Source organism: Pezoporus occidentalis, unplaced genomic scaffold, assembly GCF_034315485.1.
Source record: "Pezoporus occidentalis ecotype Australia unplaced genomic scaffold, CSIRO_AGI_Poc_V1 ctg60, whole genome shotgun sequence".
NCBI lineage: Eukaryota > Metazoa > Chordata > Aves > Psittaciformes > Psittacidae > Pezoporus > Pezoporus occidentalis.
In genome coordinates, this window is record NW_026915944.1 from 386,704 (window position 1) to 458,792 (window position 72,089).

The 72,089-nt window shown below is 40.6% G+C and overlaps 1 long non-coding RNA gene across 2 annotated transcripts; it reads left to right on the top strand.

Annotated features, from left to right (window-relative positions):
- The first annotated feature begins 8,346 nt into the window (after positions 1-8,346).
- On the top strand, positions 8,347-38,504 carry LOC134174439 (uncharacterized). Of its 2 annotated transcripts, none has more exons than XR_009968647.1 (3): positions 8,347-8,694; positions 14,550-14,618; positions 37,862-38,504. It is a non-coding gene; the product is annotated as an uncharacterized LOC134174439 (long non-coding RNA). The 2 variants fall into 2 exon arrangements; XR_009968648.1 differs by lacking the exon at positions 8,347-8,694 and adding an exon at positions 12,072-12,886.
- The last annotated feature ends 33,585 nt before the right edge of the window (positions 38,505-72,089 follow it).

The window sequence follows — 72,089 nt, forward strand, 5'->3', positions numbered from 1 at the left end:
GCTGCTGCCGGCGGAGGGAGGACAGCATTCCACCTGTGTGAGGTGTGAGCAGGTAGAAGATCTGCTTAGCCTGGTGGCAAGACTTAAGGAGGAGGTTGAGACGCTGAGGACCATCAGGGAGTGTGAAAGGGAGATTGATTGGTGGAGTAACTCCCTGGCGTGCCAGTCGGAACGGTTCCGGGAGATACCCCCCAAAAGGGGAAGGACCCCCTGCCTTCTCACACAGAGGGGGATGGCCCAAGACAGCCCCTGCCCTGTAGCTGTTGCGCAGAGGTAGGGGACCAAAACGACAACGAGGGTTGGAAGCGAGTTCCAGTTCGACGTCGTGGGAAACCCTCCCCCCTTCCTGCCCTGCTTCCCCAGGTGTCCCTCCGTAATAGGTTCGAGGCCCTGGATCTTGAAGGAGAGGTAGGTGAGAATGTGGGGCAAGGCCAGCCCACAAGGCCACATAGGAAAAGGGGGTCGACTTTGCACCTCAAGACTGCCTCTGTTAAGAAAGAAAGAAGGGTCATTGTAGTAGGGGATTCCCTTCTGAGAGGAACAGAGGGCCCGATATGCAGAGTTGACCCTCATCATAGGGAAGTGTGTAGTCTGCCTGGAGCCCGGATCAGGGATATCACCAGGGCACTCCCCGGCCTGGTGCACCCGACAGACTACTACCCGCAGCTGGTCTTCCAGACAGGTGGGGAGGAAGCTGCTTCCCGCAGTCTGAGGGGGATGAAGAAAGACTACAGGGCCTTGGGGAGGATGGTGAAAGAGTCTGGGGCTCAAGTGATCTTCTTCTCACTCCTTCCATCTTCCACTGATGATGTGGGAAGGAATGGGAAGATTCAGTTCATAAAAAATTGGCTTTGAGACTGGTGCTACAGGCAGGGCTTTGGATTCTTTGATAACAGCTGGTTTTATAGGGCACCAGTCTGGACAATGACAAGTGAGAAAGGTTTGTCTCACAGAGGCAAAAGGATGCTGGGGCACAAATTAGCAGGGCTCATTTGGAGAGCTTTAAACTAGATTCGAAGGGGGATGGGGATGTAGCTGGGCTTGCCCCAGTGGGGCAGCACTCCAGAATTGATGAAGACTGGGAGGCCTCCTATAATCCTAGGGTGAAATTGGTGTGCTCAGCTCGCTCCCTGAAATGTCTGTACACCAATGCGTGCAGCATGGGAAATAAACAGGAGGAGTTGGAAACCTGTGTTAAGTCAGGAGACTATGATCTGGTGGCAATTACAGAGACGTGGTGGGACAGCTCACATGACTGGAATATAGTCATGGAGGGCTATGTCCTTTTCAGAAAAGACAGGTCAGCCAGGAGGGGTGGTGGGGTTGCTCTTTATGTGCGGGAGCAACTACAATGCACCGAGTTCTGTCCAGGGACAGATGACAAGCGAGTTGAGAGTCTGTGGGTGAGAATTAAGGGGCAGGCTGGCAGGGGGGATACTGTTGTAGGTGTCTGTTACAGGCCACCAGATCAGGGTGAGGAAGTTGACGAGGCCTTCTACAGGCAGCTGAGAGCGGCCTCACAGTCACAGGCCGTGGTCGTCGTGGGGGATTTTAACTTCCCTGATGTTTGCTGGAAGGACCACTTGGCAACCCAGCCGCAGTCCAGGAGGTTCCTCCAGTGTATGGATGATAACTTCCTCCTGCAAATGGTGGATGAGCCAACCAGGAGAGGAGTGCTGCTGGATCTCATCCTCACTAACAAGGAGGGTCTGGTCGAAGCAGTAAGGGTTGAGGGCTGCCTTGGTTGCAGCGACCACGAGATGGTGGAGTTCAGGATCTTGTGCGGTAGGACTAGTAGAATACCAAGTAGAATTGCAACCCTGGACTTTAGAAGGGCAAACTTTGGCCTTTTCAAGCAATTGCTAGGGGAAATCCCATGGGCAAGGCTGCTTGAAGGTAAAGGGGCCCAAGATAGTTGGTTGACATTCAAGGACTGCTTTTTCTGTGCTCAAGATCGGAGCATCCCGACACGTAGGAAGTCAAGGAAGAGGGCCAAGAGACCTGCGTGGCTAAATAGGGAATTGCTGGGTATGCTCAAGTGGAAGAGGAGAGTTTACAGGTCATGGAAGGAGGGGCTGGCCACTTGGGAGGAATATAAGGCTGCTGCTAGAGGATGTAGGAAGGCAGCTAGGAGGACTAAGGCATCCTTAGAATTAAACCTGGCGAGAAGGGTCAAGGACAGCAAAAAGAGCTTTTTCAAATACATGGCAGATAAAACTAACACCAGAGGCAATGTAGGCCCACTGATGAACGGGATGGGTGCCCTGGTGACAGAAGATACAGAGATGGCAGAGTTACTGAATGCCTTCTTTGTCTCTGTCTACTCTGCTGCAGGCAGTCCTGAAGAGCCCTGTACCCCGGAGACCTTAGATGAAGTCAGGTCGATGGAGCGGTTTGCCTTAGTCGATGAGGAATGGGTTAGAGACCGGTTGAGCAATCTGGACATCCATAAATCCATGGGTCCAGATGGGATGCACCTGCAGGTGCTGAGGGAACTGGCGGAAGTCATTGCTAGACCACTCTCCATCATCTTTACCAAGTCTTGGGAAACGGGAGAGGTGCCTGAGGACTGGAGGAAAGCAAATGTCACTCCAGTCTTCAAAAAGGGCAAGAAGGAGGACCCGGGTAACTATAGACCGGTCAGCCTCACCTCCATCCCTGGGAAAGTGATGGAACACCTTATCCTTGGTGCCATCTTAAGGCATATCAAGGATAAGAAGGTTATGAGGGGCAGTCAGCATGGCTTCACCAAGGGGAAATCATGCTTGACCAATCTCTTAGCCTTTTATGAGGAAATAACACGGTGGATGGATGATGGCAGAGCGGTGGATGTGGTCTACCTTGACTTCAGCAAAGCATTTGACACAGTCTCCCACAGCATCCTCACAGCTAAATTGAGGAAGTGTGGACTGGATGATCAGGTAGTGAGGTGGACTGTGAACTGGCTGAAGGAGAGAAGCCAGAGAGTTGTAGTCTATGAGGCTGAGTCTAGTTGGAGGCCTGTAACTAGTGGAGTGCCTCAAGGGTCAGTACTGGGACCGGTATTATTTAATATATTCATCAACAATTTAGATGAGGGAATTGAATGTACTATCAGCAAGTTTGCTGATGACACTAAGCTGGGAGTAGTGGCTGACACGCCAGAAGGCTGTGCTGCCATCCAGCGAGACCTGGACAGGCTGGAGAGTTGGGCAGGGAATAACGGGATGAAATATAACAAGGAAAAGTGTAGAGTCCTGCATCTGGGCAGGAACAACCCCAGGTTCCAGTATAGGTTGGGAAACGACCTGTTAGAGAGCAGTGTAGGGGAGAGGGACCTGGGGGTCCTAGTGGACGACAGGATGACCATGAGCCAACACTGTGCCCTTGTGGCTAAGAAGGCCAATGGCATCCTGGGGTGTATTAGAAGGGCGGTGGTTAGTAGGTCGAGAGAGGTCCTCCTTCCCCTCTACTCTGCCCTGGTGAGACCCCATCTGGAATATTGTGTCCAGTTCTGGGCCCCTCAGTTCAAGAAGGACAGGGAGCTGCTGGAGAGAGTCCAGCGCAGGGCAACAAAGATGATTAAGGGAGTGGAGCATCTCCCTTATGAGGAAAGACTGAGGGAGCTGGGTCTCTATAGTTTGGAGGAGACTGAGGGGTGACCTTATAAGTGTCTATAAATATATAAAGGGGGAGTGTCACGAGGATGGAGCCAGGCTCTACTCAGTGGCAAACAGTGATAGGACAAGGGGTAATGGGTCCAAACTGGAACACAAGAGGTTCCACTTAAACTTGAGAAGAAACTTCTCAGTGAGGGTGACGGAACACTGGAACAGGCTGCCCAGGGAGGTTGTGGAGTCTCCTTCCCTGGAGACATTCAAAACCCGCCTGGACACATTCCTGTGTAACATTATCTAGGTGTTCCTGCTCCGGCAGGGGGATTGGACTAGATGATCTTTCGAGGTCCCTTCCAATCTCTAGCATACTGTGATACTGTGATCTCTGGTGGTGAATGAGGGTTAGCCTCTGGACAGGCAATCTTTTACAAGCCTGGCTGGGGTCAGTGCTATCTGTAGCTAGTGCTGAGAGCTGGATCTGCAAAAGCGAGTGTCCAGAGCCTGAGCCTTCCAAGTCCATGAATCTCAGAGGTCTGCACACAAGAAAGTGAACACCCAGAAGCCAAAAGCTTCTCTTCATTTTCCCTGTGCTCCCAGAATATGAGAACATGGTTGTGCAGAGTAGGAAAATGGTACACTTACAAACTGAAAGAGCACCTTATTCTTGCTTAGATTTTCTGTGGAAACCCTGCAAGCACAGTTAGAGCATCCTGTGAACCAGACAGGAGAGGCTATTCCCAGTCTGCCTCCAGCCAGAAGGTCACACTTTGTCATGCTGTACCTTGACAGCATGCCATCCTGGCACTACAAAATTTGCCCACTGCTTATGCCACGTGTGTCCCACAGTGGTAATTTTTGAGCACTTCTCAGTCGATCTCAAAGTCGTTTATAACAGAGTCATTTATAACATCGCTGTCCCCATGTTGCAAGCTGATTGTAAAGACTTTTTTTGTAAGGTCACCTATCAAATACATCAAAAAGCAGAAATGAGATCATAATTTAAGTCCTAGTCCTATGCTGTGTTCATTATGCTGCAGTGCTTCACCTGAACACAAGACATACACCATCCTAAAGATATGGTGACTAATATCCTAAATATACGGTGAGGCTTTAGCTTGTAAGAACAGTGTTTTAGGAGGTTGTAGTGTCTGTAGACCGACCATTCACTGTAATCTAAGGTCTTGACAGATGCCAGGAGAAGCCCACAGCATTTTATCTCATTAGTGTCATCACTGGAATTACTTATGATTGTTCCTGATTTATCTTGGTCTATCTACTTTCAGTCCAACTCTATAGGAAGAGTGATTTTGGTTTTTAAATCAGATTTAAGCTATTTTTGCCAGTGCTATTTCCAGCTGATGTAATTTCTTCATGGCAATTAGGTGAGCAAACAATTCCACAGTAGTCTGTTAAGGATGTGAAAAATTTCATATATGCTATGTGTGAATTGCGTGTGAATTAATATTATCATACAGATGTCTTTAAGTGTTGATACTATTTGATGTGGCCAAGTAGAAAACCTTGGGATCAGTGAAGACTAGGAGAAAAGTGACTATTTCTGATAACAAACTCTACCCACACTTCAAAATACAGACAGATTTGGATGTTCTAAATCACTAACACAGGCTTTAAAAAAAATAAAATCAGTGTCTTCTTTTTTTTTTCCCAAACCTGATTTTTTATAGTGGTCTCTTAAGGAGGAAGGAGAAAGAGTGTTGTTGGACCAAGTTTTTCAAGTGGACCATACTTTCTGATTTTTCTCCCTGCAATTAATTCCAGTTTTCTCTTTGTTTCTAACTTCTAAAATCCTTCTGGCCAAAAAGAGACAACTGGCCATATCATACCTGTTAGTAAGGCTTGGCGCTAAGCCTCATGTAAATTGAATAATTTATGTTTGGTTATATGCCATGTTCATACACTTTAAAAGAAATTAGTTTGAACTGCTTCCATTCGGACACAAAATTCACAGTTTGTCACTGAAAAAATGAACTGATTTCAAGTTAAAAGTGAAACATATGATAATAAAATGCTGACCATTCTAAATTCTCAGCTTCATATCTGATTAATATGATAACCTGATTTTTATGGCACCCTGGCCAAATGTGAATGTAAAGGAATATGGTATGTGAAGACAGGCCTTTTTTGGATTCCACTGTTTGCCAAATGTAGCAGGACAAATCTAAAAAACTAGTGAAAAAGCAACCAACAGTTTGCTCTGTTGGATACATTTGCAAATGCTTTGAAAGGCATTTTAATGATATGTAAGAACATGCTCAAATACCCTCTATTGATTCAATGAGCTGTATCTATTAATTTGATTCCCTTAATAACCACACATGCAATGGTGTTCTGCACCCCAGGACACGCCTTTTTTTTTTTTAGCTGAAGCTTTTGCTTTTTATTCTACGGGAACCCTTTTGAACCAGCACACCTTTTTTAATGCAGCACTATCAACAACTCTGTGGCAGTCAGTCATTTGCTGATATTTCTCAATATGTGCATTCAAAATCAGTAGTACTAGTGTTTAAATAGGAGTACTACTTACATTACATTTTAACCAGCAAGCTGCAATCTCCATTACCAGTATCTGCCAGGAAAAATAATTTCCAACCATAAACTTAATTTGGAATTCACTATGTGCCAAGAATTACTTCTTTCTGTCAAGGCTCCCTAATGCAATAAAGCAGTATTGTTTAACGTTTAACCTTTCTCTGAGTAAGTTTCCAGACTGACATCTTGTTTGGTCACTGTCTGGCAAGAAGTGAAAGTTGTTATCAATTCATGTATAAAATCCTGCAACATGGAAATGGTACTGATTACTCCATGGTAGGTCGGGATAGCAAGGTCCTATGGGATTTGGCCTCCATTCCTATAATAAATTTCCTTTATTCTAGGAAGAGAGACTTCTCATAAATAGTACTTGTTTCTGGCAAATTAAATTAAATTGAGTGATTTTCCTTGGCACCAACCAGCACTTGTGACTGCTGAGGCCTACAGTAAGAGCAGAAGTGCCCTACACCACACCTGAGCTGTATGTAAGGTGTTTATGCTGGGACTCTTGTACACTCTCCAAGGCCTAAGAGAGATTGAATATGACTGAAGTTGATGGATGCCCTGCCAACTGCTGCACATTTGTGTTTATAAAGCATCCTCTGTATTGTGGTTAGGCCCAGAAAATAGACTGAATTCTTATAAACTGCTTAATATGTCATGGCTTTATTAAAATAAATATAAGGCACTGTGAATGAAACACTTAATGCTGCCAATCTATCAAGGTCAGTTTGTGACCACTTCTGAACACAGGACCCTGGATCTGAACAAGTGCAATCCTTATATGCCACTTAGTTTTCAACTGTGTAGCTTGCTTAAATGAGTTGGTGTTCATCGGTTAGTTGGCCTTCTCCATTTGCTAGATTTCATGTGTGGCATGTGCAGTGTGTTTGGTTACTGATGGTTCTGCCTAGAGGTGATATAATAATGATTATAGGAGAACAGAAAAAAAGTAGAAAGCTCATGGATTTTGATTATAGTCATTTTGTAAAAACATGGCAGTGGATCATTGTATGTGAGTAGACACAGCAGGAGAGGGAAAAAACTCCCGTGCTGTTTACGTTTCCAGTCATTCCTACAGTGCGTTTCTGTAAACCCACTTGTATGCTCATATATTGTGTGTGGGTACTGTGTGCAGTCTTAGCTCAGTCCTTTACTTGTAGCTAACGTTAAACCAGTATTTTACTAGGGGAAAAGAGGTTTTGCTTTCTCGTTTACTAATTATTTTTTTCAAAACAAAATGAAAAATAAACTATGTGTTATGCTCTCAGAGTAGGGAAAAGAAAAATAACATTAAAAAATAAGTGTGAATGTATATCTGTGGTCCTGTATTATCTGAGTAAGGGGTGTAGTTTAGCACCTCATTGTTTTGCAAATGTTGTACAGCTTAAGTAGTGCTCAGAAGCTAAAGCTTCTGAAAGGAGTCTGCTAGCCTAGGTGCAAGGGCACTGAGATGAGGCTACATTTGAAGCCACACAGCTAACAATACAAGGTTAACTTGTTAAAGAAGGTGTTAGAAAATGAGAAGGTGACATCCTGAGGCTGCTTATCCCAGCTTCAGGGCCTGATTCCCAGGACCGTCTTAAGTATTTTGTGTGAACACGTCACTGGATGATGTGCATAGTAAGTACTCCTTTCAGCTGTCAACATTTCTCTAGTCTCAAACACGAAGAAATTCCTTTTTCTTGTCTTCTAAGTTTCGTTCCTTCAGGGCATACTTCCATGGAGTTATTAAAGATTTTTATTATCCTTTCATTACTGTATTACATTTGAGCCTTAAAGTGTGGTCTGGAATTCAGTTCTGGACAGAATCGTTTTTTCTTTGTCCCTTAATTCTGTTGTTTTAGCAAGGCAGAAAATACTGCAGACACTGCCATAAAATTTAAACGGTTAATGTAAAAATCTTTTCCCAACTGTGACAGGGTAATATCAAAATGTTCTGTTTATCTATTTCTTAATGAGAAATAAGGAGTATAATAGATATTAAGAGATTGCCTGGGGCTAATGTGTTTGAGATCCATATATTGAAAGTTTCTAATGTTTAATAAATTATAAACTAGCAATGTAGGGTGATTTTAGAGAGCTTAAAAATATTTGTGGGTTTTGGTAGTGGTTTTCGGTTTGTTTGTTTATTTGGTTTTTTGTTTGTTTGTTTGTTTTTTCCCACTAGATTTTCGTTGGCTTATGAATACAAATACATTGCACTTTTGCAGTTCATGTCTGTTCCCGTATGAAATTCATGTACAGACAGAGAGGCCAGTGCACATTTGGGCAATGTACTTGCAGGCAGGCAGTGAGGTTCATTGTCCTCTTGTGTCTGTGGAAAGCAATCAGGAAAACATCTGTGCTTAGCTAAGAGCTGATTTTAATGGGTCGGGCTCAGATGTTGGCAGAAGGCACATGCTTCAAGAGCTGTGAAAGGATGGTTAATGGATTGTCAGCTTTGGAGCCTGACCATTAGCTGGGAGACACAATACTTATTTACAAGACAAGCAGGAAGCAGTGGGAGTCTATATGGCTGGGAGGAACAGGAATAAAAAGTGACAGGGTAAGTGGCACTGAAATGCTACTGTCTTCCTTGCCAAGGGGGGTGAAGAGAATAATGCCATCAGCTCAAGCGCTTAGTCCTACTCCCGTTAAAAGTAAACAAACCCCCAAACAAATTAAAACAAAAAAAAAAAAGAGGGAAAAAACCCCTCTAGCCATTTGGTGAGGGAGCTTCCTTCTGAAGTTTGTAGCTAGACATAACTCTTCAGGAGCAAGGATTGTGCAGGTTTACGGAAATTGTGCTACTAAGTGGCTAAATTTTCAGCTATTCTTATCACAGGTGTGTGGCTGCCTTAAAGCTGAATTTAAAATAGTAATCAGTAACGGTGGATATTGCTAGCAGCTGGGTTTGCTGCTCTTTAAGAGCCTGGGGGGAGGGTGTTTTGTTTTTTTTCTTCTCCTCCTTTTGGCAGGACTTGTTGAATGTAGGGCCAAATGCTTGATGGGGAGAACTACAATTGCAAGTTTGTTTTCTTGATATGCTAGGACTTGATTATTTGGCAGTTCCTTCTCTTTTTATGCAATATTCCTGGGTTTTTGTCAAATATCTCTAACAGAGGCTAGAAAAGTGAAGAATATTTTCCCTCCTATTTTTCAGGTGGGTAAGTGTGCTTAAACTCTTAGTAACTTTTGAAGTGCTTTATGAAAATGAGAGTGTTTTGCAGCTGAAGATGGGAGGTGGTTTCGACTTTCTGGAGAAGCAGGCTCCTCTGTTTTGTAAATAGCAGGCCTGGATGGCCAGGTCTGAAAACTGGTTATTGGAAAGCAGTCCTGTACCGTGCCTTCGAATGAAGGGAAGCTTCATAACAACCACTGCCAAGGCATCTTCTGGCTCCTGTTCCTCACACTTGTACAGTCATAGGGTTTTTGACCTCTTCCCCATTGTTACATTGTAGCTCGGTTCCTTAAAGGAAGGAAGATTATGGGCCTTTGTTCTGTCTGTTCAGTGGCGGCTTGTCTTGCTGCAAGTTCGAACTTCTGGCCAATTGAACCACAGTTAGCAAAGGGTGCTAAGTTTGGTTGAAATGTGTCTGGGTAGAGAAGGAAAAACCTATAGTTGTCTACAGAGTGCTTTTGACTCTTAATTCAGTGCCTATTAGACATCATAAGGTCCACTCCAGTGCTCACTTGTAAGAGCTAGTCTAACACTTAAGCTAAATCTTGTTTACCAGAATTGCTTAAAATAATAAAAAAACCCTGCATCATAACACACACAAAAGCTCACCTATTCAGATTTAAAGCATAACAGCCAATAACTTTAAAATATGTTGAGACAGATAGCTTATTTTTGACAGATGTGCAAGTGTTTTATTATGCCAGTTTTTGAGCAACATGTTTTTTAGTGTGTGGGGTCCCAGAAGGCTGCTTTTCTTAGGTTTTTGTTGCTGTACGGTTAGTGGCAACGGGAGTTGGAAATGCTCGAGTGAAGTATGCTTTTTTTTTCACAAGCAAGAAGCAATAAACCCCTGGGACCTGGAAAAAAATTGTTCTCACTTTAGTTTGAGAGAACAATATGTGCACTAAACTGACACATTAATTGAGTCTGGCAGCCTCCATTTAATTGTGACTCATTGCAAATGATAGAGTCAGCTCCTCAGTTACAGTTCTGGTTGTGTAGAGTGAATAAAAGAAAATGGGTAGTACGCATATTACTTTTCCCCTTCCCGCCCCCTCCCCCCAAGACAACAACAACAACAAAAAAAAAAACAACCAAAAAAACCCCAAACCCTGCAATTTTGGATATTTAAAGATTTGTGATGTTCTTGATGTTCTTTTTTTTTTTTGGGGGGGGGAGGGGGGGTCAGTCTATTTCACTGATTTTTAGACACAATAATTTTAGAATTTGTCTATGAAATTCAATCTCACAACTTATGAGATGTTACCACAACCGTTCTGGATTTAAATACATATGAGATACAATTAAGCAAAACTAAACTTATTTGACATAATTATGCTACAACAATAATGCCAATAAATCTTAGTTCTGGCTAGTAAAAAGAATAAGGCCTTTGACAATGAGTAGCCCCTGCATCTGGAACCACCTTCATCCCACTGTAACTCACAAGATGCTGTTGTTGAGTTGGAACAGAAAAGTGCGATGACTTCCTTCGACAAAGTTAAGAAAATACCACTGTGGATCAACCTCATAAGAAATAGCTATCCTCTAAATCTTTTAAGTCTAAATAATGGTGTAAAATAGGGAAATAATGCAGGAAAAAGCTGGCTTTACCTGCATGTACAAAGTGATCAGTCATTTTTATCTTCTGATTTGAATTACACTTACTACTAAGAAAACTTATGTTAGGCTGAAGTCTTATTTTGCTAGAAGTCAAGCACTTAGTTTAATTGTACCCATATCAAGAAGGTTTTTAGTCCAAGCTAAGCTGAGAAAAGAAATGGTGGAAGGTAACAAGAGGGACAAATGAATACTGATGTCTGCAAGGTCTTTGCAGAACTAAATAGACTACTGGGACCAGTGCTAAATCCATTTGGTTACTATCAATTACTTGCAGACATGAGGAAATGTTCTCCATCCAATTTGTCAATGTCGTCTGGTTTATAAATGCTAAGATATTCAATTGGATTGATTAAATCCTTCAAAAGTATTTAAGCTTTAGAAGTTTCTTCCTAACTTCTGTAAACTAGAATCCTAATTTACCTGTGAAATTGACCATTGTATAGCAACTCTTCTATAACTACATAATATCCTGTGCTTTTAAAATGCTTTTCAAGCAGATGATAACATCATTTTTTTAAGAACTAAAATTTGCAAAAGAGAAAAAAGCTTTAACTTAAGAAGGAACATGGGAGAAACTGGTGTCTCAGATATCAGTTCACAGAAATCTGCATTGATGCAATTCTAAACTCTTGAAAGAAGGACCTGCTAGGGTTTCTGTTGTAAATATTGATGTTTGTCTTTTCCTAGAGCTCTCTCCAGTGACCAGAATGTTTCGAATTGCTATTTTGTATGTGTTCATATATTATAGAAATATGGAAATAAAAAAATAAACCAGGATTCAGAGAAAAAGAATTCAATCTCGGAACAGCTTTAAAACATTACAATAATAATTGATATTGATGTGCAGTACTGGATAACTAAAGGCCTACTACTCCCACAGAAATAAGAGAAAAAAAGTATCTGAGTTATCTTCATCTATGTAATACCTCATCTTAGAAATACAGGTTAGTAGGACTGGTCCCTGATTCCTTACCTGAATAAATTTAATTCTTAAATTCTAACATCATATGGAGAGGCTGAAGCTTCCCTTCCCCCCCCTGCCCTGGGGTAAGGTGTCATTACCTTTATACAAAGGCTATGCCTTTGTATAAAAAGCAGCTGTGTATAACTTGCACACTTCCAATGATTAATGTTGCAGTTATTTCTGTTGTGCTAATGCATAATGCTTCTTGCATTTGCTTTTGTAGGACAAACCTACATCCATCATTAGGGTGTTATCTTGCCAGCTTCTCTGCTGTTTTTATTTAGCTAATTCAACCACTGCTTTACCTAAAAGGATCTAATTAATCGTTATGTTCCTAATCTTGCTTTTATTGAGACCACAGTTAATTAAGTTTAAAAATTGACATGGCAAAACTTGATCCAGACAAATTACCTCAGAGGAAGATTTGTATCAGTAAAAATCTCTGGACTAATACATTGCTGGCTTGTGCAGCTGGTGCTAAAGGACCTTGTGGGTAGCCCCAAGCTGAGGGTGTCTGTCGGGGAAGTGCAGCCATGCGATGCACACTGACTCGTTGAAACTACATCAGCAGGTTAGGAGCTGGAGGATGCCACCAGCCCCTCTAAATGGTTTTGAAGTGAAGGAGGCTGATCTTGAAGGTGATCAATACCCCAGCTCCTGCCCAAATCCATGGCTTTTCCAAGTCTAGTACAGCACTGCTGAAATTAATGGGAATGAGAGGGGGCTTTCCTCACCAGGAATTGTCTGGTGCTATCTGGGACAGCTGCCTTGGAGGCCTTGGCCCTGCAGCACCTTGGCCTGTGAGGGCCTGTGCTGTATGAGAAGCCTGGAGCTGAGCGAGCGGGTAGGCAGGCAGAGTGGGAAGGGGGTATAGAGACTGACAGGATCCTCAAGGAAGACCTGGGGAGACACTGCCTGAGCCCCCACCACTATGCAGCTGTGCTTGGTACAGACAGTCCTGAAATGGCAGAGGCTTGGCCCTTGTGGAAGGTAGCTCCTTCTCCTGCAGATGTACAGGTGTGATGGAGGCTTGGTGAACTGGCAGCTGCTGAGGGGTGGAACCTGTCTGTGGAGACCTTGGAGCTACCCTGCAGTGAGGGTGGTAGCAGTGAACCCCTGCTGCTCCCTTGGGTGCTTTTTGGGCGCCCAGGATGCTGTGGAGAGGCTGTGCAGCTTGACTAGCTCTGGGGCCATTAGCCTTGCTGTGTATCCCTGTGAATGTCAATGGCAGGGCTGCGAGGCCTAGGCAGGATCCTGATGGGATCCACCTGGAAAAAGGCTGCAAGAGCACCTTTGCTAGCTTGCTGCCAGCCGTCTGGGGAGAGCTGGAAACCAGGAGCAGTGGTTACAGGCCACAGTGAAGTGAGGCAGGAGTGGACAGGGTGGAAAATGAGTAATGCAGGGTGGTGGGAGCAGGGGAATCCTCAGGTATGGTAAAACAGGGTTCAGAGGGGCTTATTTTGAAGCAACTGAGACCTGGAAGTGCAGCTCGTGTGGCTGGAGTGGTGCTACAGAAAAACAGGCAGGGAAGGTGGGGAAGAGGAGGAGGATATGAAAAGGATCAGCTTGAGTATCCGCAGAGCTGAGAAGTGTGCCAGGCTGGTGGAGAACCCATGGGCAGCGCCATAGAGGTCTGGTCGGTGGGTTTGTTAGTCCAGTTCTTAAACAATTCAGTACTCATGTTGCTATAGCCGCAGGCAAAATGATTACTTCAGGGGGGTTTGCATGAAGTAATTGGTAATACACCTTTAGAAACAAATTAAGAACATTGGACATTTGTTCTGGAAAAACTAACCTGGATTTGAATGTTTTGTTTTATCGTGTCTCTTATTTTTTCCTAATATGATCAGTAGTGAATATATTTAGAAGTTTTTTCCTGCAGTATCTTGCAGGCTGCGCCAATTAGATACAATAATTCATTTAAAGAGTCTGTTGTTCTTTGCAGCTGCTAGATGAGCTGTCTGCTGCTGCAGTCTGAACTCAGCAAATTACTCTAACCTCTGTTTTAAGGGTACTAAGGATCCTGAGCTAACTTGACACCACACTGATGTTCCTGTGGCTGCAGGATAAATGGATGAGATAGAGGTTAGATAGGATTCTGTTCCTGTTCAGTGTGGTGCTAAATAGTCTTGCACACTATTAGATGAAGCTGTAAAGGGCAGAATGCTTGGTTCATTTTGGGCCAGAACTACACCTTTCCAGCATGTTGGAACATATTAGTACAAAGTGGCTGCAGTTATGCCCACGTAGTTTGCTAAATGAGAGGTTCAGAAGCAACTGATGAGATGGTTCCTTTGAAAGAGAGGCCAAGTGGATGAATGAGGAATAAATTCATGTGGTGGCTACTGAAATGTCTGTCTACTGAATACTGGTTTGATGATCTTTGGCAGTATTCCTGAAAGGGTTCAGGGAAGACTAAGCAAACTGAAGTGTTTTGTTCTTTAGAGAATCTTAAGAGAAATTTATCCCTTGCCATATTCCTTTTAATGATAAGTCTCCTAAGTATTTTGAGTCTTAGCTTGTATGTATTTTAGTCTCCTTCCTCAATTAAACGTTGAAGAAAATTGTTGGGAAGCAAATTCCTTTTTTATTCTGGGTAAGGTAAATCAGGTTGCTATGATACAAACTGGTTTTGTGTTTGATTGTTTTCTAGCTGTCCAGCAAATTAGAATATTGCTGATTTGCCCAGCTTTTTACCTCTGCACCAGAAATGTTTACACATGTGAATATTAAAAAAAAAGTAAATAAATCTTTGAAGCCTAGATATTGCTTTTACTATAAAAATATTTAAGAGAAAAAATATCTGAATATAGATATATTGTTGTCTTTTGCTAATTCTGGAAACCTTAAAGGTGAAAATAAGCTTCTTTTGTAACATTAGTTATTGTAATACTTAAGTAGAGAGAGACCTACATCTGTGCATTTATATTCTTCAGAGTAATGTGCTCTTACTGGAATTAGATTATTCATATAAAAAGGATGATTGCTCAAACAGAAGTGACCATAATGTGAGGGTTAGAATGAGGTCAAACTTATTTTGCAGGTCTATGGAAACTAATTTCTGACTTTCCCATAGACTGCAATGTGCATTTATTTACCTTGGCCTGTAAGTAATTTACAAAATATTAATGATAGTATTAAACCCAAGTCCTCAATTAGATATACACTCCTATATCACAGAAGAATTGGTATAAACTTCTTGCCATATTTTGACATGTTGTAATGGTTTAAAACCAGTCAGGCAGCTTGTTCACTCACTCCCCCCCTTCTTGCCCTCCCCCTACTCCAGGAGGGGTGGGAAGGAGAATCAAAAGAATGCAACTCCCACAGGCTGAGATAAGAACAGTCCAGTAACTAAGGTATAACACAAACCACTGCTGCTACCACCAATAATAATAATGATAAAGGAAATAACAAGGGAAGAGAATACAACACCTCACCACCAGCTGACTGATAACTCGCCCCCCGCAGCCCAACCAAGCACTGACCGATACCTCCAGTACCTAGTCCAACACCCGCAGTCCACTAGCCCTTCCGGGTAACCCCCAGTTACATCCTGGGCATGCCGTGCTGTGCTATGGAATACCTCTTTGGTTAGCTTGGGTCAGGTGTCCTGTCTCTGCTTCCTCCCGGCTTCCCCTCCTCCCTGGCAGAGCATGAGGCTCACAAAGTCCTTGGCCAGACTAAACATTTGAGAATTATCAGCTCTGTTCCCAGGCCGAAAGTCAAAAACACAGCGCTGCACCAGCTACTAAGAAGGGGAAAAAATGACTACTACTGCTGAACCCAGGACAGTATCCACCCCTTATTTCATACCATTCACGTCATGCTCGGATCCCACATTTTCAATATACCATCACTCTTATCTCAGTGCACTCTTATCTTAGTGCATGGACCAGTCCCTATAAGGCTGCTGAGTCCATCTGGTCCATGATGTCAGGCTCCATCTCTTGTAACAGTCTTTCAGAGCAGGAGAGCCTGTGTGCAGTGTTCACACTCGTGAATAATCTGGGCAATAGTGTCCATTGCTAAGTCCACCCCTCGATCATGAGTCCATCTCTATGTTGCAGCTCTGCTCTGTTAGCCTGAACTGCCATGGGCCCACCAGGCTCAAGATAGTTCACTGTCCCCTTCAGCAGTTTCTGCATCTTGTTGCTGGGGACTCCATACAGCTGCCTTTCATCTCTGATGCTTCCAAAGCACTGGAGGGGCCCAGTGGACTAGATACTTGCCCATACTGTCCCACACACCCTGCCACTCATGGCTGTCCAGCCTTGGGGAAAACCTCTTGGTCCTCCTATATCATCGTCTAACCAAAGACAAGACCCAAACCCGACTGCTGAACTTTTGAGATCAGACAAAATGGTGGTGGGTAAAACACAGTCTGTCTGTGTGCCAACATGCTGATCCCCATCACAATCAGCAGGCAGGTCCCAAGGGTACCCAAAGGCCATTCAAAACCTTCAGAACTCTCAGTTGATGCTGCTGTACTTGTCACTGGGGCTGGTGTAGCTGCTGTGCTTGCCGGCTCTCCCACCGCCAGCTTCTCTTTTCCTGAGTCCAGCTCTTCCTCCTCCGCCTTGCCGGGAAATGCTGCCTGGTCTCCTGCATCCTCCTGGGGCTCGGCGGGCGGCTGCCGGGGAATGCTCTCGGCCGTCGCAGGGCTGCTCTCGGCCGTCGCGGGGCTGGTCTCGGCCGCGGGGCAGGGCTCCTCCGCTGCCTTCTCCCTCTGCTCGGCGGCCGCCTCCTCCCGCTTCTCGACCGTCCCGACCTCCTCCACCGGCAGCCGTCCCACCGTGGCCTCCGGCCCCGCTCCCGCTTGGTCCCCGGGGCCGCTCTCCCGGGCCTCTTTGGCAGCCGCCGGCTCCCGGGGCCGCTCCCCCTCGGGTCCCCGCAGCCTCACAAAGATGGAGGCGAGGACGAGGTCCAGGCCGGTGAAGAGCAGCCGGACGGCCAGGTACAAGTCCAAGGCCACGTCCGTCCTGCCGTGCTGCTGGAGCCCCCCCGTATTACAAGTCATTGCCATAAAGCACAGTGAGACAAGAACCTTAGCCCAAGCCCCACACTTGATAGACCCTAACACAGCAAATACCAGCTCTAAGTAAGTTACAACATTCTGAAACTGTGAGATGAGAGAAACAACTTTGAGAGCCAATAAATCAGCATTGTGAGGAGTGACTATTAATCTGGTCAGATCTGTCAATATCACTTTTTGAGCTCCACGTTGGGCGCCAAAAAGAACTGTCGTGGTTTAAAACCAGTCAGGCAACTTGTTCACTCACTCCCCCTTTCTTGCCCTCCCCCTACTCCAGGAGGGACTGAGAGGAAAACTGAAAAGAATGCAACTCCCACGGGTTGAGATAAGAACAGTTTAGTAACTAAGGTATAACACAAATCACTACTGCTACCACCAATGATAATAATGATAATGATAAAGGAAATAACAAGGGAAAAGATTAAAACACCTCACCACCAGCTGACTGATAACTTGCCCCCCCCAGCCTGACCAAGCACCAACTAATACCTCCTCCAACCCCGCCATATACTAGCCCTTCCAGGTGACTCTCAGTTACATCCTGGGCATGACGTGCTGTGGTATGGAATACCTCTTTGGTCAGTTTGGGTCAGGTGTCCTGTCTCTGCTTCCTCCCGGCTTCCCCTCCTCCCTGGCAGAGCATGAGGCTCACAAAGTCCTTGGTCAGACTAAAACGTCATTGTTATCAGCTCCGTTCCCAGGCCGAAAGTCAAAACACAACACTGCACCATCTACTAAGAAGGAGAAAAAATGACTGCTCCTGCTGAACCCGGGACACATATCAAGTAAAGATTATACTGGTTCAGTGATCTCTCTCTCAAGTACCAGCAATTTATTCTCAGAGGTACATAATTCACACACAAAAAGAATAGTCAACATAATAATAATCATGAGTAGTTTATCTGGTGAATTTTCAATCAGTTGTGGTATCAATAATTTATGTATGAATTTCAACAATGCATACATTACCATTTCTAAAGAGTGATAACATCTTGTCGGAGAATGTGGGAGCTCCAACTGTGTAATGAAGCAAGTACGGTTTAGGACAGGTCAGACAGAAAGAAGCTTTATTAACTCCAATCATCGTGAGACAGCATTTGGAAGGCGCCTCCCCGCTGCTGCCAAGTGATTGCAAATCCAGCCTATATACTGTGTCAGAGAAAGAAGAAATAGGAGAAAAACCCCAGTAATATCAGTAACAAAGCCAGGTATCCATCCCTGTGGCGTGCAGACTCCTTAACTACCTTGTTAGCAGCCGCTATTCTAACCATGAAGCTATGGAGAGATGGCTCTTGTTGGAGCCTAGGGTAGCACATGCTAGGTTGGCTTTGTTTAGAAGTTGGGAGTTGAGAGCATTCTCTGGTCATTGATAGCTTTTAGGTGAAGGGGATTTTCTTTTAGTAACACCTTCATTTAGCCACACCTCTTAATAATATTAACATGCCTCTTAAAACATTAATAGTTTTGCCACCACAGTCTGAATCCCGATCACACTTGGGTTTTTCCCTGCTGCATGCAAGTGCTGCAATAAGTGGGTTGAAATAATACTGTGCAGCTTCCCTGGCCGATCGTGTGGACAGTGTTGCTTGAGGAATTGAGATGAAGAATTTAATTGTTTGCACTATAATCAACAGCAAAGAATGGCAAATATGAAAATGAGTGCCATGAGGTTTATATCGGGTTAGGTGGCAACGCAGGCTGCTTCCTGTCTAGTAGAGACACCGTGCTGGCTATGTTATGCTCTCGATCCTGCTTTACATGTGCTAGGAAAATACATTGGACTCGTGTATATACAGAATACATACACTTATACAGTCTATGTGCTAATGCATCAAAGAAGCTCGTGTTAGAGCAGGGATGTTATGAGTCCCAAAATTGGAGCAAAACCATTTTATGATGTTGAGTGGTGTGAGAGGGACTAACATCCTTGTCTTCTTACATTTGTCATTGTTGCAACCAGACTCAATTACCTGAATTCTCTTAATGCTATTTATCTGCTGGTATCTGACCCCTCCCATGAGAGGGGGGCAAGTACAACTCCTTATCTCAGTTTATTGATGTGGGCTTTGCAACACCTTGTTAATCAATTGCTTGCAATTGCAATTCGATAGCACTTTTCAGACATGTATAAGTTATACCCCCCCCCCCCCCCCCCCCCCCCCCGTCTGGGATTTCTTCTGTTGCCTAAACTCAACAGAAAAATAAGGAGAGAGTAACCTGAGATCAGGGCAGATCAGCTGTGGGCTGTATTCAGCAACCACTGAGGCTGTCTAGAAGCAACTGATGCAGAGGGCTGACCAATGTACAGGGGGGTTGTACAAGGGGGGATAAAGGAATTTTGCCTGTTTAACAGAAAGCATTGTTTGCAAATACCTGTCAAGCTTGCCATGCAGTACCAGGACAATAGGCTATTGATAAGGGGGAGAAACAGTCTGGTAAGGGGAAGAAACAGACTGATAAGGGGGAGGAACAGTTACTTAGTTCCAGTGAAGACCAGCTTCATGGTTTGGACTTTGACCAGACTCCTAAAGAGCATGTGTGACGGCTAGAGGTGAAAAGTTCACGCTCCAGGAAGACTCATTTACTTCATCTTGAAGACCCCTACTCACAAGAGGATGACCCATTTACTTCATCTTGAGACCCTCACCCATGACCCCGGGGGGGGGGGGGGGCACTGCGCAGGCTCATTATAATACGAAGTGGGGATAGGACATGAATATGTATAGGCGTATTGGGCAACCTCATGAATATATATAACTTTAGAGAATAAATGTAGAGGGAAACAACACTGAGGCACTCATGCCTTTGGAAGCGCTATCCCCCGTGCGTCTCAGCGCTGAATAAAAGCATACCTACTTTACAACTTTAACCAGTTGTGGAGTCTATCTGCGTATCACAACCAAGAAGTGATTTATTTAGTTTTGTTGCATTAATGTTCAATGATTTTCCCCCAATTATTTTGATGCCCATAATTCCTATCTGTTGTCTTTATACTGTTGACTCTTTAGGCAATCTTCTAGAGAGAGGAGGTGAATTACCTTAGTTGGCTTCAATTGGACACACAGATTGGTTTTGAATGTACATAGATTTGGTATCTAACAGCATGTATCTGGCAATTTGCATACAGGGAAGATGAAGGTGTGCTGAAGCTTGTTATTCAATATTGGTTTGAGAGGGTTGTGTTTCTGTTCCTCGTTTTTAGCCTGTTATCGTACTACCACGTCTACATTACAGGGCTTGAGTTTCCCCTGTTGATTACGTTTTCTTTTAATCCTCAGAAAGCTTAAGAAAATCTTTCTTGGCATTTTTCAACTGTTGCAAATGGGTCTCTAGTCAGCTGCTGCCACAGCTAAGTATTTACCTGGACTTTCTTTAACCTTTATTGCTGTAAAGACTCTGCTGACGGCTGCTTACTGTCTGTTATCTGAGACATGAATAAGAATCGGTTACTTGACTTAAGGTTGTTGTTTTGTTGCTTTTTTTTTTTGTTAATATTTATATCTGTCTTACATTGGTTTTGTCACATACGTCACCTGTGTTATTACAAATTTAAATTAATGTTTTAATTTTACATTTTAAGCTTTGTATTCCTTGATGTCCCCTTGGTTTCCTGTTTTTAGATCTTTTCATCGATGTACACAGGCCTGCTACAATTTTAAAGCATTTGGCAGTAAGCATACAATTAAGTAAATTTGTAAAACAAATTAATTCATAACATTGTTATTAAATTATGTGAAGGGTAGCAAATTATGAAAATCTACAATTTTGTAGATTTTGTGGATTATGTTCTCTATCATGCATTTCTGAGGGGAAAAAATAGGAATGCTTGAGAATTAAAATTTCAGTCTATTCAGTGTTTGATTATTTAAATGAAGCCTCATGGATCTGGTTGGCTTATGGCACTCTCCAGAATTGTCTGTTGGAGAACGAATTTACATCCAAAAAAAAAAAGGTACAGTAACCAGTCTTATGCTAATTGTGGATGTTATTTTGTGCAGCACATAATGAGATCTCAGCTGTAAGAAATGAATATAATTGTTTATATTGTCCCAGCTGTGTGTAAGTAACACCATCCTAAATTGGCTGTATTTCGGCGGCAGTGAGCTTCACACTATCAAGTTTAAACCACACTATTTCACCCCCTTTTACTTGAAATAGCAGTTAGATATTCTGAACACCTCTGCAAGAGAAGTAATGACAAAGAAATGATTTTGTTTGCAATGCAGGTACTTTTTCCAAGCAATCGACCTCACAACTTCAAAAAACAATTTTGTCTGGTTTGTCTCATTGGTGCTGTTATTGAATAAGGTTCTTGTAGCCGTGCTCAATATTTCAGGATTTGAGTCCCAGATAAAATATACTTCATCACATAGTTTCACTGCTCACATTTTTTATGTATTTAAATAGAACTGAACAGGATGTTTTAGAAGAACATGCTTCATCTAGAAATGCCAATTTGTCAAAACCGGAATTGTGTGGGAAAGGCTGATTTGATCCCCCCCCTTTTTTTTTCCTTCCCTACCCTGTGGAAGAAGCTTTAAGAAACAGATTTCAACTGCTGAAAGCTTCACATTTCAACATTTTCAACATGAAAATGGCAGTTTTCTTGGCTTGCAAAAACATTTAAGTAAATGCAGTAAGAATAAAAGAAATGCAGAGAATTTTAAGAGAATGAAATCATTCTGGTGAAGTAAATCAACCTTTAAGTACTTAAGACTTTAATTAGACTTTATGGTTCTGCATTCACATTGTTTTCAGCACTCTTGTGGTCAGATGCAGCTAGCTCATAATCTTTAATTTTGCCTGACATATCGTTGGCCTACTGCTACTCCCATTCAAACTGGTAATGAAATAATGCTACTTCCATTCATACTGATGGAAAATTGCTTTGGGATTAGGTCACTGCTGAACATGAAAAACCCGTCTTTCCTCTATGGCAGTATGTGTGATCAAGGAGAAGGCCACTGACTCAAGGGCCACACTGCAATGTGCTGTAAATACTATTTTGTAAGGAAAGAAAACCAAAAATAGAACTACTGCTTAAATGGCAATTTCACTGAGATTTGAATACATTACAGTATCATTTTCTGTTATCTCCTGGTGGTGGTTTTGTGGATTACTGTCCGATAAATGTAGTTGTTTGCAAACCATTTCTTAGGTGCAAAAAAAAAAACAAAAAACAAAAACATTTACCATTCCTTGTTGCAAAATCTCTTGGAATCACATTATGAGGGATAAACCTAACAGAATTCAGTAGAAATAGCCCTGAAATCAGTAAGTTACTAGGAATTACTTTGATTCTCTTCTGACAGAGAATATTCTTTCTGCACATGAAAAAAAAATAAAATCTAAACCCTTCAAAACTATCCTATGTAATCCTTCAATGGAATTACATTCCCTCTTTTTTTTTTTTATTATTATTAAAAATAATTAGATCAACCTATTGAAAAGTCACTGTTTTTTGTTAAATTATAGAGCACATAAAAGCCTGAGAATATTTTTGAAGTTTATCGGTATAATTTTATAATTTGGTTAGAAGAGAGCTCAGGGTATATAGAATTGCATTTTTACAAGCTGTGACTGACTGGAATGTTTTTGGTTTTGGTTACTTAAGTGTTGACAAAATTGATGTTGTCATGTAAAATGCTGCTTTGCCAGACATTAAAGGTTAATCTATGGACCTGTAGAAAAATTGGCTATGGAAGGTTTTTTGTTCTGTGTGACATGATCAACCCTTTTGTTATTCCAGAGTAACTGTAAGAAGGGAAGGGTTATTTAAGACAATCAATGGTACTTTGTCATTAATTGAATTACAAGTTTTTTAATTCTAACAAATCTTTCAATACTGAGTTACTGCATTATAAATCCTTGGGCTAAATGCAGATTTAATGCATGGTAGACAATGAACACCGCACCAATGCCCACATAATGCTGAGCTGTACACACAGGGAAAAGCATATTGAATTACTCATAATTCCCTGAAAACATCAGTCCTGAACTGCTTGGTAGTCAAACCCAAATACAGTATTTAGAAATTATGTAAAGTTGAACAACACAGCAGTTGCATTCTGTCTCTATGAATCATTCACATTCACACGTATGCACATTCACATGCATAATACAGCACATTATTCTGATTCTCATCACCTTACAAAACAGAAATAGAAAAGAGGGGAGGAATATCTGGGCTTCCCAGACAGCTGCAGGGAGCATGTTCTGCCCTTGCTGCAACCTGCACAGCACAGGTTTTTATTACCCTTTGTTAGGTATTATCTTCTCACCTGCATTTGCAGCATTCCAGCTAAATGAAGAGAAAACCCTGTATTGCCTGGGGCATATGATGGTGCAAGTTTGTATCTCCAGCTGAGAAACTGTACTGAACTTCTGGAGCCATTTGTAGGACATTGCTTTTCAGTGAGAAACTTTACAGAAAGAACCCATACCCAAGCCCTCAGCTGAAATCTCCCTTCTGTAGGAAGTGTTCTCACTAAGGGCTGAAACTGGACCTGAATTTTGTAGTTAGCCCCAAGGCTTACTGGACATAAATGGTGGAGTGTTCTGATACCAGATACCAAGTCTGCAATCTCCTTAGACTTATTGGTCTCAAGACTTATCTGAGCTAGGAGAGATGGAGTGGCTCCCATGTGTGAGCAAAATAAAGGTATTATGAAAAAGAAAAGAGTGTATGTATGTATGTGATATATATGTAAACAGCTGTGTCTAAAACCAAGAATGGTGACTGGAACTGGAAAACAAGATGGCACAAGGTTTAAAGCAAAGAAAGGATTTCTTCATGTAAGACAAAGCATTAATTATAGAACCACTTGCTGTAAAGGGCTGTGAAGGCAAATATAGAGAGATACACAATGGATGAGAGAAATTCAAGGGCTGTTAAGTGCATTGGGGTCTGTTGAATAAGGGGTTTAGAAGTAAGTTTCTGGTAGAAAGCCCTAAGGCAGTGAAAAATAAGCAAGTCCATCCTCTGGGCTTGTGGAAGGACAGAAATAGATGATTGGAATGATGGGGATACCCCCTAAGATTATGTTTGGTATAGCATTCACACATATGTGTATGTATACACAATGCTAGACTATGTGATAGGATTTTCTATTTTTGTGTGCATGTGTACTGAATGATAGCTCTGTCTTTAGATGGGTGTAGCTGGGGGCATACACACATATTTAGTGTCTTTGCTTTGCTAGTCACTTTGATACATGATATTTCTGTGTATTATTTTCCAAAGGCTACAGACTCTTTTATACCTGTCACTGTAAAACTATGAGGTTCCTTTCTGCTGTGTGTATTTAGTGGAGGATTTTCTTCTGTCTCATTTGGGCTGTCATCTATTAGAACTTGGTTTTGAAACCTACTTGCTTTGGAGGATAGGATCATGCTGTTTAACTACTTGCTCAGATGGGAAGTACAGTTTAGACATAACGTCTGTGCAGCTGTTGCAACATTCACAAGCACTTCCAGGCCTTCTCTGTGATTACAGGCATGTGAGGATTGCATTCCCTCTGCTGGGTTTCCTATACTCAAATAGGAGAATGGAGATCTTGTATCTTCCCTTTTATTAAATACCCTTTCTTATTTGATTTGAGCTTGACTTGAGCCTTTAAGGGATTAGGAGTGTTAAAAGGGCTGAGCATGCCTGTGGGAAAAAGATTGTCTTCAGCAGCTGTCTGTTGGTAATCCTTGTGTGTTGCAAAGCAAGGATGTGCAGGTTGCAGAGAGCTGTAGTTTCCTCTGATAAATAGAGGGGTCATAGTGGTGCCAGGCTTTTGATGTTAACATTTTATAATCAGACTCTGGCAACAGGGAGCAAGAGTGGTGCCACTGTCAAAAGCAAGCTGAGAAATGTCAATTTAGCTCCAAACACAGGCTGTGATATCAGAATTTGTGATTCATGGTGCTTTCTATCGTGTCTTGTGTTTGGTTTTATACAGTCTGCTGTAATCTATGTAATAAGAGTTGCAAGTTTAGAAAGGTTTCATATATGTGTAATGTAACAAAATGCAGGAAAATGAGCTTGGAACTTCATAGATTCACAGAATCAACTAAGTTTGAAAAGACCTTTAAGGTTATAAAGTCCAACCATTACCCCATCACTGCCCAGACCACCACTAAACCATGTCACTAAGGTCCTCATCTAGATATTTTTTGAATACTTCCAAGGTTGGTGACTCCACCGGTACCCTGGGGAGCTTGTTCCAATGCCTGACCACCCATTTGGTGAAAACATTTTTTTATCATCCAGTCTAAACCTCCCCTAGCACAGCTTGAGGCTGTTTCTTCTTGTCCTATCACTTGTTACCTGGGAGAAGAGACTAACCACCACCTGACTACAACCTCCTTTCAGGTAGTTGTAGAGAGCACTACAGTCCCCCTGAGTCTTCTCTTCATGGATTTCTCTCTTCATTTAACAAAAAAAAAAAAAAAAAAAGAAAAGCTGTTTCACACAAGGTGTGATTTTTAAGATGTTCAGGGTGTTCTCTTTGATCAGCTGAGGGGGAGGGAAAGTGCACTGGGACAGCTACCTAAATGAAGACAAAACAAACCTGAAGTTTTTGGTATTTCAACAAAAATTTACTTTGTAGCTTCTTTGAAATGGGAAGCCTTGCAATTAGGTAAATGAAAATCATGTTTCAACTTGAAGGGCTTTCAATCAAAATCATACTTTTATCTGGTATGGCCAGACCTGGAAAAGGCCTTAAGGCTTGCAAGCCTGTTGGCAGTGACTCTGTTTATGAAGCCATTTGCTGGAGGTCCACTGGCACCACACTGCTTCACCTGTGGCTTGGGGCTCTGCAGTCACACTTGCACTGCAGGCATACCCATGACTTGGAAAACTCATGCTTAGGTTTGGATGCAAAGAATCAGACTTAATCTGCAGTCTGATCACAAATAAGAAGAAAGTGCATGCTGGAAAAACAAACTCTTAATGTCATCTTGAATAGCAATTATGATGCATTTAGCACAAAATAGTAGTTATAGGAAAAATAGGTTGTTTTTTCCATTTGCAGCAATGTGGTTCCCTGTGAGATTTAATTAATGGCTCTCGTTTATTCTTATTTCTCACTACTCTGTGAGTGCCAAGTATAAAAGAACACATTTTGGCTTCTGGGCAGCAAATTCATTTAATGTTGATATAGAAGTGTCTCTCTGGATTTTTCAAGGGAAAAGAGAGGGAGGGACATGGAGGGGAAATATGATTAGTAGCATTGATATCATAGACAGTTTGAATGGCTTTAGCAGTCAGTGAATTCTTATGAAAACTGAATTTATATTCCTGCACAACAATCCAGAGAATGGGGAATTATCTCTAATTCACATCACATTAGATGAATGGAGCCTGGAAGCTATAACCTACTTAAGCTGAATGTAACATTTTGTCTTTTGGGGGATATAGGAGATGTTAGAAACCCACCTATGCTCTCTTATCTTTTTCAATTAAGATAGTAAGCTTTCCTTTGGATAATGTTGTCTTGAGGAATAAATTTCAGGTTAAGCAAAACTTCTTGATGGATAAGACAGGCTGTACCACGTATTTCACTCTGATGTTGGAAAGGACAGAGTAGCCTGTCTGCATATTTCCTCCTACAAGCATAGAAAGCAGGGAGTGAGGTGGATATTGATGGGGTGGATTAAACAAGTCAGCTAGGCTTTCATTTCTGCAAAGCTTGGTTGCATACCCACTGGCATCAAAAACTAAAATCCAGTGGTATAAATGTACATCTGTCCTTTTCATATGAAAAGGGCTACTCTTTGAAAGCAGATAAACTAATTTTGAGGAGTATGTTGTTTTTGGGAGAGGCTGGAACTGAGAGCAGCAGCCTATTGTTTCATGTAGCAATTGTTTAGTGCCTGTGTTTGGTTCATAAGGTCTAGAAAGAAGATCAATCTGAAGAAGTTTAGCTCCTATCTTGTGATACTTAAGCTAGCAAAAGAGAGAATGAAAAGAGTAAGAGAAATGAAAGCCCATTGCAAAGGGCATCAGTAGGCAACAGCGAATCCTGAGGATTTCATAGCACCAAAAGCAGTAACACTTCACTTTCCTTATGACTGTACACAACATGACATTTTGAATTCTGCCCAGTCCTGTCTAACATCGTCTGCTGTCATCCCTGTTAGATCAGCACAGGTGTATCTGCTTTTGAAGTCATTACTAATTTATTTGTTAAAAAAGATTTTGAGTGGGGAATAGGGATTTATCTTTCGGCTGCTCTAGTTGCATCATTCATCAACTCTTTCTTTGCCTTTGGCAATGGATATGTTCTCCTCTGCCACAGTAATAATTTTAGTTCATTTAGGCTCTCTTAGTTTAATTCTTTTTTTCATATTTGTTGCAGCTTAGAGACATGGGACTCTGACAATTTATGTATGACATGAGCTTGGGCTGTTTATTCCTCCCCCTTCCTGCTCTCTTTTTGAAAATTGTGGTGAGTATATATTTTCTTATAGAATTTTGAAACCAAATGATACTGGGATGAGTGACTGAGCTGAGCAGCTGAAGGCTATTTGGCCTTTGTGAAGATCTCTGCACTGCAATGCCGTGCCACCTCCACCACTGATTCCACCACTGATTCTTCTCACCAACTGCCCTTTGGTCTGTCTTTCAGCCCTATGAAAATGCACAATAGCAGCATACTGGCTCAGCATACTGGCTCACCAGGTGCTCTTCTTCCTGGTCTTAAGAACAGTGTACAATATTTGACTCCTGTATCATCAGTATGTGATTTTTACAGTGTCTTGGGTCTTGTGTTCTCTTTTCTACTGATGGGGATAATGCTGAGTATGAAAGGAACTGGAGTTTTTTTCAGGCACAAGTTTTGAATGAATTTGAGGCATGAAACTAGAGAGGATTTGGCTCATACTCTGTGAGGTGAAAGACAATCACAGAATCGTAGAATCAACTAAGTTGGAAAAGACCTATAAGATCATGAAGTCAACCATTACAATGATGCTGCTTTTGGCTCTTGAGTGGATATGTAGCTTCACAAATAAAACGTTTAAATAAATCACCATTCTGGACCCCTTAGCATGCCAGTGTGCTTGTTTCTATTATATGAAAAAAGCAAGAATTAGAGTGAGAATAAACAGCTCTTTGCACGTATTTGTCTGCTGGATTCATGAGGCGCCTTGCCTTGGGAAGCAGTTTGGATAGAAAACTGCATATGCTTTATTCACTGTGCTTTATGAATTGTATGTGGAGAGGATTATTCAGGATCAGATAAGTTCTTTCTTTCATTCCTTGACATAGTTCTGAGTTTTATTCTCAGTTTTTTGAGATATCGGACCTGTTACATATATTATTTTTTCCATGAGAAAACCCATGAAGTTGATATGACTTGTGCTGGGGCTTGGTTCATTTCGCTTATTACTAGAAAATGCTTAATACAAAATCAAAGAAACAGATGCTACTTGCTGAATTTCTCTGTTGCTCACAAACCTTCAAGCTCTTAGCATAAACTTGCTATAGGGGCTGCTGTTGGCCATCTTCCTGTTTTTTAATGTCACTGTCCTTTGGCAATACATAGATCTTAGTGAAACAAGATGTTGTTTTTCTCTGCAAGCTATACACATTTTTCCACTTTGTGCTGTGCATTTTAGGCAGACTGGGAGCTAATAAGACTGCTAAGATGAATTCTCAGATCACCATGTTTTCTGCCAGGGATAAAAGGCCACATAAATACACTTTTCTGACTTCTTTCTCAGATGCAATTTCCCTGCTCTCTCTTTTATTTCTGCACTCTGCTGGCAATATGGAATCATAGTATCTCTATTTACCTACATGGATTTCCTAACAGTGTTATCAGAGTACAATTATTAATGAATCATTACATCTTTTTCCCAAAATACCCACTTATCGTTGAAACCTTTTGTTCCAGTTCACGCTTGTGTTTAAATTTGGACAAAGTACTTAATGTTATAGTAAAATTAGCTTCCAAAAGTGTTAAGTAATGCCTCTTCCAGCAGAAAAAATATCTATTTTAGAGGGACTAAGTCAGATGTTTTGGAATGTGCTATATCCTGTATCCAGCAAGGACAGCCAAACTAACCTTAAAAATAAAAAAGGAAAAATACCAAGAGCTCTATTTTGAGCTGGGTCTTCCAAGACTGCTGAGGTTTCTGTTCTACAATGGGAAATATAGAAGTTTAGGACTGAAACAACTTTATGCTGAATGTCTGCAGTCTTGTGCTAGAGCTCCTATGTGGGACTTAGTGTCATCAGGGAATCTCTGTTCATCAGCCTGTAATTTCTGATCATCTGTCTCGCAAACCTCAGTGGTGTCAGGTTCATACTTAGGAATCTTATGGCTCTGGAGAGTAACAGTACTAAGGAAGTAAAGTATAACTTAAGACTTCTATTGCCAATAAAGTGGGCTGAATGTAAACAATTTCCTTGTTGAATGGGAATGTTTCATTGGAGTCCATGTATGCAGAAGGAAAGAAAATTTTTGTCCATACACCAATTTCAAGGAACAATAAAATCCTTTGACATGAAGTTCATGAAAAATCTGTAACACACATCCCAAGGAAAAGCTGAAGTCTGCTTTGGAATTTGAATCTAATAAAAGATGTTTTGTAAACTTTTTTGTTGTTGTTGGATGTACTTGTGGGATCTAGTTGTGGAAAGAACAGTTTAACCCTTCTTGATCCATATGCTGTCAATCAAGTTAATGATATTCCTATTGTTTTGGTAAGTAGTCAGAAGAAGTGTGACAAACATAGAACTATGGCATTCCCTTACAGGCACTGAAGGAGCTGACGACATTTTATAAAATGCAGTTATGTAAAGTATTGCTGGAGGCAAGACTGTGAAGCTGAATCTTTGCTGTTTCCAAGGCAGAGAAAAAGTTCTAATGTGTTTAGTCTTGTAGAAACTAGCTTGGCCTTATTAGCTCCAGCTAACAGGACTCTTCAATTCAGCTTCAGCTAAAGGTATTTCTTAATTAGTGGAACAGGGATGCAAAAATATTCCTAGTATTTAAAGTTGGTTATACTCATTCATATCTTGTTGAATTAGAATCCCTAGACAACCTCTTATTTTTCTCTAAAAGAATAATGTTCCACATCCCATCACTGATTTAATATTTCTTTTAAAGCTAACTGCTGTGGAATCTAAATTTAGAAACGAACTCTGAACAGGGACAGTTTTTGCCTAGCTTACAAATGAATTGCTTATGAATCATTCCATGACAGATTTAGATGAGTAATGCATTTTTGTAATGAGCAGTACATACCATGCATCTTTGTCAATCTTCAGGTTTAACTGGGAATACACTCAGCTCTCTCTAGTGCCACATATAATATAGTTTTGGGATCCTGTGTGATTCAAATGGGAATTACAGATGTCAGTGACATTACGCTGGTGACAATCTATGAGTTGGAAAGTGGCATCCTTGCAGTGATGCCTCGCTAAAGAAGTATTGAATTTCTGCAACTTGAATCCTTCCTGGTGTTAAAAATTGGAAAAGTTAGTTGAAATTAATCAATAAAAGGTGGAGGTAGGTTTTCTTGTTATTGGTCTTATCAATAACTTCTGAAAAGTTTTCTTCTGATAATTCTTCTCGCAGCTATGGTCAAGCAATTCTTCTAAGTGCAGTAAGGTTGACAGTGCACTTGCTTAAGAATTAGAACTTTAAACGTACTGTTTGAGGATGGATTAATCAATGCTTAAACAGATAGCTTGTTTTAGACAACCACTTTCCTTCATCCTGCTCCATAATACATCAAAAAATGAACCCTAATTTCATCTAGTCTCATGAAATAATGCTTTTCTCAAAATTTTGCAGTTCTGCATGCATTTCCCATTTGAGATTTGTTTTCAGGGGATTGCGTGTGTTTGTGTGTGTTGTGCCTTCAGTCAGTGACTGTTGAAGACCTTCATTTCTTTGTTTAAGCCTTCTGACCTTACAGAGAAGGATGGCTCCCCTTCTCTAGAAGTGAGCATCCAGGACATATATACTGCTCTGCCAGTGTCTGGCAGGGAGACAAGGGGTTTGTCTGAAACAATCCAATGAGAAGGCCTGGAGTGATTCTGCTAGGAATTGCATTACTGTGTTGGAGTAGTCACCATAAAAATTTGTATTCAGAGAAGGAAGCTGCATTTCTTTACAGCCTGAGCTAAATAGCCACGGTCTGTAGGTGTGGCTGTTGGTCATGCCTATCCCCTTTGGGTGGGACAAGCAGTGGAGGATGGAAGTGTGTGCAATGCATGTTTGTCATATGGTTCTAGCTTGCACACGCATAAGCATGACCAGGAATGGAGTTCACTGGTCCTCAGAGGCACAAGTATGTGAATATGATAGATGAGTCTAGCATGTTTCTTACCCTTATGGGGATCAGAAAAGAAACCAAGAAAGAGCACTGCCAAAGTTAGCTCTAGGAAGCTGATTCCAGATAAATGCTATTGACGTTTGAGTTGTCCTATCTTGTTTTAGTGCCTGGCCTGCTGGTTTTTATTTGTTTATTTTTAGGGGAAGATTTTCAGTAACAGGCTTCAGGAAGCCTGAAATTATGTTTTATTCCCTTGCACTGACATATGATAGTCGATTTGTATTGGCCATACAGTTTGCAGTGTCTGTGTACTTTAGGGTGTGCAAATACAGTTTGAAAATTGGAGTAGATTTGTGCTTGGAAATTGCTATAACAATTAATGGGTGAATAAAAGCAGAGAAGAAAATTATGAGCCAAACAAATGGATTTTGACAGGCTGTCTTTGTTTAAATTACTCTACAGAACTGCACAGTATTTCCTGCAAATTGTGCTCTACAAGTTGAAGATCTAATTAATGAAGTACTGCAATAGATTAGTATCCGTCTCATTTTTCTTATTAGTAATCTCCAGTGCCAGGTTTGATAGCTTTATTACCTTGCCTGGTTTTGGAAGGTCTTTTCTGGAAGCTGTGGTCACAGACTAGTAGAGCTGTGGTGGTTTTTTTTCTGGTGGTGTTTTGTTTGTTTGCTGCTCCAGTCCAAACATAGGTGTGATTATTTATTAGGCTTGCTATGAGCTAAATTGTCTTTTCAGGGTCATTTTAGTACTTGGAGGTTTATAGTCTTGGAATAATGTTTGCACGTACACATATGTGTGTGACATTTTATTTCCAACAGAAGCACTCTGGAAAAAACAGACTGGAAATAGTAGCCTATGAAGTGTTACATAAGCTGCAAGCATATTTCATATGGGCACAGAAACCTTGTATTGACCTGGATGAAGAAGCCAAAGATACACGTTAATGACACGGCGTAGGGGAAGCTTTCTTCCTATGTGTTTCTGCTTGCAGCCATGAACTGGTTCAATGCAGAAGAATATAATTTTCTAAGTTGGGGGTGGGAGGGTGGGATGATGTCTTTGGATGCATGCTTGTATGTGAACATAATCTTTACTACATTTAGCTTTAGGTCAAAGCTACGATAGATTTCATATGTGTGAGTGCCAGTCAGGGTCCTAAAGTTGCCTATTCCATCTATGCTTTCTGGACCTTATTTTCAGGAACTCTTAATCCTAAAAATACAAACAAAGTGAAGTCTTGATTACCTGAATCTGTTCCCTTAAATATAATTCCAACACTTGTGAAATGAAGCACTCTGCTACAGTGTGAGGTTTGGTATATGTAGCAGTGGGTATGACAGTAGTACTGCAGCTGAGCATAGATTGATTCTAACAGGATTTAGTGATTTATTGCATCAGGTATAACAGCATGGTACAAGGTAGCATCCTATGATTAGATTTACGCAACATAACTCAAAGTGATGGCTGAAATGTCAAGAGGCGAAGGCATCCATTTTTCTGGTCAGCCAATATTAATTCTCTGACCTGATATGCTGCATAATTTTGTTCAAAGAACCAGAATAGTGGGGGAAAGTTTACAAGGAGCGATAGATGTAGTTTTTCATGAACAGACTGATTTATGATAGATGGGTAACGATCTAAGTATATATCTAGCTGTTTTAGCTGTAACTAGCAGTTAGATGGAATCATTCAAGACCAAATCATCTTAATCCCAGTTCAGAGCTTCTGTTCTTACAGCCCATCTGTTGACATGACAAGTTTGTCAGATTTCAGAAGACTGTTGCTCTGTAATTTTACCATACCCTAAAATGCTGCTGCATAAATCAAAGTGAAAACTGGTGAACTTTGGCCTTGGGATAAGATATTTTGCCCATTATCTCTTCAGAACATTTTTTTTTTATTCTCAGTTATTTCACGTTGCCTCCGATATGTTTATTTTTGTCTCTGGAAAGGAAGACTCATTAATTTACTAAATTTTTTTGTCACCAAATCTTCCTTATCAAAACCATTTACATGAGATTTCACCAGCTTGCACCTCTAGCCTGGCCTGATCCAAATCTGAAAATATGAAGGAATTCTTCAGGTAGGAGATCATGCACAGTAAGCCAGTTTAAAAGGACAGCATTCTATTTAATTTGTTTGGTTTTACTGACCTTTTTAACATGCCAGGGATTATGGTACCAGGAGAAATGCCAGCAGAAATGCAAGGATTTTTTTTTTGTGTTATAGGCAAGTGTGTGGTAGGTATTAGGCTATGCTGGTCTGTACACCCATACCTGTCTGTGAAAGACATCATCAACATTTATTTTGCAGCACCAGGTTTAAGTGGAAGCACCGTGTATGTATTTCATGATCCCTGCACCTTGTGTAGTTCTTCTCTGCAATGCCGCTGATAGAAACATTGATACAGCTGTAGATATAGGTACATCTGTATTTTATTAGCGTCTCTGCATTTCTGCATGGCATCCCTCTGTAGTCCTTGGTACTGTATCAAAGCCACTAATGGCTAATCATTTAAAGAACTTCTTGCTGAAATCTCTTTGCTTCCAACCTACTATAGACTTACTTGCAGAATAACTACTATAGGCTTTGGCTTTCATTGGCAGGAATAGAATTTCCCTCCCTGCAGAGATGGATGCCTATCATGTGTCCTTAAATTTAATCTGGGGTTAAAAAATGATCCAGCAACCACTCACTCATGCTAATGAGCTTGGTCCCAGGTTCCTGGCTGTAACTTCCTTACATATAGGGGCTCTGGGGAAGAACCTTTTAGACCTTCCCACCATCCTGAGGCACCAGAGAGCTTCCACCACAAGGAAATGTGTAAAGGCTAATGCAAAACTTCTCATTTTAATGAGAATGTGTGGGAAGAACTTGCACAGCATGGCAAAAATGAAGCTCATTAGCTAAAGAACCAAAATAATCTCTTCTAATGATTCTTATTTTCTTAATGTTCTTCCTTGATCACCTTCTGTATTCTTCTCCCAGCCAAATAAGGGCTAGGAGGAATAAGAGCCCTTTAAGAAATACTGGTATCAAAGAAATTTGTTTATGTTTTCTGGCTGAATAAAATACTGCATTATCCTGAACTGTGTTGAGCTATCAATCCCTAAAAGGCATTTTATCAGTTTAAGCTCTTCTAGGATTTCTCCATTTCATCCAGGAAGGGGTGTCAGTCACAAAGAGGACAAGTTGCCTAGGGAAATTTGTATGATGTAGCTGCAAATCTCCAAAAGGTTATTCTGATGGGTCTCATGAGTTCCATCCCGATTTTGTTCTTTACCGTGCAGTTGTTCTGCTTTCCTGTGAGCATGTGCAAAGAAGTCTTTAATGAGAAAGAAAGCCTAATCACTGGGATAACAGCCATGTTTTGGTCTCCCTTTTTAAGACCACCAGAATTTAATATGCAAGGAAGATATATTTAATAATGGGTATTATTAATTATTAAATTATTAAAGTCAGTCAGAACAGGATTTTCTCAACTAGCCACTAAAGCTTACTTGTTCTAGTGAGGAAATATTTCTCCATGGAAAGAGAACAAGATTGCTTCTAAAAAGAAGTAATGAGATGGTACATGGCCATTAATGCATGGAATTGTATTCATAAGGTGTCCATCAGGTCCACTAACACCAGCATGTATTTTCTGGATCTGTTCTGATAAATTGAGCTTCTGAAAATTCCCTGCAGTGTTTCAGGAGTAAATGATTATATGTAGGTTATTTGTCCATGCCACTGAAATTGTATTACCAGCGATGGATTGGTGTGTCAGGGTGCATCATACATAAATGATTTTTAGAGTGAGCAGCCTTCATCTAGAATGTATCAAGTCTCATTGTATGTGGGGAATAGGGGAATATCTGAACAGGTTCTTTTGTGGTCATAGAAGATCCAGTGTTTGGGTACAGAGCTCAGGGAAAGAAGTTCATTGGTTGTGTTACTGGGTGCCTGCTGCTTTGCAAGTAACAGGTGAAAATGGGCTCTCTGTTTTGAAGATTTTGCCTAGTCACTCACACCCAGCTCTAGACCCGTGCTTTAGCACTGGTCCCTTGAAATGCACGGTTCTACTCAAGCACAGTTTGGCTTGTTGTCTTGTGCGTTGGCTTGTAATCTGAAGTGACTTCTCTCTTTGCATGCTAAAAATACTCATGGCCTTAAGGTATGCAGGTGTTCTGGGCACTGTTTTCAAGCAGGTATCTTGTGCTATAACCCACATCTCTTGAGTTACAGCTGTCCTGAGGGTTGAGGTATCTCTTTAGCCCTGGCAGCAAGCAGCTGGGGTTTCTTCTGATAAAGCTTGGTCTTTACATGTTAATGTAACAGAATAACATTATAACTCTGCACCGTGATTTGATTTGTAGAAAATCTTTATCCTTTTACACTTACGGCCCTTTCCCCTCTTCCTGCTGAGATCTGTTTCTGACCTATATGGTTTCTATTTCTATTTTCCTGCTCCCTTAAAAAAAGTTGTGACTCATAACGTTAACGAGAAGGAAACATCCAGGAGCTATTTCTCTGACAACCAGTTTATGTTAATTGGCTATTGTTTGTTGGGGAAAAAAATCTCCAATTAGCCTCTAAAAGCTGGACACCAAGCGAGATTTGACCTTTGTGTTTTAGGATGGCTATAACAGCTAAACTGTGTGACAAAATCTCAGTAGCAGTTTAATGTCTACTATTACCATGATGAGATGCAATTTCAAGAGAGAAGAATGGGGAACTGTATTTGCTACAGACAAGTTTTCTGAGACTGCATATGAACTGTCTGCTGATACACTTTGGCATATTAACCACATTGATAGCAAACCAATTTCACTTGATAGATTTAATGGGTATTATTCACTAAGCCACTCTTATTTGAGTATTTTCTGTTTCACATCTTGTGACTAGCTGCCTAGATCAATGGAAAATAATCACTGCTGCTTTATTTAATGTTTAAATAAAGCAAAGGTTTGAATAAAGCCACACATAATGCAGCAGCTTTTGGCTGGCAAAGTGGTATTGTTCAGAGGTGTCATGTTGTGCTATTCTGTCAACAAGTCCTTAAAAAGGACACACTTTCAGTGGCAGAAATGGGCTTTTATAACTCAGTTCTTCCATTTGTGTGTCATTCATCGGTGTGCCAGTATGAAACTGAACTCTAACACAAATACCCATCAGTATTTCGTTGTTATAAGAAATAGGGTTTTCTTTTTTCCTTTTTTTTTTATTTTTATTTTTTTATTCCTAGAAACAGTGGCTTAAAAATTTTCAATGTATTTATAACTAATTTTTCTTCTGTGGCATTCTTGTGGCAGCAATATGGTCTTGGCACAGTGTTAAAATGCCCTTATTGAAAAAAGGAGAAATAAACAACTTGATAAAGGCAGGGTCATGGGAAAGAAGCTTAGAAACCAAGCAGGTCTACTCTGAACCTCATGACTCAATGGGAGGCCCCCCTTACCCTTTCGTACTTTGGCCTCTGTATCGTTTGTTTTTAGCTTGATTTTTACCTCAATTTCCCTTTGTATGTTTCATCCATGCATTAAATACTAGAGTGAACCTTGCCATTGAGTTCTCTTAAGTCATGCCTTTATGTATCAAATTATAACTGCTCCTGTGAGTACTTTTTATGGTCATTCTTTGAGCGACCCTTAGGCATCCATTTTGTGACAGAGTAAAATCTCAAAACCTGATAAAACTGTTTGGGCATGTGTAAATTCTGATGTGTGGAGCTTCTCTCAATGTGCCTATGCCTTGCTGAAATGAAGCAATTATACAAAAAAAATTATTATTGATTTTGCTAAGACTTTCTGTCATCTGGAATAAAGTTGGGCTCTTCATTTGACGTGTATGAACACAGTATTAAGGGAAAAGAAAGCACTTCACTAATGTGGGTATGCTTCCAGTCACCTGCCAACACTGAGAAACTGAGCCACTATTGTCACAACAACAGGTTTTCTTTCCTCTCTCGGATGCTCTAAAGCAATTACTGTGAAAAGTTGTCTTGGTAATGAGCATCATCCCTGTTTCAGAAATGGAGGAAATGAAATTACAGCCAAATCTAACCATGGGCAGAATACAAATGTCAAAAATGAGCAGAAAACTAGATATGGTTATTGACAATTTCAGTTCCTTAACCAGAACAGCGCTTGTTCCTTGATCACATAATTTGGACCCCCTTGAATAAAGTTAAATAAGTCTTGAATGAATTCTATAATATTGCCATCCTCTGCTTTTACTTCACGTGCTTGAAAATGAAACTGGTCTCCTACTGTTAACAGTCTGGGATGTGTTATCTTTAAGTGTTAAGTTGTTAGTGTCTTGGTTCCTGTCTTCATCTTCTGCCTTAAATACTTTGATAGGTATGTGGAGGTCAGAGTTTTCAATGTCAGCATCTTGGCAGGAGCCCTTTAGGGATGTGGGCTCATGTTTAGACCACTCCTCATCACCAGGGTGATGCTAATTTTCAGGCAGAAGCCTATCCAGATATTACTTCTGCAAAACAGAAAGAAACTAGTCATTATGATTGACTGTAAATCAGTATGGGGAATCAGAGTCATAGAATGGTTAGGGCTAGAAAGCACCTTAGAAAGGAATGTGATAACCTAATTCAGTACATGAGATAACACTGTATTGTTTTCCCCATCTTTCAGAACTGCTTCAGCTGTGTATCTGCAATTGTTAGGTAGTACATGGTTTAGGATTTTCTCCTTATTTAAGCATATCTCACATCTCCACATACAAAGAAGTCTGGTATTCATCTAGGACCCTGAACTGGAAATGTACTTACTATGGGCTAATTGCTCACTCAATTTTTATTCCAGCAAGTTTTCTTCATACCCCTGTGCTGTACTTCACAGAAGTGATTAGGTAATATGCTGGGCCCCTGGAGATCGTGATCTCTGTAGAAATCAAGAGAAAATAGGAAGGGAAGGGAACACAGGGGAGCAAAGAGGTTAATATTGGTCAGACTGATAGGGGGTGGTCTTATCAATAGGTGAACTGTTGTCTTTGCATATTAAGCCACATGACGTTTATAATGAACAAATATTTTGGAAAAGGAAGAGTTATCATTTATGCAATCTGGCCTTTGTTTTTCCTTACCTCTGTGGAACTGTTTTCAAAAAACTTCTTAATAAACAGAAGAACCCATTGGAGCAGATTGCTGCAGATGGTTTTGCTTAGCAAGCTACATCTGTCTAAAGATTATACTATACTACTAGGTTGAACTTTACCCAGCTGATGTTCTGAGATGGGAGCCCACATATGATAATATTGAGATGCTGATATTAATAACAGTTAACAATATAAATACTAAGAATTGTATTAATTGAAAGTAAGAACCATGTTTTATTAGCTTACAAGAGGCTGTGATCACTGAACTTGGTGTATTAGGTCAAGTCTTGGTTCCTTGCCCCAGCATCTCTCTGTCTAAATGCACAGTGTCAGTCCAGCACTGCAGGTGGTCCCTGAGAACAATTTTAAAATCAGTGATTTTAAGTATGCGTCAGAGTGGTAAACTTGAAAATTTAGTCTCAAACATGGGTGTTTGTTAAGGGCTTTTGAAAATCTATATGCTGTCTAGCATTACTCCCCTGGACAGATCTATCTAAAAAAATAACTTTAGCCTGTTGGCTTATTTTAAAAGCAGAGAGACGTAGAAAGGGTTAAGAGAAATAGATGAAATAGTTCCTTAACTACATTGGGCATGAAGAGCCTTTCCAGGCAAGTTGAGCTGATAGGCAGACTCCAAGGACTCTTCAACACCTGCAGGTTGCTGGTCTACTGGGAAATGGTACTTAAGCAGTTACTGTCATCATAAGCACAAACTAAAAAATCACACTTTTGTGAAGATAGCCTTGAGGCCCAATGTTTCTGATGTTGCAACAACTTTTCACTATAAGAGAAAAAATAATACAGGATGACTCTAAGGATTTGAGTTGCCTGTGTTTTTTGTTCCACTCACAGACTATGGGGCGTTATCAGATGTAAAAAAGCAGTTGTCGTTCAGTGAATTAAAATCCTACATTGAAAGAAATGAATAGTAAATGCTATGACCCGATTGGTTACGGACATGTGTGGTAACCAATATAATCACAGGTGTTGGCTGATACTGCAGTGTGCAGTAACAGCCCATTAAGAAAGACAAAATACTATTTGAGCAATACATTTCCTTGAGTCATCTTCCCCTGCAGAGATGTTCAGAAATCTCCTGAGCAGTTGGCTGTAGATGTTCAGCAGAGATGGTGTTTGTCTGTGTGTGCCTTCTCTGCTGTTTTCTGTAAAGACCTGTAGTTTCATTTGGACACCAAAGGCTTGTTTAATGGTGTTTCAGAAACATAAGCAGCTGGAGGGCAGATGCTCTTTCCTGTTTCTATCAATTTTCCAAGAACTGTAGCTCCACCTGAAGGCATATAATTGAGCTTCTGATAATCTCTGCATCTTTTTATTCCCAGCTTTAAGAACAGTGTTTCAGCAAGGGAGGAGCCATTCAAATGGCTCTCTTTGAGCCCTTTCAGTAGGGGGTATATTGTTTCCGTCACGATGGGCAAATCTGGAATTGTAGAAGATTATTTGATGACATTGAACTGGAGAGGATTAGTCAATTCCAGTCAACTAATTTGCTTAAATTTTTCCAACATTAGTCTCCGCTTTGGAAAAATGGTTCTTTACATGGGTATTTTAAACCAGTGAAAAAAAAAATTGATATATTGTTATTGTTTGATGTATTCCAGAAAAGAGTGGGTAGCTTAGCTGACGAGCTCCACTGTAGCCAGGAAAGTACTGTTTGATAGCAAAGCAATTATCTCACAGAAAAGTGGTATGGTAGCTTCAGAGTCCATGGAGACTAGTAAAAATGTGATGCCCAGCCTTGCCTGCCATGTGGAGGTATTTCCAGGCTAAAGACCTCTAATTCATGGATGCTTTAGGGAGAATTCCTGACCATATCAATGTTTTTCAAATTAAAAACTTTAAAAATTTTGAAGCAAAAATCCCCACCAAGCAGTTTTTCAGATTAAATTATTCACATTTAGGGCAGCTGGTGCTGAGGTTTCTTTTCATCATCATCATCTTCAGCTCCTGATTCATTCTTCATGCAAGGAATGCATAACATTTTGAAAAGGGTGAGTGCCTTTGCAGGTTATATCACCCTGGATGTGTTTTTGCAGGTTATATCACCCTGGATGTGTTTTTGAGGTGCTGTGTATCCTATATAATCCTTGGGTAGATTTCAGCAGGGAACAGTGCTTCCATTAGATAGAGCTCCTTTTTTATGGTGTATGGATGTCGCTATTCCTTTGTTTTCAGGAAACAGGTAACTGAAATAGAATCTTGGCCCACTGTTTAATGGGCTCTAATCATGTGTTCTCATCCTGAACATTGCAACATCAATCAGATAAAAAATTAAAATCACTTTTCCCCTGAGCAGTAAATGAGTGCCATGGAGGTGGATGGATCAATACAGATTTAAATGCATGACTGACATGGAAATTTTAGGGAGAAGTCTCATGGGTCTCAGAGTATTGCCAATGCCAGTGGCAGCCTCAATTCACAAATGAGGAAGTCCTATATTCCACTTTTAAAAAAGAAAAAAAAACCATAGCTGAGAACAAGTAATAGCTGAATCATGGAAACCTTCTCTATGGCTGCAGGGTGAACAACAGCTAAAATGTGTGTTTGACTACATGATCGCTACTTTATAAAGGGTCCTGTTGAGACATGACTGCAAGAGGAGGTTAAATTGTTGTGTTAGACTGAGCTGGCTGATTGATTAGCAATTAGAGATTTCTATTGATGAGGAGTCTGAAAAAAGACAGACTCAGCTTTGCTGCATTAGCAACCTGCATGTGAGATGGTACTTGAATCTTGATGCTCTGTCAGCAGGGTGCCAACAGTAAGTATCAGTGTGCCAAAAGTAATTGGTGAGATAGGTCAGTGTAGCAGAGACAGAGTAATTGTCATCTCAAGTTTCCCAGAATATGCTTTCATGGTTTATTGCTGTCCAGAAACATCAGAGATCAAATGATTTAGGTGACCATTTGGAGCAAGAAAAGGCTCAGGTGAGCAGGGAGACAGAAGTAAGAAGGGATTAAGGCATTATGCTGAACAGCCCCAAAACCCCTGTTCCTCTTTGTAATGGTGATGTGCAAAACTTCAAAACAGTGCTGAGAACAGTTGATGACTTTACTTTTTGTGCCTAGTATTTATTAGTTTGTCTGAGAGAAACATGTTTGGCATACACCAGAAGTGTTGTAAGACGACCTTAAACTGAGCTTCATAATAAGCAAAAAAGAAGGAGCTTATAGCACATTATGTATAGCTTTGAGCACATTAATATATATAAATGTGTAACTAGAGAGACATCTATGATGTCAGATACTATCTGGATATTGAAACATGCTATGCTTTGAAACTGGTACTAAAAATGGCAGTATTTTTTTTCACTCCTTGTATGTAAATGTTTATGGTGTATTTCATTGTGGAAATTAGATATTTTTAGGAGAACATTTTCTGATTTATCCTAATTCATACATTATTTTATAAGGCTAAGAGAACAGAAAAGTCCTACTGGAAGACATGTTTGTGCCTGAATGGACCAAGAATAAATCATGTTCATGTGGTTCTACCTTGATTATCCAATATGTGATTTACTGGAAAGATTTGCACCAACTTTAATGGGTCTGAACCATAGAGTATATCCCTTGAATTGTTCTGAGCATTTTAATTGCCATTTGATGTCTGTAATTATCAAGTATCTTCCAAAAATGGTCTTTTAATTTTAGTATCTCTGTAAGGAAAGTAGGGAGAATGTTAAAGTATCATAATAATTAATGCTTGGCAGCATTTATCTGAAGATGAGAGTGAAATAGTTCATCTATGGAAATAGCATTGATCTACCCTTGCCTAATGTTATTACTTCTCCTTTGCTGACAGATTCTTGTGGTTTCAGTACAGTAAATGTGCATGCTTTGAGTTATACCCAAGGCTCTCTGATGAGGAATGCGAACTGCTAGTACATGTAGTCAAGTGCTCTCTTAGCACTTTGTTGTGGTTTAAAACCAGCCAGACAGCTCTTTCACTCACTTCCCCCCCTTCTTGCCCTCCCCCTACTCCTGGAGGGACCTAGAGGAGAATTGAAAAGAATGCAACTCCCACGGGTTGAGATAAGAACAGTTTAGTAACTAAGGTATAACACAAATCACTACTGCTATCACCAATGATAATAATGATAAAGGAAATAACAAGGGAAGAGAATACAACACCTCAGCACCAGCCGACCGATAACTCGCCCCCCCAGCCCAACCAAGCACCAACTGATACCTCCTCCAACCCTGCAGTCCCTAGCCCTTCCGGGTAACTCCCAGTTACATCCTGGGCATGACATGCCGTGGTATGGAATACCTCTTTGGCTAGCTTGGGTCAGGTGTCCTGTCTCTGCCTCCTCCTGGCTTCCCCTCCTCCCTGGCAGAGCATGAGGCTCACAAAGTCCTTGGCCAAACCAAAACATCATTGTTTTCAGCTCTGTTTCCGAGCTGAAAGTCAAAACACAGTAGCACCAGCTACTAAGATGGAGAAAAATGACTGCTACTGCTGAACCCAGGACACACTTAAAAGACAATTTTTCTACAACAAGCTGGGGATTGTCAATGGTGGGATTTTTGGTTTAAAAATTCAGTGTGAAGCAGATGAGAATTCTCACAGGTGAATTTAAGAACTTATGTCTGTTGTAGAAGTTATCTTTAAATAGAAGTGGGTAGGCTTATCCTCATCAGATTTTTTTTTTTATTATAGGCTTTATAAAAGGGAACCTCGTGTAGCTTCTATAGATTCCAATATCTAATGTTAGATTTATAATTTCAGAGCTAAAGTTTCTGAAAGATTCTCAGAAACTTAGCTTGGATTCAGATTTGGAATCTTTTGGTGTTTCAGATCCTAAAAATTTAGGGTATTTTCATTTAGCAATTACAGGCACTTTACTGTCCTCTTGAATAGTGTTGCCTGTACTTGGTATAAGGACAAGATTTCAGTAACTAAAAAAATAATTTTTTAGAGTTTCTCCATATTTACCTTAGAGTAACTGAGAAAATTAAGTTTCACAAACCAAATTCTAAGTGGAAAAAAATACTGAGGGTCCAATCAGAAGCTGTAGATTCTATCAGAAGCCTGTTCACAACTAACCTATATCTAGTAATTATCATGTAAACTTTTTAGCTAATCACAGTTTAATGAAATTTATTTGCACAATGATGCTATAAATAAGGACTTCACGTAAACCTAAACTTAAACTGAGTCTCAGAGCAGCCAGGGTGCAACAGTTTAGAGGCACTAAAATCTCTAATTTCTATTGAATTTGAAAGGATCTTGATCAAGATCATCTGTACAGGGGTAGATAAGTTCCAGCTCCAACTCCTGAAGTGTTCATATCCATGTGCATCTAGTGAATGGAATATTTGAATACTATTTCACATACAAATTGAAGAGCAATGGCGTCAGCTGCCCCCACTTTCAGAGTCTGAAAAACTGAACTGTTGGAAAACCCCATGTAAATACATATTCATCTAGGTCTTAGAAATTGCTTGTAAAACTAAGATCATTGACCAGTCTTACATGATCTTATACCTCCAATGATAAGTGAGGTTGTGGCAATTCTTAATCATCTCAAGAGTCCATATGTATTTGCATTTGTTCTGAGTCTTCTCAGCTCATGGCACTTTCACCTAAAAGACTTCTTCTCAAGGTGACTGATGCGAACTTTGCAGTACAGTATTTCGGTCAGCTGAATTTTGTTGTTTGCTTGTATTTTCTCCTTCTACTTCTGCCACTCGCTGCTACTTTTCTGCACACTATTTTTCTTGTCGTTTGTCTGCCCAGTACTTATGTTGGAATTTTCAGTACACCAGTTTTTTTTTTTGTTTTCTGGGCATTTTTTTTAGCTTTGAATGCACTGCTCCTCTGTGCCTGTAAATTGATACATCATAAATAAATCAGACTGTGATGCAAGTATGAGTAAGATTTGACTTGAATATTGAGTCAGTGTCATTGCAGATAAAGAAAATAATCTATAATCAAATTCTGAATATGGATTCTTAAAGTGTTGTTATATGTTAATAAAGAAATCAAAGACAGCTTCTATTATATGCCTATGTTATTTATATATATACACACCCATATTACTAAATTATTTATGACATAAAATGGGAAAATAAATTTGCTACTCATCTTTAATCAAGAATAATCTATAAATAAAAGAAAACACATGAAGAAATGAAGAAAACACATAAAAATAAAATAGCTTGGAGAAATTTTGTCTCTGCTAGGCAATTTATCATGCAGGCTGAGCAGAGTTCCTGAGTTTGAATTTTTCAAAATTTGCCTGTTTAGTGGGAGGGAATTTCTCAAAATGTACTTGATATACTAATGTTATTTGAAGAGTATCAGAGGAGAATGGAGAGGCTTAAAAACCTTTATACTATGGTATATTTATGACTGAACTGCCACTATGCAGGAGCTGTAGAAAATAACACAAGGCGTTGCTGGAGTCTGTTGTTCCTATGCCATCCCCAGGAGTTGTGTGTACCTGGAGGGTCTCTGTCTGACCCAGTGGTGGGTCCCAGAGGTGCAAGCCAGGGCTTGTGCAAGCCAGGGCTGCCTCACTGCCCTCCTGCCCTAGGCTGGGAGGTCAGACCTGGCTCAGAGGACGAATAACATCAACTTTTTTCCCCTACCACAGACTTCTGTTGTATGATGTAGAGAAACCTGTTATTCATAGTTCTAACTTGAACTGTGTGATTTAGCACTGTGGCATTTCATTGTGAGATATTTCTTGAACTTAAAGGGTTGTGATGTGTCAGAGCTGAGCTCCTGCTGCATGTCAAAGCTGCCACATGTCACTGAAAACCTCCTGTTGTGATGGAAAGAATGAAATAGCCTGGAAGCACGGAAGTTACAGGGAAGGCAGGTGGGCAAGAGGAATGTTATAGTGAGTGGATGGGAAAAGGATGATGTTTCTGAGTGACATGCAGTAACTGCACCACAGTTACAACACAAGGAAATGGTGCTTCAGTAGTTTGAATACCATATATTGTTGCTTAAGCCTTTGAAATAGGTTATGTGATGCAGCCAACAGGCAGCTTAATATGTTTCTTCATGGCAAGGCCTATAAGAAGGTAGTCTGTGTCTTACCAGACCTAAATCAAAGTTCTAAAAAAAAACAAATTACTCTAGAAGGTAGCATACATCTTGCAGCACTGGGCTGTTTCTAGTTGGCAGAAACCAGAAACAGTTCCATAATTCCTGCTAGGAATTTATTGCTGTAAATCAAGTGTAATAATAGAAATATCCGTATTCCAGAATGACTTGGGATCCTGGGTAAAATTTTAAAGTGTGCTTTGAAATGAAGGACAGCCAACTGACAGAACAAGTTTTTTGGTAATGAAGTAACTGAATTCAAGAAAACTCCAGGTGATGCAGTGCAAACCTAGTAAATCCACTGTTGTTACAATGCACCTAACAAAAGCCAACTTTGATGAAAGCTATGACAGTCTTTAGCCTAAGATCTTACTGCTCCTTGAAGAAAGATTTTACCGAGAAATAACTAGGTTTTTCTGCTGCTAGCATTTTCTTTCAGCCTTTATTCTGCAGAGTGGACAATTCAGAGGGGTAACACAAATGGGGCCAGACAAGACTGAGAGACCTATAAACAAGCATGAATCAGTTTCTGTAGCTTAGGAAAGCAGGTTGAGTTGGTAGTGAAGGGAGAGATAATTTTTGTGTGGATTTGGTTTTGGGTTTTTTTTTGAGCTCATAGATTAGTTACCACTAAAAAGCATAAGTAGCAAAAAGCAGAATTGGCAAAACAGCAATAGGCTATACATTGTAATCAAGAAGCAGCCTTTTCCTGCCCTGTTCTTTTGCGTTTAGAAATGATTAGAGAATCAGAGGATAACTCTGACTGGATGGAGCCTAGAGGTCCATGAGTATTGATCCATGTTTTCTCCATTGCTCAGCTTTTTTTGAGACATTGCACTCATTGACTCCATCAATTAAAGGGAAAACAAATTCCCCTGAAAGATGAAGAAGGTGCAAACAGTATGTGCTACATGTTCACATCCTGGAGTCCAGGGCTTGATAGTCAGGTACGCAAGGTAATGTGCAAAATGTCACACTTAAGTGTTTTACAGTCAGAAGATCATTCTGTGAGTCTGGGGAGAGTCCTCTAAGTAGAAATCACCAGCTGAACCGAGCATGTATTACCTAAGCAGATTGCCTGTGATAAGACACAACAGAGCAATACAGCAAGCAAGTTTTGTGCCTTTCACTGATAAAAAGAGCTAAAATTTTTCATCTGGTCCTTGTTAGTGACTGTGTCTCAATTAGATCGTGGTAGAGCAGTTTGATTTCCAGTAATTTGTTCCTTCCCCAGAAGTCACTGGATGTAGATAAAGACTGAGATTCTAATAGCATCGCCCGCATTATTGCCATGGTAATGAGAAAACTTGTCTCAGCTTGGGAGCTTTTTCCTTGTTTATCGCTATGAATTTCATTGCTATACAGTGAACAGCAGGTGAATTTGCCCATATAGCTAAAGAGAAAACGACGGCTGCTTTTTATATAACTCACTACAAATGTTATTTGGAATGTTTCAGAATATATTAATATGGCATTTGTAAGCAAGCTTATAATTGGCAATATGTTCAAATGCTTTTGACGTTTGACTTGGGCAGGAGGGGAAAAGCTGTAGCACTGCTTGCAGAAGTCACTGCTGAAGTTCAGACTGCAGCCAGGATTTGCATGCCTATAGCTTTCAGGCAAAATAAATAAAAAAAAAAAAATGCAGTCTAGAACTTCTGTGAAGGGACAAATGAAGAGAAATGAAAAAGAGAAGAAAGAATAATAGGATGTGATAGCAATTCAGGTAAATATCACTGCACTGAAGGCAACAAGGTTTGAGATAGAAAGAGGGAGTGAGAGATACGGCTTTCGTGCTTCAGGGAAATCCTTGTCTCTGCCAAGCCCTTTTGAATAGACAGATATGTGCAGGAACTGAGAGGTGACTTTGGGTGTGATGACTCAAGTTGTCTTCACGATGGAGGCAGTTTATTACAAATGGAGAGGATGATAAAGCCATGATGAGTCAGAGATATAAATGACAGGAGGCACCACTGTGCTCACCCCAGGCACCCTGTGCTGCACACACTGTGGAATCCCACCTGGGAATTCATACCAAAATAAGTGTCTCTTATAGAAAGATACTCAATCTTGACTGAAAAACTTCAAGAAATGGGACATCTATATCAGGCAGTAATAGCTGACAGTATGGCTGTCTCCCCAGGTCTATTTTCCCAGTTTTGATTTCCAGCCATTGAACTGTTAGCTCGAATTTCCTCCATGGCCAGAAATACCGGTTGTGTCTCTCTTTCTCTTGGTACTTGTAGGCTGTTAGTTTAGGAAACATTATACTTCTGGACAGGTTAATTGAATGGGGTGGGGAGGGGAATGTTTTCCATCTAAATTTGGTGTATTAAGTCCTAAGAAGTGCACTGCTGAGACAGTTGTTGTCAGTAGTGGGCTGTTGCCAGCAGAACTAAGCTTTGCTCCTGGGACATTCTGCAATTTAAAGAAGGAGCTAACAGAAATGATGCTAGAAGGAAGTAATGATCATCTTCATGAGGGATAATCTTTTCAAAAAACTCCATGAAATTAGAAAATTCACCATTAACTCTCCAATGACAGCTGATAATAACATTACTTTTGTTGCATGGATTATGAAGATCTGTAAAAAGAAGATTTAATATATATTATATAATTTCTAGTAGGTTAAAGGCTGCATGAAAACCTTTTAATTATTAGATATAATCTAGGCAAGTAACACCTCCTCCTCCCCATTTCTAGCACTGCTCAAGTGCCTACACAGTCCTATTCTTTTCTAGCCATTATGGACATATTAGGTAAAGGTATACTTCAGAAATAGGAAGCTATATTTAAGCAATCATGTCTCATTTCCTAGCTCTGTAGGTTTTCAAAGACAGCATTGCTTATATTTAGTAGCGGTTTTACCAAGGGAAGAGTACCAAGAATATTGAAAAACATTCTTTGAATATTTTACAAAATAATTCTCAGTCTTTAAATAATACAAAACCACATTAAACCATAGCAGTAAGTACTTCATGCAAAGGAGTGATGATGGCTGGAAGGGGCTGAAGCTAAGGCAATTCGGAGATTTAATTTGCTACTAAGTTTTCTTCTGTATTTAAAGTGGAGATGACCTGATTGAAGTGATTGCACCAATTCCTTTGCTAATATGAATTTGCATTGTGGCTCTTGATATCTGTCTGCATGCTGGCAGTTTTTCTCTAGGGATGCCCTCTAGGGAGGCAGCCCAAATATTATACAAGATGCCTGTGTATCTGACAGTGAGAAATGCAGGGAGAAACTGAGACTGGCCTCTGAGTTGAATCATGTGTGACATTGGCATGAGCTTAACAAGAGGTTCTATCTGGTTCATGGAACTGTGAAGCCCTGGCTCATGGTTGCATGCGCCTTTGAGTGCAGCCCCAAGAAGGTGAAAGAAGGGCAACAGGGATGCTCTGGGGTTAGAGGACTTGGATACGCAATGGGATGAGGGCCTGAATAGGAACTGGAAAGAAAAATCAAGTGAAAATAATAAGGATTCCATGCAGCTGGTGGATACAGGCACAAGCTCATTGCTGCTTGTTGTTTGAAGTTATGTACAAACAGCCCAGTGATGTATAACTTTGGGCAGATCTGCATTTAAGAAAGACATAGAAATAATTTTTCTCACTCTTGCTTTTGTTTTTTTTTTTTTTTTTTTTTTTTTTTTTTATTTCATGTTGCTGGATTTGTTTCTCCTGAGCTCAGCAATCCACCTAAAGCCATTTTACAAACACCATTTTAGAGAAGCACCTGTTACAACATTTTGCCTTTTACTTGTAAAAAATGAGGAAGAAAAGGACTCGGGGCATTTGTAACTCCTTCAGTGTCATCAGTAGTGACTCTGTGGATCGCAGTAGATACACACACCCCACTATGCAATAAATATCCTGTCTGTGAAACATTAGAATTTGAAGCCTACACACAAGATCTACTTAAGATTTCATTGCCTTATTATTATGAAAATAAATGCTGAAAGTCCCTGATATGTATATATTTGGTCATAAATTCACATTTTTGAGCAAATATAAACTGTAGATATTCAAGGACTATCAGGGCTGGATATTTTGTGAGTTCGTCCCAGCAGTCGAATCAAGAAGCAAGTTGTTAACAGTACGTTATGTGTATTGAGGATTGAGTGATGATTTAGCGACATTTCAGATTCTATACATAATGGCTAAGCCATCTGGATGGGGCTGGGATGTACTACACACGAACTAGGGAGACCCATGTCCCATTGGGGAAGCCAGAGCCTGAGTACTGCAGTGCACTAAGCACAGATGGCTCACAGCCACTGTGTTTGTTAGTAAATTATCTGGAAGATCCCAGCTTCTCTTCTAGCTTTGTTGATGAGTTTTGCTAGAAGAAACACTTGCTAGTATTTTTATTAGTTGTACAGGTTTTCTCAGCGTTAGAGATGGCTGAGTATGTCAAAGGTTCCTGGTGGGCCAGAACTGAACTCTAAAAAATGGGATTTTCCTCATCCCAGTCAGATAGATGTTTTCTGCAGGAGGGTGGGTTAAAGACTTGTAAAGGTCCCTTCAAAGTATTTTTTTCTGTGATTCTGAAGTGATGCTATGTATATTTATATCATAATTGTGAAGTTCTGTTATGTGAAGCTACTGAATGTTATCTATTTGAACATGTACAGTAAATCCAGTCATGTAGATCACTGATGCTTGCTACTTGATCTTTCTAATGTCATGTTAAAGTTAAGTAAAAAAATTCTCAGAGGCCAAGAGAATTATGTAGGTCAAGACAAGGTCATGAAAGACCTAGTATAAAGGACTGTGTTCTAACACAGATAAGGATTTTATAAAGTGATTTGTGATGTTTATCTTCTCATGACAGTTGAGTTCAGGATGTTAGAATTATTTTGACTATGTTAGAAGTTTGTTATTTTGACAGCTGAAACTGAATTGATCTTTTTTTCCCTGCCAACAGTAAGAATAAAGTCTTTAAACCACACCTCATACGTTATTTTTTTATGGGAAAAGAGTCCAGGTTTTGACACAAAGCAAACAGCATTAATTATAAAATAAAGTTATATTCCGGCCATGAGAGTTATGAAATTAACTTGCAACATCAAGACTTATGGATGCAGTTCCTTCCTGAGGCTGCCAATGGGGTGATCAGGGTGAACGTTATCAGCTTTACTTAGACGAGTTAAAATCTAATGTGGAGGGATGCACAAATCCTGAATTCTGATCGTGTGAGAAGGTGCTGATACTGGAATTCAGGAATATTCTCTGGAGTGGGTTTTTATTACAGCCTGATTCTAATGTTGCACTATTTAATCAGTTATAATGTGATTTCTTACCCCATTGTTTTTATTAAACTGTGAAAATTAATTTTATCCCAAATAAGGGACCTATCTGTCTTTATCTAGTCCTCTTTACTCTTCAAGCAAAATTATAATGTGGATTTCTGATGGCTGGTTTCAGGCAATAGATTATTTTAAATCCTAAATAGAGAAAGGCTTTTCAATTTCATTGTGAGAGCAGTCAGGATGAATTAGTAGAGAAAACCTCAGTAAATGACACCTTTGTTTTTGTGGGTTGTTTTTTTTTTTTTCCCTAAGGAAAACTATCTTTGAGAATATTTAGGATAAGCAGAAAATTATTAACTGAGCAGACTGTTACTGCTTTGAGTTTTGTAGGGTGTTTTTGTATAAAAATATTTCTAGCATTGAATGTCTGTGAGCATCTTTAAAACAGACGCCTACTGTGTTAACAAAGAGCGATAACTTCATCTGTATTTTGTTCTGCCATAAAAATTGCCCCTGAAGTAGCTCCAGCTCCTGATTTCATGGGACACAATTCTAAGCAACACCCTTCATGCTCCTTAGCTGGGGGAAGCTGTGTAAGCTGACAGCAGGCAGCCATCATTAACAGGTCAACTTCTCAGAGTTTTTGCTGCCCAGAAGGGCAAACCTCACAAGGTGTCGAACAGCTCCTGCCAGAGGCTTTGGACACTGTAACTCCTCATCTCCGCATGTCATTTCAGTGTATCAGAAAAGTGGTAGAGAATTCCTATAATAACAGTATGGACAATTGTCTGGGTACCATAGAAACTACCACTGCAAGGAAGAGCATTCCCTTCTTTGCCTTTGCCATTCAAATACAGAGAATGCAGAGACTTTGTAAAGGAAAAAGTGTGTTACTTTCATGTCATGCAATTGTCCATTTGCTGCAGCTTTCACTTTCTTGCTGTGTGGGATCAGCTCTGCGCAATTAACATCTAAAACATGTCTCTTACGATGCTATGTGGTGATATTTCATATCAGAACCTTTTGTAGTGTGCTCCCTCCCATCTCTGGTCTTCAGGCAGTCAGATGACTTGGCCCTCATGGCTTTTCTAGTCATGTGAGGCAATGCAAGCTGTCTTGTTGGCAGCCTGTAGTGGCCATGAGCTCCTGCCTTCCTCTGAAGAGTTGCAGGTGTGAGAATGTCTCAGAGGATGTGATACCAACCCTTAGTTCTTGGCACAGAGAGTGCCTTTAATAGAAATGTCTTATTTTGTATGCAAAGGGATGGCTAGCAAGGCCCCTTAACGCCTTGGGAGCTACATCCCTTAGCAAAAATCTCTTAATAGAGGTGCAGGGAAAAATGCCATCCAGACAGATGGAAATGATTCTGCTGCTGAAATGCTGCCTGTGTGCAGTAAGTGTGTTTATTAAGGGAGGGATTCCCAGGCCAGACAGCTGTCTGTAGTGTGCTCCCACACCTATGCTGAGAGGGACATGTTAGGGTGAATCTGGGACACATTTCAACATGAAAAACAGCTTCCCCCAGAGAAACCATGGGGGTTTGCTTCAGTTCAGCAAATTCACGATTGGGTGGGGAAATCTTCAGATGAGCCTTTAATTTGCTGGTAGAAGGAACTCCCGTATAAATGACAGTCTTATTATACTTTGCATTGCCTGTTGCTTTATTTCCCTGGATTATTTGAATAAGCTTGGTCCCTGTTGGAAAAGGGGTCACCAAGGGATGCTTTTGAACTGTAGTTGGTGGCTTTCTAGCTAAAAGCCTTCAGCGGTGGAGTTTATATGCAGTTGCTATATCAGGATGGTGGGGGGAGATGGACCGAACAACTCGTGAAACATCTCAGATCTTGTTCTTTCAATGGCTTGTTGTAATTTTCACAATGTGCAGAATTTTTTTTTAATCTAATATCCTGAGCTAATTTCGAAAGGAAAGTTCTGCCTTTCTAGATTTCCTCCCACATTTCATTTAAATAAGTTATTCTTCACCTTTTGTTCCAGGCTGCCGTGCTCTGTTAAATGCTACTTCAGAAATGACTGCCTTTAACTGATGGATGAAATAATCTCTGTGCAAAGTCTGGAAATTATTTTCAGTCAGGGAGGTATTTTAAGCTTCTTTGAAGTGAGAAGTGCAAGATAAGGGGGATAGGCGCTGCGTGGGACTATGAAGTAGGTATTATGTGTTCTTTATTGGCTTCTGATATTTGGTACTTTATGGGGTTTTGAGCATGTCGATTTTTTTTTTTATTGGCCCTTTTTTCAGAGATGTCACATTATTTTGCCACAACACCTGGAAGAGGTTGAATGGAACAAATACGGTTATGGACTCTCAAACATATTTTTAATTAGCTCAGCAGGACAGATGTTGGTGGTTCCCTGCATGATCTTCCTTTGAAAATGTCTTCTCAGCCAAATCTAGCAGCTTAAATAGGAGTAATGGGCATGCCATGTTCACATCCCTGTCAGACACCAAGTCATCTTGCAGTTGTGCAGAATGCTGTTTTGCTTTGTGTCCTTCACCAGACAAGCATGTAGGTATGAAAAGCAAATTGCTGTTAACAATGGTCAGTTACATGTTTTTGAAAAGGACCTACTGATGCAAACATCTAATTCACCAAATTGAGTGTATGTGCTTCTATTTCCATATGAACCAGCTGGACTCTGTGCCTTACTTTAGTAAATCTGCTCACCTGTGATTTTCTCTAATGGCTGTGAAACGATGTAGGTGCCTATGCCCAGAAGAGCATTTGATGCCACACAGGTCAGAGTAGATGCTCTGACCCCTGCATTGCTGTTCAGGCTGGGAATGAGAGCCACCATCTGTTTTTCTCTGCCATTTAGAAGATTCTGTAGTTTCAGAACTTACATTAAGAATAAGAAAAACACTGATATCCTTGTGCTGCTCATTTCTGCTACGTCTGTTTTGTGAAAATCCTGAGTGAGGAATGCTTTCAGGGGAAGGAGGAAAGGGAGGACCACAGTCTGTGTGAAATCACTGGGGTCTCATGCAGTAATGGCACAGATCTGCATGTTGCTGTGCTCAGTAAGTAGCTAAGATATTGTGCCTGTATCAGACTGGCCATGGGTTTTGGAGATGGCAATTGCAACTCAGGGATTCATACCTCTATGGTCATAAAAAGTAACTTTGCAGTGTGTTTCATTTGCAGCTCTTGTTCCACAGCCACTTACAGTAAATACAGTACAATTCACGTGTCCCTGCAAAACCTATACTGTACTTGCTCTGCTCATGGTGTTCATCTATTTATCTGGTCCACACATATGCTAAAAGAACTGCCCGAAATCGGTTGCCTTGATGAAGCTGGCATTCATAAAACCTTAATAAAATTAAAATGTTGTCTCAATCTCCTTACTGCTCCTGTAACCTGTGTGCCTTTAATCATCTGCACTGTTTACTGCCTGTTCAGTTACAAGGTATAAGTGAGCCTAATGCTTTAATGCTAGTTACTGGCCTATTTTCAAAATCCCTTATAAATGCAAGTTGTATATAACTTAAATAAGAAATGCTGCATGAGGTCATCATTACTGTTATCTAGAGAAAGGGAATTCCATTTCCTTTATTTAACCTACCAGCCTGTATCCCTCAGGTACATTTCTTAGAGTTAAAACTGATAGTGTTCCAGTTTGTAGGTTGCTCATTAGCTCTGCAAGTAGATCATACTGCTGCACCTCCCAGTCTTGCTCGAAGTAATCTTATTACCAGTGTCAGTCTTAGCTAGAATGCATATCAGAAAAGTCTGGTGATTCAAACTGCATATCAGCATCACTTCTGAAGTGAAATGGACCAGAAGAAAAGCCAGGCCTTTCTTTCTTTGTGTTCTTTTGAGTATTGTTACACATTTGTCTTGAAACAGAGGCTCCTTTTAACACAGATCCTGTGACAAACATCTTGTATGTTCTTTTACTCTCCACTCTTATAATCTGTGTTTCATTTTGGGGCCTTGATTTTGTGTTTTAAGTCTTGACAACTTATAACCACACAGCTTGTTATAATAGCCTGTACAAAGAGCCTTCTTGATTCATGTGTATCAAAATGCATGACTAAACCCTCACTTTATATTTTGCTGGTGTCTGGTATTAAACTTCTTTATGCTTTAGTCACACATTAAAAAGTGATGCATTCATTTTCATAACTGAATTCATCATCCTAGCACTATACTTTGCAGAAGGAAAGATAACGGAGGAAAGCGAACATTTCTATTAAAACTTGCTGTGGTGTGTGATCTGCCAGTCAAAAGAATTTAGATTTATTTTTTGTTTTGAAGAAGAATGCTTAGAGGGAGGGAAAGAGTATTGCTAAAAGCAAAAAAATGCATTCACTTGCTACTTGTTTCAGATATTTGTCCAGCCTGGCGTGAAGCTTAGAGAGAAACATCTCTTGCTCTGCTTGTGATAAGTTGACTTTGCATGCAAATACATTATATTCTTATGCTATTTATAAGCATCTTCCTGTAATTTGGGGTCTTTATACTTGGATGGGTACCTATTTCCCTGTTTTTATTATCTCTTGGCTTTTAATATCTTAATTTCCTACTGTATCGCCAAACTTACTGTTTAGTTTCTAGCAGCAAAAATATAATAAGGGTAAAATTATTCCAGCTTTTTTATCTTGATCTAAGGTTCTTGTGCTGAGCACAGCACTTCTTTCTCAGTGATTCAACATTAGTAGCTGACACATTGATTAATATCCACTTGTAAAACTTCCAAATCCAAAAGTTTTGGGCACAATGTAATTTGCCTAAAGGGGGCTCTGGGAACTTCTGAATCAAGATGCAAAGCTGAAGGGATGGGACTGCTCTTTGCTCGATTTAGCAGATTTTCTGGACACTTTCTAGCACTTCCTCACTGCATTTGAAAGCTTTTAGCCTTTATATGTTTGCTTTGCCTAGTTCCTGGAGCTACTAACTAGTGTTTAATCAATCCTGAATACCAGGACTGAATTTAGTTCTCTTCTCTTGTTGGCAATAGTTTGCTTTTTGATCTTTTTGCCACTCTTGCTTGGACGTTTTCCATTCCTTTCTATGCGATAACTGTCCAGAGTGGCATTGTTATTCCTAATTTCTGACAGCTCTTTCCTGTTTGAACTTATAACAGTCTTAGATGGTGTCTTCAGCTCCTGTTTGCTCACTGTGGAATAGCAAGCAGCAGCATGCTGCCTCTGCAGTATAACCTTCTGTCTAGGCCCTAGGAGCAGATGGAAAACTGGACAGTCTCTACAATTATTACTACGCATGCCATGATTTCTAGTTCAGCCTACTCTGTCCACTCTTTGGCCCTTGATAGACCCCAGCAGGAAAGCATGTCCCAACAGCAGGCCCAGAAGGGATGATAGATCACAGGCCTCCAGCTTTAGCTAAACATCCCCAGACTCTCCTGTCAGAGAAGAGCTCTGGCTTTTGAAGAACAAATGGTAACACAAGAGCATCACAACTTTGGGATCAGACAGAATTATTTCTGTAGCAGCAGGTACCAGTGATGGCTGCTCAGAGAAGTGCCAGCATAGAAACTACAAACATGTGAATTACCATGGAGATGGGTAGAAAGCTGGTAAGGGCATTTTCAGCAGAACTGTCTCCTTGGCAAATTCTCCTTGGCAAAGTGAAAAGTTTTTGTGGGAAAATATCAGAAGACAGGAGGAAGATCTCAGAACAGACACTAGCTTAGAGTCCAAGGTATTCAAACTGAGCTTGCGGGGACCCACATTCAGATCTCTGCACTGATTATCATCCCCAGGTCTTCTTCTCTGTGCCTTCCTTTCCTTTTAAGTAAAAAATGTTGAAAGCTTTTGAAATCTTAACATTTTGGGTGGAGTTCCTGTTTTCTGATCGAGCTCATCATCTTGGAACACTGATAGAAAAGCCACATTTTGTCGGTCATTAGCCTTGCTGTTAAAACAAGGGTCTTATCCACTGATGTAAAATGCATAGTAGTCAGGAGGGGGAAAGGAAGATTCTGCTAAACCACATATAATGGAAATAGACTATAAACATTTTTAGTTTAACCTGGGTAATGCCTAATAATCCTTTTTTTTTAAATGTGTAATAGTTATCTTTAGTACAGGAAATTCCATCCTACCCTATGCAGCATCCAGCCCCTCTGAGATCAGCGAAGTGAACCAGAAATCCAGGTTGCTATTAGATGCTTTATATACTGTGGGTCCACTGCAGGCTGCACTTAGAACAAGCTGTCTAGCTCCTCCTCAGCCTCCCTGAGGTTATGAAGCCTCCTCACCACCTCCTGCAGCTCAGCTGCCTGCTGCAAGATGTCCTCCACCTGGGCACACCTTGGCAGGTCTGCTGCCTGCCCCTGTCCCAGGAGAAACGTCTAGGCATTGCTTGCAGTCTGAGGTTTGCACTGCAGATTCTCCTTTCAGCAGCTCTGTCGAGGTGGAGGTATTGGCCACCACCTAGAAAAAAATCTGTTATCATTCAGCAGTTTTGCCCCTCAGTGGGATTTTCTTAGGTAAAGAAAGCAAGTAATGTTTTGCCATGTAACAGTCTTTCCCAGCAGGTAAACAGTTTAACTCAGCTGCTTTGATTTGTGTTATTGCTTCCAATAATTGTTTTGGTCAGGCTTTTGTGGGGGTGGCTGAAAAATCCAATTCTGCCTACTCTGAGTTTTTTTACCAGTATTGCTTCCCTCCAAGGCAGAGCACATGAAGTTGTGTTAAACACAAACATCAGAGTACCTGGGTTCCTTCTGGAAATGAATATGAAACATAGGAAGGGAGGAAGCTGTAGGTTTGCCTTTGCTGCAGAGCTCATGAAAGAAAGCAGATAAGGTTAAAGGGGAAAGAGAGTTGTTCAAGAGAAAGACGTCTCAAAGACTAAAAGCTGAACCCTGTGGTTTGGAATAATCCTCAAAGTTTCTAATCTTTTGGTTGATTAGTTATAATGAACTGATTTTTCAGAGGCTTTCCAGGTTCAACTCAAGCTATTGAAATGCCTGAGAAAGACAGAGGAATTTGCTTTCACCCAAGAGGAAAACTGAAAAGTAGTGGAAAGCTGTTGCATTCACCTATCCCCAGCAACAAACTGAGATACTGAAAGGAAAGAACATGATAAGGAGCTGCTCTAGAAAGCTGGGGGTAAAAACATTTACAGCTTTGCAGAGCTGAAGAAGTCCCCAGTCAAGGGGCTCTGAGCATCCTGATGTCACATCCTGTTACAGCTGCTGGGAGTGAAGAGCTGCAGGGAGTCCTGTCCTCTTGCTGTGCTCCAGGAAGATGCAGGCAGTGAAGAAAACCCATCCATGGCAGGTGATAACTTGCATTTAATCTGGGATCAAATAGGAGTGAGAGAATAGTACTAGATACCAGATACAGGTTCCCCCTGTGAGGACAAATGGCTTTTCTGTGTCCTTTATGAAAGGTGACATCTTCATGAAAAGAGCAGGCAGATGTGCTGCCAAGGGAGCAAGTGAAGTGAAGCTTAAGACAAAGGCAAAAGAAGCTGAACACAGGCGTGATGTTCTTTGGCCTTGCCTGCTTATTGAGTATATGCAGAGTAGAAAGAAGATACATTAACTGAAAATTGAATCTCCTAAGAAAACTTCTTCAATTTGTTCAGCTACATTACTGTATTGTTGGCCTATTCTGCAGGCTGATAAAGAGAGAAGATGGTTTTGCCCCAAATTGAATTGGATAAAACCTTTTTTTATAGCAATTTGTACTGCTTTGGACTGAATGTTAATTCACCTGGCCAGAGTTGGGTGAATGAAAGTAAGCCTCTCCCTACCTGCACAGATTTTAGTTTAGACCCAAATAATACTTTTCCCTTTTCAACTGAATAATATGGAAATTATGAATTTATTTTCAGTCTTTTCTGTGTTTTGTTTTCTTTTCTCTGCTTTATTTTATTTTCTTAAGATGAACTGTCATATCAAATAGATGACAGCTCTCATTCCAAGTTGTAAGGTTAGCTGGGAGACATTTTGTTGCCAAGTTAGCCATTGTTCCCTAAGATTTGAAGTCCTTTGGAAATAAGCATTGAAGGTCTTATTGGACTCTTACTTCAGGTAGGTAGTACAGTTTGAAAGAAATAAACTCAGAATAACTGAAAGTCAGAATTCAGGATATGTAAGCGAAAAAAAGCTGTAAGATAAAGCAAGATAGAGTCCCCAGCTTGAATTTGAGGTTTAATTATTATTTCCTCTCTTGGTGGGAGAAAAGTCCAGCTCTTTGGTTGCACTGGGTTCCTTAACATCCAAACCCCAAACCCTGGTTTCTTGAGTTTGCTTTGAAGGTGGAGTCTGTGTATGGAGCCATTAAAGTCTAAGAAATGCTGGCACTCATGCCACAGCATGTAGTGTAATAGAGGCTCTCTCCTCTGCCTAGCCATGTGCTTTGAAAATATTTGCAGAAATTCAGTGCTTTGAGACCTCTGCCAGGTTTGGTGGTACAACCAACTGGTTTCATATCAAGGAACGCACACACCTTATTTAGGAAACCTGGCAGATACCTCCAAATTGAGGAATATTGATTTTGGAATGTGATGAATAAGTGAATGTTGGAAGATGTGGAGGGTGAAACCCTTGCAGCTAAAAGAAAAAGAGCTCTGAGGCTGCACCACCTGCGGGTAGGAATCTAAGTCAGCATGTCACTTTAAAGCATTCTTTGGAGAGCCTTCTTTCTTCCTCTCTGCGAGAAACCCAGAAAGCCTGGTTCTCTAGCTTTAACCCTTCCTGTTAGGGGCATTAAATTAAGCAATGTAAATCTACTCCTGAAAATTTACCATTTGTCTAACTCTGAGCCCAAGGTGGAGTTTCAATGAGCAGAATTAATGATAATATTTCTTTTGGGAGCCCTTAAAAACATGTGTCTTCTGTCAGCGGTTTTCCTATTTTCCCCTTGATGAAGCATAGTCTCAAGTAATAGCTGGTTTATGTGGTAGTTGTTGATTTAGACAGGTATCTGATTTTTATTTTTATTTTTTTATTAATACTTACTTGTTGTCTTTCAAAAAGCCACAGAAATTCTGGCCTAAAGGCATTCCCATCTGGGAGGCAGTTAGCCTTTCTAGGAGGTGAGCACTGCAGAAGATATGAAATAAGCACTGTCAGGACTGCAGTGCATTTCTTTGACTGGTCTCTGCTAAGATAACCCCACAGCAGTCTCTGTATTTGTGTCCATGTGTGCATATGTTTGGGTGAGCAGTAACTAAAAAACATAATCCAAATGACAGCTCACATTCCTTCTCCTGGAAAGCAGTAATGGCAAATGTAAGTTATTTATCAGAATGGAAGGGATGAGCTAACTGTTGGTACAGAATCTTCTCATTTCCATGGTAATGAATGTGTTCTAGAAAATTTGATTTATATCATATAGTTGGAGAGTACCTTTTATTTTAGGCTTCCTGGAAAAGGTTTTATTAAGCAGATTATTTTGACACTGCTTTTGTTGCTATCTTACATTATCATATCAAAGAACCACTCACCACACTAAGCACAAGAAAACAGCAGTATGGTACATGGGATACAGAGTTTATATTAACTGCTTGCAATGGCTAGTGTTCTAACAATTTCAGGGCCATTTTCTCTTTGGATAACACAATTCTGAAGAACTGCTGAATATTTTACAAGATTCACATCTACTTAATGTGAGCAAACCCCAGGAATCTAAACCCATGGTACTTGCTATTCTTTTGTGTTGCATTCTAGTCTGACAACCACTTGCAGAAATTCCTCTGCAAACCTCTCTGCTGTTTAATGTTAAAAAGCCCCACAGCTTCTCTCAGGATAAATTGTGCCTGACAAATCTGATGGCCATCTATAATGGGGCCATGGCACTGGTGGATAAGAAAGATTGACTGGAGTCATCTACCTGGACTTATGCAAGGCATTTGACGCTGTCTTGCACAACATCCTTGTCTGTAAATGGGAGAGGGATGGATTTGATGGATGGGCCGCTCTATGGATAGGGAATTAGCTGGATGGTCACACTCAGAGTTGTGGTCGGTGGCTCATTGCCCAAGTGGAGACTAGTGCTGAGTGGTGTTCCTCAGGGGTTGGTGTTGGGACTGATTCTGTTCAACATCTTTCAGTGACATGGACAGTGGGATCAAGTGTACCCTCAGCAAGTTTGCTGACAGTGCCAAGCTGCATGGCACGGTTGACACACTAGAGCAAAGAGATGGGATCCAGAGGGACATGGACACACTGGAGAGGTGGGCTTGTGCAAACCTCATGGAGTTCAGTAAGGCCAAGTGCAAGATCCTACACCTGGGTTGGAGCAATCACAAGCACAACTACAGGCTGAGAGGATACTAGATTGAGACAGCCCTGTGGAGAAGGACATGGGGGGGGTGTTGGTCGATGGGAAGCTGACCGTGCCCCAGCTGGGTGTGCTTGAGCCCAGAAACCAACCGTGTCCTTGGCTGCATCCCCAGAGCATGAGCAGCAGGTTGAGGGAGGGGATTCTCCCCCTCTGCTGCCCTCTGGTGAGACCCCTCCTGTAGTCCTGGGCCCAGCTCTGGGGTAGCAGCGCAAGGGACGTGGAACTGTTGGAGTGAGTCCAGAGGAGTCCACAGAGATGCTCTGAGGGCTGGAGCAGCTCTGCTCTGGAGACAGGCTGAGAGAGCTGGGCTTGTTCAGCCTGGAGAAGAGAAGGCTCTAGAGAGATCTTATAACAGCCTTCCAATACCTAAAGGGGACCAAGAAGAAATCTGAAGAGAGGCTTTTGACAAGGGCTTGTAGAGACAGGAAAAGAGGGAATGGCTTTAACCTGCCAGAGGAGAGATTGAGATGAGATTTTAGGAAAAAATTCTTCCCTGTGAGGGTGCTGAGGTGCTGGCACAGGTTGCCCAGAGATGCTGTGGCTGCCCCATCCCTGGCAGTGTTCAAAGCCAGGGTGGATAGGGCTTGAAGCAACCCAGTCTAGTGGAAGGTGTCCCTGCCGACAGCAGGGGAGGTTGGAACTGGATGAGCTTTAAGGTCCCTTCCAGCCCAAAGCAGTCTGTGACTCTATGAAAAAAATCTAAACAACATTCCTCAATTTCAAGGATATTTTTCCATTAAAAAAGTATTTGGTTCATGAAATGTGCAAGCTAATATTAACTGGAAGTGGTTTTGATTTTTTTTTGCTTTTGGGGTATTTTGCACAGCTTGGAATGATAGGACTTTGTTGGTTACATTGGTGTCAGCTCTTCCCCTGCTCCCTTCTCACTGCACATCCAGAGGTGCTAACTTTTTGTCTTTATTGCTGTCTTACCATTTAAGCATTCATAATGGTTTAAAGTACTGATTTGACTTAAAAGTAACCAGGAAATAACCAAGAAATAAATACTTCTTTAGAAGCAGTTAAAAAAAAGTAGCTGGAAATCTGATAAAAAATAAATCTGTTCATAGTGGGGAAAAAATTAAAAATAATACAATTTTCTGCACTTTGGTGCATCTTAGAGGTCAAGTTCACTTCTGTAAAGTGTGAACATGCAAAATGAAGATTTTCAAGGTGAGCTTGGAGTGAATGGGAAGCACTGCAGGATATTTAGCACATTTAAAGACTGACATTTAGCTTCACCTGTGTCAGCTTGGGGGGGGCAACTTTGCTTTCTCTGTGTTTTGGTATCATCTCATAGCTCTTTAAGGAGATGGTTTATTTTTTAGTTCTGTGTTTGTACCTTAGGCATCATGTCTGCTTTCTCCAAAGTGTCCAAATGATAATAAAGGATAATAAAGGAGTAACAACCTAAAATGACACTTGGCCCTTTTATTTGTGTCATTTCCAGAGTACTAGAGAATAATTAAAAAATAATATTGGTGTTATATGAATAATTGATGTTGTAATCTCCAGACCAGTTGTCCTTTTGTGAATTAGTAGTTCAGGGAGTGGTGTCATTTCCTGCCTTTGTGAACACAGGTTTTTACAACACATAGCAAGAGAAATAGAATCACTCTGCATGTTTAAATGTGGAATTTTGAAATACCACTAAAGTCACTGTGGGCACAAAGACACTTTATAGGTGACAAGGAATATTCTAGTATTGTTCAGGTTGCAGAGACTGTAATGTTTCTGAATTGTTGCCTAGGAGGAATAAGAGCAAAAATCTCTGCAGCACTACTATGATCTTCATGCACATCACCCATCTTAAATTCCACTGAAGAGGCACAATGAGCAATGGGGCAGTAGCAGATGTATTACCTTTCCAGAGCTGTACTCCCAAGCATACTTTGGCTAAGTTTTCTGCTCTGAATACTGCCTTTAAAGGCCTGTAAACGTATTCTGCTTTAATGATACATCGTTTAGAGCTGAAAAAGGTAGTAGTAGCGGTAGTAGTTATGGGTGTAACTACCCTGGTAAATTTGAGAATCCTCCATTGCCCTTGACTCCAGAAAGCTCTTGAAATTCTCAGTTTTAAACTGTGCTGCATCCATGACACAAAACAACCTGAGCCAGACAGTGCCAATAAAATATTCTGGGAAAAAGTGAGTGCTGTATTTTTGGAGGTAAACAAGTAACAGATACCCAAACCGTAGGAATACAAACAGACAACAGCTTTAATATTGAAATTACTCAAATTTTGCCAATTTCAAGTGCAGCTTTGCTGTTTAGGTTCAATTAGATTAAAAGAAAAGGGTTTCCTTTATCACAGAGTTCTGCAATGCTGTAAGAATGCAGTTATAAATAAATAAATAAACAAGCCCAGACAGGGAGCACAGATGCCACTTAATGTGGCAGTGTATTAAAGTTTACAGTTACTTCTTTTAGACTCTTCCCTGGGGTGCCATGTGTCAGCATCCTGGAAAAGGAACTGCAAAGTCTGATTCAGTGATGTATTAGATGACATCTGTGCTTGCTGGCTTGGATTAGAGATACTGAATCAAAAAGAGTTTGATCTGCTTTACCAACAGTAAGCTGACACGAGGTTATACAGCTTTAGCTTGCTGGGGTTTTTTGTCTGTTTGTGTTGGGAGTTAGGAGTCAGCACTGGTTGGCTTTTTTGGTTTGTGATTGCTGTGTTCCTGGGCAGGGTATGTGGTGTGAAATGGGTTTGGTTGTATCTGTAACCTCCAGAGGAAGAGCTCTGCATTTCACATACTTAGTTGAAGGAGAAATACTCATAGGGGAATAACTCATAGGTGGGAAGAAGTGGCAGCTGCTCAGGGCACCAGCTGCTTCATGTGACATTAGGTTAGGTGTAAGGTTAAGAAAGCTAATTCTTAAGAGATCCTGCTAATGTAAATCCCTCTGGGTTGTTTTCTTTTCCAGTGGAAGAACATGAAGCGAGAGCTCCTGTGTTAGTCCAGCCCTGCTGCACTTGGACATCATGGAGTGTACCCTGGCATAGGAGCTGCCCGTGAGATGCTGTTGGGCAGAAGCAGTTCAAAATGCACAGGCTGGTGTCCTCTGATGCAGGGCAAATGGGTTTGTTACAATAAAATTAATACTGCACAAATAGTGGCACATGTGCTTGCTTTGGGTTAGTGCCATACTACTGCCCCATGTTCAATCCTTGTATGTAACTAAACCACACATGCACTGAGCTTCCTAAATATGGGGGTACATATTCCTGGATCCCTCATGGCTTTGGCCTCTGCTTGGACTTTCAGACAAGAGCAGGAGTACTCAGGAAAATAGAAATTATTTTAGTTTTTCCATTTAAATTTATTTTGGTGTAAGTAACTGAAGGATTTCTCAGGATAGGGAAAGATACTAAAGAGGAGTGATATTTTTGCTATTTTTAAAAATTAGCTTCCAACTGACATTGCTTTCTTCTAAATCACTTAAAATCTCACCCAGAAATGGTAAATACAATTTTTAGCCATCATAAATAATGAAAGGATATCTACTTCAGTGGAGTACCTGCCATTACCATAAGAGCATGGTAACAAATTACAGGGAGAGTTGTAGTTCTTCCATTAAAAGAGGACTCTAACAGGGAAAACAGCATCCTCTCAAGGCTTCAGTGTGACATTGTTTTTGCTTTGCTCTAAGTCTTTTAACTGGAAACTTCCCAACCTTTTGGGAAAAAGGTGAAAATGTGAAAAGTCTTAAGAGCAATTTATAACAGAAAGCTGTGTTTTCTTCTTCCTAATTTTGATTTGGGGAAATTTGGCAGTGTAGCCTATGTGCATATACTTCTGGAATCCATTTACTGGATCAGTGTTTTAAGTTAAACACCTTAGATTAAGAAAATACCTTAAGTTAACCTGCATGCAGCTCAATGCATGGCAATAACCTGAGAGACTCAGATAAACCAGTCCCAATCCTGTCTGGTCATTCTAGTTTAATGGCTTGCTCCCTGTGCCTGCCTTACAGTACAGAAACTTGCTTATGCGCTAGTTCAATGATTACCCAAAATCTGGTATTTCTGCTTTTGAAACATTATCAAAGTTTGAGATTTATGGGAAAGTGCTAACTAATGATTTTATGAACTGGATACAGTAGAAACAAGCTTCCAGACACCCATAGTTTTGCCTGAGAGTATTCTAGTAATGCTGTAGCTATCAAAATAAAATCTAGTGCCCATCTTGACAGATACATAGCATTTGTGTGACGTAGGCAAATGTCAGCCATTGGGGTTCACAGCCAAAACACATTTAGCTCAGAAGAGTAGAAGGTCTAACCCTTTGTTTGCCAACTAAATACACTCTAAAACTGGGCTGAAAGTAGAATGAATTATAAGGAAGAACAAATACACATATATTAGTGCTCCTGTCTATCACTGGCAACAGTACTTTCATGCATGTGCTGTGCTTTGCAGAGCCCCTCCAAAGGGCTGTGTGCACATCAGGTAAAGGAAGCTATTCTCCTTCGGTTTTGAAGGCTCCTTTGGGTTTTGGTTCCTGGCATTTTGAAGACAGGGTACATATTGTAGGCTTCGTACAACTCTGATGAAAATGGAAACTGATTATGTGAAAAGAGAATTTTGCTGTAGCCAGAGTCCTGGTGGGGACTGGGACGGGTGGGGGGAGATGTATTTACTGACAGAAGACAGCCAGAAAAAGCAGACTGTTTATTTATATAAGACACGTTTATTTATATAAGAGTATAAATTGAGGGACTTAAGGGTCTTACAGGTCATTCATCTGAGTTGTCTCTATTGCATTCTTCCAGGTTTGTGGGTTTTGTTTTCTCCTCTAGAAGATCAGGAAGCATAACAAAAAGCAGAAGCTTCCAAATTAAAACTTTTGGGATACCACCTGTCCCTGGAACACAGTTCTGCCCTTGATGACTTCAGTGAAACCTGCGTGTGTGAATAAAGGGTTTTAATAATTACAAATTCTATGCTAGTACAGCCAGACATAGCTATTACTATATCTTTAGAAAGAAAATAAAATGACACCACTTTCTGCTATTAAATAGACTATTACTTCAGTAGAATGATAGCCCTTCATTTTTTCTTGACAAACAAATCAGATGCAAACAACAGTAATTAGGTATTTAACTTCATGACAGCATCAACACGTCAAGCATAATATGTCTCAGTGCAGTTTTCTCCTGCATGTAACGTATCTGGTGTTCTGCCTATGAAAGATGAAAAGCAAAAGCAGTATGAGGCCTCCTTAAAGGAAATGTTTGAGAGGAGAAAGGGAAATGCAGTAGTGCACCATTTCTCACCCAATGGCTGCGTGCTTTCCGTCTTCCTAACTACCTGTGTGGCGTGCTCTGGTTTGTCTTGGCTGATTCTAGAGCTCTAGGCTCATCTGACAGTGGAAATCCTTACAAATAGAGCAAAAGAAGCAGCTTCTCAGACTAGGAGCAGTCAGTAAGGCACATTAGTTATATATCAGGTACTTCTTGACACATTTTTTAATTAAAAACTATTGAAATCTCAAAAGGTGAATCTAGAACCATCACAAATAGTCCTTTAAGTGGCTTAAATAGGATATTTTCGGCTTTGTATTTTTGCAAACTTTTCCATACTTGGCGTCATGGACAGAAACATTTGTTCCTCTTAGCAACAGAGCTTGCAACTAAAAGCCCTGCATTTCCCTTCACAGCCAAAGCCTCTCATTTCCTTTTTGCTTCTCAGGAAGCTCTTGTTGAAAACGTCTACAGCAGCTGGTATCTCTTACATAGAACTTGGTTACTTGACTGTTGATGACAGAGGCATAATCAGCTTTTGGTTTTCCTATTTTTTTTTTCTACAGGGAACAAAAACATGTATCAGAGAACTTTCCATTGCCCTGGGAAATATAGACACTCATTGTGTGCCATGTCATAAAAAAGAAAGCTGTTTTGTTTTAATGCTGTGATAATGCCTGCGTGCCAAGAGCTACGATAAGAGGTTCTTTAATTCAGTCCTATAAGTGACAATGCATCTGTTTGAGAGAGGTCTCCACTGACCTGGAAATGCAGAAGCTCCTTGTAGTCCACAGTGAGCTTAAGAGTCTTGCAAGACCAAAGAAAGCAAGAGAGTATTTGGAGAGCTGAATGTTGGTTCCTTACCATGTAATTTACTTCTATGCACAAATATATAAATATACATGTAATACATTCTGCATCTGTTAGAACCTTTCTGACCCAGCATTTAGTTGCTGTTATTGAAATTCAAATGCTTGAGTTTTTAAGACTTGAATCTTAAGCTTGAAATAGGAGTCAATCATATGGAAGTCACCAAGGTTGCTAATAGACTGTATTTAGTGTGAACAGGAACAGTAGAGTGTCATCCAGTCAGGAAATTTGTCTTGTAGGAATAATGGAGCCAAATTCTCACTGACATCAATGTAAATCAGGAGTGACTTCAATTAAGTAATGGGAATTACATCTGCAAAAATTGCCACAAGAGGAGAATGAGGTCTGCTTTATGTTTTGAACAATTAAATGCTTGAAATTGGCATTTTGACTATATATACTCTGATAGGATTTTAAATTGTCAGAATGAGTTAAAATTGCTGCTTTTCCTATGCATAGGATGGTTTTCATGGTGCAGTTATTTTCTTAGTGCCATATGTTCCCCATTATACAAAAAATCTCTTTAAGCTCTTTAAACCTGTAACTACAAAATGTGGCTGCTCCTTGTATTTGTTTGTATATAAGCATATATTGTGCAAGCTAGGTAAGAATAACAAACATTGGTAATAAGCCTAATGTGAAAGTGGCTGTTAATATACCATGAAAAGTAGTGTGTCTCTCTCTTGAAATGGAAAGGCAGATATTGCAAAATCTCTAGGGAATGAAGATGTAGCACTGAAAAGTTCAAATGGAACTTTACCATATGCTCTGCTTTCCTCGGTAAAGGTTTTGTTTCTTCCTCACCCAGTAGTCTTCTGCTTCATGTCCGTTAGGCACTTTGCATGCTGCAGAAGGTGAATGGAGAAATGATTTTGTCAGAACCAACTGATTTCTCAAGTGACAGCCTGAGGGTCACTTGAAAGGGCTGCATTTAGGGTGTATGGTGGAAGGATGTAATTCCCAGACAATTTAAGTCAGTATTCCCTGTATTTTTCCAGATGAAGAAATCAAGTTGTTCAGATGAAAGAGGGCCTTTTTGAAGAAGGTGTTAAAAAGGAGGGACAATTTGGGCTGAACTATACCATTGTTCTATTAGAAATATTAACCTACACTGCCCCAGCAGTTAGAATAAATTTCTGCTCAAGTTGGGGCCAGTATGCTGGTATGAATTCTTTGAACTTGTGAACTGAATACACTGAAGGTGCTGGAAGTTTCAGCAGAGTGGTCTTGGAGAATCTGTGGGACTTGGCACGCCAAAGCCAGGGAGGGTTGGTACTGCCATGGCCCTACTGCCCCTCCAGGTGGCATACCTCATGAGGGGTGCATGGCCTCATGAGCAAGGCCAGCTGTGTGAGGCCCCTGGAAGATGCTCCCTAGAGAAGTGTTCATGTGGGTGCTGAGGAAAAAGTAGGGCTGTACTTGCTGAGAGTCTCTACTCTCTGTCAGGCAGATCCCAATTAAGTCCATAAAAGATGTAAAGTGTCTTTTCAGGTCACTGTCAAGTCAGTCATTGTTGCCTTTTGCAGTCCACAGCAGCTGAGGAGGTTTTGCTCACATCCAGTCAGTTTTTTTTATCAAGGTGTGGTCAGAAAAACATAGGGCTCTAGTTTTGGCAGTGCTAGACTGAGTGGTGCTTTAGATAGAAGGATACTAGTAAGAAATATAAATCTCCTTGGAAATGAGGAATGTATTGCCCATATGAAACTGTGGTAACTTTCTGAACTCTGCCTGTCACTTCAAAATTTATTATTATTTTTTATATTATTTTTTATATATTTTTTTCCCTGCAATTTAAGTTATACAGTGATACAGTTATAGTAGGTATAGAGACCCTGGGATACAGGACCTAGCATATGAGGGTACAGCAAATAAAACTGAGTGACTAGGCAATAAAATAGCAGCTAAAATTCAGTGCAAGCAAGTGGGAAGCATCTTCACATGATAAAGCAATATCCTCTTTGGTTTATCTCTGTGTACGTGTTAACTCAAAACCTCCTGCTCCCCATTTCCTTCCCAAGTCTGTACAGAGGTCTCTGAAGGGCCAGGCAAGCAGGAAGGTAGTTTCTCCTGAAGGCATCTGCCATTCAAACTGGGCTCCTTGCCTGAGAAGGGACTGTGGGATGAACAAAACCTGAGAGTGAAAGCCTGATTTTAGGATAGGGTGAGTCTGATAGGGTTTGGAGCATCAGGAGCATACACTGAGCTCTCTCCACTAGTGCTCAAGCTACAGGAGCATCCAAACCTTGCAGATTGCTGTCCTACGCTCTGCAGCCACCTTCTTCATTATTACTTGTAAAGGGTAGGATCTAGCATTGCTATAAGTCGTTGGCCATCCTTCTCTTACCTTCAGGATATATCTGCTGAGGCCTGCACCGTCTGATCCCAAACTGACTGACCCTGGTGGCAACATTTGCCATCAATGAAAAGACATTTTCATATTTGCAAAAACTTGAAAGTACCAGCTTCTAGGCTGATTTTGAGGAATAATTCCAATGGTTAGGAGAAAAAACGTCTTGTTGGATAGCTGAGGAGAGACAAGCAGTATTTTTGTCTGCTGTATCTTCTATCTACAACTCTGATTCATAAGGCTAAGCTTGATAAAGGAAACTGCACTAGGTCCTAATAGCTTTATACAAGAATTTTAAACTCTTATGCATTTATGGATAAAAATTTTGGACACTGAGGAAAAAGCCATTGGAATTACATGGACTTAAATTTACACTTCGCTAAGTCTGCATGAAATCTATTACAACACTAGCTTTGTTTTCTCCTTTCAGTACCTTAGTGACAGTTTTCAGTTTCACCAAGTTAGAGGTCAATACCCTTAACAATATTGATCTTGGCTCTTAAGCGAAATATAGAGGGATGTATATTGTTCTTTAGCATCTGAAGTGCAAACTGAAGGAGGACTTAACAAAGAAAAATGTAGATAACCTTTTTTCCAGGAGAATGTTTCCAGACATTCAAACAGAAACTTGAGTATTTGAATTTCATAAATCCCCATGTTCAGTGAGGGATTTTTGACTGACTTTTTGTACTTACTACATCAAAATGGCTGGTATAAAACGTAAGTTCTGAATTACTGTGTTGAATAAATGAGCATTTCACACCTTCCCAGGAGTCCTCAACTGAGCATCTGTGTAAAGATGGTTCAGCCTGCCTGCAGCATCTCACCGAAATATGGCGCAGCTTGGACAGCTCTGAGGTGGAGTCCAGGGGAATGCAGTGAAGTTTTAGCACCACACTCAAACAAGCTCACAAAGCTGCCCTAAAGCACAATGTCTTTTGATGAAGGCTGGCAGATGTTCAGATAACTCGTGTGCAGGCAGGACAAGTACAGAGCCATGAAAAAAATTGCACAGACATGTTTTAAAGTTAGATTCATTTTCAAGTCCAGGTGGATTTTACTTCACTTGCTTAAAAATCTTTTATGTGGAGATGGAGATGCAGCCATTATTTAAGAAAGGCCTTTTTTTATGTTAGCACATCAAGGCGGATTAGGAAGAAGGATAAGATACTTCTGTACCCATGGACTGTATTGTTTGTTGGCTCTGCCTGTGATTTGAACCATACTGTGAAATCCGTACTTGCTTTTAGCTTCACATCGGGTCCCAGTCTATTATAAAACAGCACATTCCCACTGCTTCTTTTCAAGCTCTTGCTGACAGTTACGAGAATAGTTCAGAGCTGCTCTGAGCAAGGGATGCATTTCTGAAGGAGGCTCTTTCTGTGGGAAGTTTCAGCAGGAACTGAAGGCAGAATGTCCTTGTGTAGTTGCCCAGGATAAAGGGAGGGGTGTTCTGCCAAACACGTACTGTAATTCATGCAAAAAACCCACCACACAGATATTTTTGAAAACATATGAAAAATATATGTGCAATATGTCACCTTTCCAGGCATAGTGCCAGCGTACTGAGTTCTTTTGGGCTTTTGTCTTCTGTAGAATGCCATAAATTAGAACAGCAAAGGCAAAACTAGAGGAAAGAGGGAAGGAAAAAGAGGGGAAGAAGGCTATTTTTTTGGCATCTTAATCTTACACATGTCCCTGTTCATAAAACTAAGTGTCTGATTCCTCTTTTCTCCAGACTGCACTGTGCTCTTCCTTGGTTTGGAGTACATGATAAGGCACTTTGCTAAGGATTCAACTATGTGTAGCTGAATTAAGTTTTCTTTCATGTTGATTTTGATCTTGTTGCAGTCATGGGTACATGTTAATTGCAACCTGACTGCTGTGCCAGGTATTGGCATGCTCTGCATGTGGGGGAATTCAGATGGAGATGGTTCTCATGTAGTTGATTTTTACAGTCTGGGCTTTTTTTGTTCTTCAGCAAGAGCATGGAACAGTTGGTGTGGAATGAGGAAACTTGCTCAGAATTTTTTTTGAGTGAAGTTAATACCTGCAGAAAACATCCTGATAACAGAGGTTGCCCAGCCAATTTCCAGTAGTGAAGACTCTTTAGAATTTTTATAAACGATGTCTAATGTCTTTGACTTTCATAGATGGTGTTTGATATTTAACTGGAAGCCCCTGGGTTTGCAGAAAAGCCACCGTTCCTTCTCCCTTATATGCTAGTTAACTGGATTGTAAAGTATTACATGTTGCAATTTCTTTTCCATATTCTTGTTTTTCCCAAGAAAATTATTGTATCTAGTCTAATTAATATATGAATATGAAACACTCTGAAGAACTGAAACTTAATTTAGCCAAAGTGGCAGCAGTAACACTGCATGCTACATAAAGCACACGGTGCAGAACCAAAGTAGCAATCCCAGTTTGAGGGGCACATGCTGGGCTCTCATCCCACCCATACGCTTCCTGCCCAGTGCACATGTCCCCATCAGCCTGACACATGCAAGGTCCTCCAGTGGCAGTGTGGGCAATTGAAGTGAAGGAAATGGAACTGTAACAGTATGATCAAATTGTTTATTAACTTATAAAAGAAAATAATCACAGTCTTGTAAATAGAGAGAAAATGGATTTGTCATCATGCCCTCAAAACTTAGAAATTGCTACATTTATCGTTGCCCACTGAGC